At 44.4% G+C, this 50,597-nt stretch overlaps 1 protein-coding gene and 1 pseudogene across 2 annotated transcripts; one reads left to right on the top strand and one right to left on the bottom strand.

Annotated features, from left to right (window-relative positions):
• The first annotated feature begins 15,382 nt into the window (after positions 1–15,382).
• Positions 15,383–49,677, top strand: LOC143269943 (putative sperm motility kinase W). Of its 2 annotated transcripts, XM_076557641.1 has the most exons (23): positions 15,383–15,492; positions 25,289–26,866; positions 27,277–27,678; positions 28,417–28,483; positions 29,398–29,527; positions 30,599–30,713; positions 30,842–30,973; positions 32,224–32,365; positions 32,788–32,859; positions 33,902–33,971; positions 34,310–34,607; positions 34,694–35,172; positions 35,583–35,984; positions 36,726–36,793; positions 37,708–38,126; positions 38,403–38,476; positions 38,908–39,022; positions 39,165–39,282; positions 40,763–40,904; positions 41,329–41,400; positions 42,509–42,578; positions 42,916–43,213; positions 43,300–49,677. In XM_076557641.1, the coding sequence occupies exons 2-3, from the start codon at positions 25,347–25,349 to the stop codon at positions 27,299–27,301; spliced, it is 1,545 nt and encodes a 514-aa protein (XP_076413756.1). In that variant the 5' UTR covers positions 15,383–15,492; positions 25,289–25,346; the 3' UTR covers positions 27,302–27,678; positions 28,417–28,483; positions 29,398–29,527; positions 30,599–30,713; positions 30,842–30,973; positions 32,224–32,365; positions 32,788–32,859; positions 33,902–33,971; positions 34,310–34,607; positions 34,694–35,172; positions 35,583–35,984; positions 36,726–36,793; positions 37,708–38,126; positions 38,403–38,476; positions 38,908–39,022; positions 39,165–39,282; positions 40,763–40,904; positions 41,329–41,400; positions 42,509–42,578; positions 42,916–43,213; positions 43,300–49,677. The 2 variants fall into 2 exon arrangements, with proteins under 2 accessions (XP_076413756.1, XP_076413757.1); XM_076557642.1 differs by lacking the exon at positions 38,403–38,476 and having other exon boundaries at positions 37,708–37,837; positions 38,044–38,126; positions 42,509–43,213.
• Positions 20,700–21,742, bottom strand: LOC143270039 (peptidyl-prolyl cis-trans isomerase-like 1 pseudogene; annotated as a pseudogene).
• Positions 49,678–50,597: the final 920 nt, after the last annotated feature.

The raw sequence follows: 50,597 nt of genomic DNA, 5'->3' as shown, positions 1-50,597 counted from the left end.
TTCATGAGGACATGACATTGAGCAGTCTATGTAGGATACCTGGGGGTTTTCAGCCAGGCCTGTTCAATAGTAGTGTGCATGGAGCAGTGCTAAAGATGATGATGTTATTAGGAAAAGTGTGTGAGTGTGTTTGTTTGTGCATGCATATGCATTCATGCACTTGTACTTGTGGTGATTGCTCAGAACGTGTGCTGCATTGTCTGGAGATAGCAGTCAGTGACTAGGTAGATAAAACTCCAGGGTCAGTATAGTATTAATGAAGTTGATCAGAGAAAGTATTTTCAAGATATAGACCTGAAGGATTTTGTAGAATAAGGGTATAAAACAAGATATATGGAACTTGAAAAGTATAGGTCTGGGAGAGGAATTTGACTTTATTTTTAATGTATGGAGAACCCAAGTTTTTCTTTGACAGTAGGACGAGGTGTCATCATCTGTAAGGTGTCCATACACTTAAATTGAACCCACCTCCAAACTGCTAGGTGTCAGGTGCTACTAGGATTCCTGTCTTCTACAGCCAGAGCCAAATGTACAAGCCTAGGTTTCAGGTCCTCTAAGTCAACTCTCCATTCAAGAAAATGCTCCTCTACAGTTGGGTAGCATGTCCTCCAAGAGATCAACATTGCAATGGCTAAAGCCCCATGTACAGGACTGGGTTTCTGGTCTTTCTTAGTATCCCCTCACCTACAGCCACAGAGGCCATCCACAGCCCCCATATACCTATAACACAAGTGTCAGGATCTAGTATTTATCTCTTCCCTTACATACACCACATATACATACATGGTTAGGTCACATTCCTGATGGGAATCTCCTCAGCTACAGCAGTGCCACACACCCAGAGCTAGGTGTCAGATCCTGCCATGTACCTCTTCCCCTCCATCTGAAGATCCAATACAGTTACACAGCTAATTATTTAGTACTACCAAATCACTGCTATTGTCAAATGCCTGGTGCACAGCCACACACTCATAAACACACTCAGGCACACATACTTGTATGATCCCATGCAGTTCTCATGAACACTCACCCAGTGTCATGTGCTTCAAGGTCTCCCCCATTCATCCAAAGCCCTGATTACCCACAGACATCTATGTGCTGCCCTTTTAGGTGTCCATTCCCTTCAGCCACACACATACACAGAGACAGACAGAGAGAGAGAGACAGACATACAGAGTCCCAGGTCAGGTCCTGCTGTTCCCACTCCATAACAGACAAAGCTGTCTACTCAGGACTAGGTGTCAGGACCTGATACATACCTCTTTTCCTGTATTCCAATACTCTTACACAGCTAGGTTACCAGTATGCACCCCCTCCCCTATAATCAAATGCTAGGTACACAGTCACACACTCAGAAACACACTCAGGCATGCAGGCTCCTACAAATGCCTTCACAATCCCAATGCACTCTCACCTAGCTGTCAGATCCTTGAAGAGAGACACCATACAACGAAGACCCACATACACTTCTAGGTGTTAAGTCCTGTCAGGTAGAGGGATCCCCCATACAACAAACAAGCACACATACATCTCTAGGTGTTAGGTCCTGTGAGGTGTCCCACAGAGAGCCAAATTCCAAAGCCTACTAGGCGTTTCTCCTGCTAGGTGTCCATTACCTACAGCCATTCTCTCTCTCTCTCTCTCTCTCTCTCTCTCTCTCTCTCTCTCTCTCTCTCTCTCTCTCTCTCTCTTTCCCTCTCTCTCTCTCTCCCTCCCTCTCCCTCTCCTTTTCCTGTCTTCTCTTAATGACACACACCAACAATCACACACACACACACACACACACACACACACACACACACACAAATACGTTTATTCAGATACATCTAAGCCCATGTCCTTTTAGTTATACACTTGCCTAGATCCAAAGATCCAAAGTATTTCAAAGTATTGCCTCCATTACAGGCAAAGCCACCCCGTCTTCCATAAGTACACACACACACACACACACACACACACACACACACACACACACACACTAGTGCTGTTATGTAAAAGGATCTGTTATAATTCTAACTGCATTAGAGCCAACGCCTTCCAAATACGGCTGTGTCAGCTTCTGCTAGGTCCATTCTTCCTACAGCCAATATTTCTCTTACACATCTAGGTATCATAACCTCTTGAGATCCAAGCTGCACAGTAAAGTTGAATGCACAGGACTAGGTGTCACATCCTGCTAGGAACCCCCTCACCTACAGCAAACACCCCAGATACAGCTCTCATATTCATATAAGGTAAGTGTCAGGTCAGGTGTTTATCTCTACCCTAACATCCAAAGATCCACATACACAAACATGGTTAGGTTTTTGGAACTGCTAGGTACCTTCACCACAGGAACACACCAGGTTAACACACACAAACATACAAACAGAAGCATGCACATATGCAAACAATCATGCAAAAGGCCTGTTGGAACCCTCTCCAGGCTGTGAGTCCAAGGAGCTTTTCCCTAGCCCCATGAAAGGACCTATGGATTTATGGGAGGGCTAGGACTTGGCACCCACCTCTGATTGTGTGGCATGTTGTAGAATTGGGTGATTCCCTGCTGGACCTGACAAGTTGTCATGTGTGTGTTTGTAGCTTTGGCTGCAAGGGTGGGATGACAATGTTACTCTTGTACAATAGCCTTGTGTATGGGACAGCCAGGGCTACAATAGAGAGACCTTGTCTCAGAAAAGGATGAGGAGAGAAAGAGAGAGAAAGACAGAGAGAAAGAAAGAACAAAAGAAAGAAAGAACAAAAGAAAGGAAGAACAAAAGAAAGGAAGGAAAGAAAGCGAAAGGAAGAAAGAAAGAACAAAGAAAGAAAGAAAGAGAAAGGAAGGGGGTGAGAGAGAAGAAAGAAAGAAAGAAAAAGAGAGAGAAAGAAAGAAAAAGAGAGAGAAAGAAAGGGAGGGAGGAAGAAAGGGAGGGAGGAAGAAATGGAGGGAGGGAGGGAAGGAAGAAAGGAAGAAGAAAGAAGAAGGAAGAAAGGAAGAAAAGTAAAATTAACCTTAAAAAAAAAAAAAGAGAAATATGCCCCTATAGAGTTGTCCACAAGGAATCTCATGGAAGTGTTTTCTCAATGGAGAATCCCTCTTCTCAGATAATCCAGCTTGTTGTCAAGTTGACAAAACCTTAATCAACACAGATAACTTTAGCTACAGGCTGTCTGGCTTTGCTGCCTTTGACCTTGTAGGTGTCCAAAAATGGAAATTAAATAAGCTTGCCTTTTTCTCTAAGAGCTGTGGTCTTGGTTATTGCTCTCTTCATCTGTGGGCTGTCCTGGGCTGTTTTTCCTCAAACAGGTAGGGCTTCCTCAGAAGCCAACTCTATTTAGTTTCTTACTGTTATCATCCTTACTTCCAACTAAGAATATCATAATTAGCTGCACCAGCAGCAAGGAAGCTCGGTGATAATCCGGTGGTGGTGGTGGTGGTGGTGGTGGTGGTGCACACCTTTAATCCCAGCTCTCAGTGGGCAGTGGCAGGTAGAACCTCCAGGTTTGAGGTCAGCCTGGTATATATAGTGAGTCCAGAGATAGTCAAGGCTACACACACAAAAAAAAAACTCTGTCTCAAAAGAGTAATTTTTTTAAAAAAATAAAACATCTAATACTGTTCCAAATAGCCCAGATTTGATTCCTAGCACCCACATCTATAACTCCAGGTCTTGGGAATTTAACACCCTCTTCATGGTCTCTGAAGACACTGCAAGAGTGTATTGCACAGACAGACAGATGTGCAGGCGAAACTTCTATTCACAATAAGTAAATATATCTCATTCTGATTTCATAACAATGTAAAATAATTTTGAAGTATGAGCTGTTCCACTTAAATGTTCTCATTCCAAACTTAGAACACCCCTTGGTCCCATCATACCAGGACACCTGTCACCCATGCAAGCAGATACAATCAACAAGAGTTCTGCAGATGAACACAAGTCATCTTTCTCCAGCCACAATGGAGATGACGAGATCCTGTGACCTATAGTGTTTCCATCTGATGTTCACTTCCTTCTGCCAAACTGGGCTTCCTTTCAGCTGCGGCTGCCATCAAATGATACAGTCAGCACTTTCCCTGAGTACATACACACTATAAACACACACACACACACACACACACACACACACACACACACACACACACACACACACACACTTCTCTTTTCTTGGCCTTTAGCACACTTCTTTGTCTGTTGGAGATTTTGAAATGTTGGTTTTTGGTCTTTTAAGACAAGATCCCATGTGTCTCTTGTTAAACTTAAAGTCACTGTGTAGCCAAGGATGACCTGAAACTTATGATCCTCCTGCCTCTTCATCTTCAGGGAGTGGTATATAGGCATGAACCACCAAGTCTGACTCACGTGGTGCTGGGGATGGAACCCAGGGCTTTGTGAACTCTAGGCAGGTAGGTACTCTATCTCCTGAGCCACAGATCCTATTTGAAGCCATGGTTTGTGTCTCTTCTCAAGGTGTCTGTGCAGTACCCAGGCAGCCAGCCTGCCATGAAAGCAATCCTTCCAGCAACCTGGCTAATATTCCTCATCACAAGGTAGTCAGAAGCCAGGAAAAGATCTAATGGCTGCCAGTTAAGATGCCAAACCATAGCGCTGGAGTGGTGTGGGACAGTTGTACACTTTTGAAGTTGTATTTGCTGTGATTGGTGTAATAAAAAGCTGAATGGCCAATAGCTAGGCAGGCAGTATAGGTGTGATTTCCAGGGAAAGGAAGAGGAGATGTATCTAGGCTGGAGAGATGCCAGGAGACATGGAAGAAGCAGAATGGCCTGTACATGACAGAATGTAGATGAATAGGTATAAGAACAAATCTATGCTAAGGTTGAGCTTTCATAATTAATTATGAGTCTGTCATTATTTGGGAGCTGGCTGGCGAAACAGAGAAATACTCATTGCACTGGAGAGATGGCTCAACCCTTAAGAGCACTGGATATTATTCCACAGGTTCCAGGTTCAATTCCCAGCACCCACATGGCAGCTCGAAACTGCTGCTACTGCAGTTGCAAGAGATCTGACACCCTCACACAGACATATGTGCAGGCAAAACGCCAATGCACAAAATAAATATAAGTTCCTTTAAAAAGACAGCAAAACTCCTGAGATCCCAATGCCTTAGCTTATTTAAAAGAAAAACAAATGTTAGAAGAACTTGCCATTCATAATGGCAAATGCCTGGAATGCCTGCACCAAGATCAGGAATCCATCACTGCATAGCCAGTTTGAGGTCAGCCTGTGCTACATAAGACCCTCCCCATCACCTCATATAAAGAAGGGCCTTATAATAAAATCCTGTCACTGTGCATACTGGCACACAACTTTAATCCTAGCACTCATGAGGCAGATGCAGGAGGATCTCTGAGTTTGAGGCCAGCCTGGTCTACAGAGCAAGTCCCAGGATGGCCAGGACTGTTAACCCAGATCAACCCTGTCACAAAAATAAAAAATAATTATAACAATAATAAAATCCTGTCAATGCAACCATTTTATAGCTGTTTCTTCCTAATGGAACACATTTTCCTGGAGGGAGGGGGCAGTTCAGATGATTCAGGAAATAAACAAAACTGGAAAGTTTAGTGAGCTTCGGGAATCAGATGACACTAGACCCCTTCTCCCCAAGGTTATAGACCCAGCCACAGTTTCTGGGGAGAGGAGACTCCAGCCTGTCCACACACCTAAAGGTTGCACAGAGAGCTCATGGGACACAGTTTCTGTGATCTGACACTCAGGCTGGGATAGGCTCTCCCATGATGCAGTGATGCAGCCAGAAGTTCCTCCAGTCCTGCCCAGCCCTGTGATCTGGATGAATCTCCCACCCCTGTCTCACAGCTGCTTGGTCCCAAGTAAACACACAGAGGCTTTTACTGTTTACAAACTGAGTGGCCAGGCTTCTTGCTAGCTAGCTCTTATAACTCACCTCAACCCATTTCTATTCATCTACATATCGCATGTAGCCATGGCATTACCAGTCTGCAGACATCTTGTTGATCCTTGGGTGGCAGGCTGGCATCTCCCCCGACTCCAATCTTCTTTGGCTCTTCTTCAATACGAATGTACTGCCTCACCTTATCCTGCCCTGACATAGGCCAATGCAGCTTTATTTATCAACCAATCAGAGCAACACATGTTCACAGCATACAAAAGACATCCCACAGCACAGTGAATTTTAAGTCCCCTAGGCTCCTGCAACTACCCCCAATAACCTCACTAGGGTGCTAAGTTAGATGTAATTAATACATAATATCTTTTCTTTCATTCTTTAGTTTTGTTTTATTTTTTTTTCAATGAGACAGGGTTTCTCTGTGTAACAGCCATGGCTGTCCTGAAACTCTCTATGTAGATCAGGCTGGCCTTGAACTCGCAGAGATCCACCTGTCTCTGATTCCTGAGTGCTGGGATTAAAGGTGTGTACCACCACTGTACAGTTGGTAAAATAATTTCTTTGAGCTGTCACCAGTGTCTAATTTGGGATGAATAGTCCTCTGTTCACATCTCTCCAAGAGAAGCAATTCATAGGAGTTTTTTTTCAATATATTTTATTTGTATGTAGATGTAGATGCATGTGTGTGTGTGTGAGAGAAGCAGGCTTCAGATCCCTCAGGGCTGGACTTACTGGCATTCTGCATGAAGCCTGGCTTCTTATGGGGTGCTAAGATATGAACTCTGGTCTTCATGATTGTGCAACAAGAGCTATTTATATATTTATTTGTTTATTAATTTGTTTATTGTTATTTCAAGTATATTGATGTTTTGCTTGCATGTATGTCTGTGTGAGGATGTCAGATTCTCTGGACCTGGAGTTACAGACAGATGTAAGCTGCTATGTGGGTGCTGTGGATTGAACCTGGGTCCTCTGGAAGAGTAACAAGAGCTCTTAACCACTAAGCCATGTATGCAGCCCTGAGTTAGCAGTGTTCAACAGTACTCTACCCATAGTCAATTAGTCTTTGGGGGAACTGGGTCATTCCATCTGTCCCAGAGCCTGCCCTAAAGCTCTAACTAATGAGGGTGGCCACTGCTTCCTCTTACAAAAACACAGGTGAACTGATGGGGATAAAGACCAATTCCAGAGGAAGTTTAGACACAGCCTTTTCTTTCTTTCTTTCTTTCTTTCTTTCTTTCTTTCTTTCTTTCTTTCTTTCTTTCTTTCTTTCTTTCTTTCTTTCTTTCTTTCTTTCTTTCTTCTCTCTCTCTCTCTCTCTCTCTCTCTCTCTCTCTCTCTCTCTCTCTCTCCCTCCCTCCCTCCCTCCCTCCCTCCCTCCCTCCCTCCCTCCTTTCTCTCTCTCTCTCTCTCTCTCTCTCTCTCTTCTTTCTTTCTTTCTTTCTTTCTTTCTTTCTTTCTTTCTTTCTTTCTTTCTTTCTTTCTTTCTTGTCTTGGTTCCTCTGTGTTAGAGCCCTGACTGTTCTGGAACTCTTTTTAAACCAAGCTGGTCTCAGACTCACAGAGATCCACCTAGCTCTGCTCCCAAGTGCTGGGATTAAATTCCTGCACCACCACCACCACCAGGACCTGCCTTTGACACAGTCTCTATTCCTATCATGCTATCATGCTGGGTTAAGGCTGTGGCTCAGGGATAGAGACGTAACTCACAAGACCTATGAGATGGCTCAGCAGGTCAAGATGCTTACCTCTAGCCTGAGGACCTGAGTTCTAGTCCTGCTACCCACGTGGACAGAGAGCCAACTTTCTCAGGTTGTCCCAGTGTGTCCTAGTTGGTTTATCCGTGGCTGTGACGAAGTGCATCACCAAAAGCAGCCTGGGTAGGAAGGGGTGTATTTGGTCTACAGGTCCCAGGTAAATGACTGAGAAAAGTCAGGCAGGGGACTCGAGGCAGAAATCCGGTGCTGTTCTGCTTCCATGAGGACAGAGGGAGGCAACACTGATGGGTTCCAAAGTTTTTTTTTTTTTTTTTTTGGTTTTTTGAGACAGGGTTTCTCTGTGTAGTTTTGGTCCCTGTCCTGGATCTCGCTCTGTAGACCAGGCTGGCCTCGAACTCACTGTGGTCCTGCTGCATCTGCCTAATGAGTGTTGGGATTAAATAGTATCCCAGCCTGACAGGGCTGCTTCTTTGTCCTCCAGCAGCTGGAAAGGAGCAGGGCTGAAAGTGCGCCCATCCCTGAGAACAGTGGAATTCCCACCCTGTTACAACATGTCCTTAGTACACCTTGAGCCGTGGTTCTAAACTTTTCTACTGCTGTGATTATTTAATACACTTCCTCATGGTGTGCTGATCCCCAAATGTGAAATTATTTTTGTTGCTACTTCTGAACTGTAATTCTGCAAGTGCTGTGAACCGTAATGTAAATATTTCTGGAGAGAGAGGTGTTCAAAAGGGGTCAAAACCCACAGGTCGAAGATCTCTGCTTTAAGAACTGACTGGAGAAATGAAGTGTGGGACCTTGGATGTTACTGACCCTACACAGCATGTCAATCAAGAAGCAAGACACTACTGGGTGTTATCAGCCCCTTCGTCCTGCCCTTCCCTGCCTGATGCTCAGCAGCAGGTCCTCTTCAAAGGTGACTAATAGATTGACCTGTCTGTGAACACCTTGACCACAAGGATCCATATTGTCCTATCAGTTCTTGTCGTGTTTTCCTATCGCTGTATGTGAGCTCCTTCTAACTACCAAAGTCAGCCATTTCTCACCACATATAATATTGTTCTTTATAGTTTGATATGAACAATTTGCTACAGAATTATTTCTCTACTGAAATAAAAAATATGTGGATATTTACATGGTCTGAGTTGTGTTCGCTGTGCAGTTTCTGAAATGTGTATTCCTCTTTGCAAGGGTTTCTTTGTTCTTAGATAAATTAAATCACAAACTTTTCCTTAACCTGTGGATTTACTCACCTTTCAGTCCCTGACTTTATCAGGAATTCATCTTCCTAGACTGCTGAAAAGAACCCTTCACTGTCCTGTGTTCAAATGTTTGTGGTGAGGAGCCTGCATGTCAGTCTTGGTGCTCACACTGATTGAAGAAATTACTTTCGTGTACACATTATCACTGTATGTGTGTGTGGGCGTTGTGCACGCCTATTGGTGTTCATACAACTTTTTTCTCATGTATGTATATGTGGAGGTAAGAGATCCATCTTGGGTGTCTTTCTACTCTTGACTGCCTCCTTGACTTTTTATACTTAAATTATACTTAATTATACTTAACACACACACACACACACACACACACACACACACACACACACACTCCCCTTTGGGATTCTATGTGCTCCTGTGTGTGTGCCTATGGAAGCCAGGGCATAATTCATCGGTCAATTCTCACCTTCAATCATGTGAATCCTGAAGATTGAACTCAGACCTTTGGTTTGGTGCCAAACATCTTCACCTGATTAACCAAATACTAGTCCTGACTGGCCTGGGATTCTTTATGTAGAATGGGATGCTCCAAAACTCACAGAGGTCCACCAGCCACTTTTTCCTGAATGTTAGGATTATGTCAGGGACAACGTCAAAATCTCTGGTTAGTGGAAAAATATAGACCCCCAAGAAGACAGGGAACTAGATCAGTTTACACTCAGGTTGCCTAGCAACAGGACATTGAGTCAGAGCCCTTGACCCTCTCACCCTGTAAACATCCTATACGAACATCCTGTTAGCTTAGCTTGCCCCACCTTATGCAGATGACAGCTTCTTTCTCCCCCAACCCTGCTGAGCTATATAAACCTTTGTGGAAGAGAAATAAAATGTACCTTGATCAGAATCCAGACTTGGTGTCTTTTATTTGTTACTCCTGTCCCTACATTCCCTCCTTAGGGTGGTGGAGAACCCGTTGAAGCTGTGCAGGCAGGGCAGGATTATAGGTGTGTACTGCCATGCCTGGCTTCAGTTTTATAAATGAATAGTGTTCATTTATTCCTCCACATATTCAGGGAAGAAACTGTACCAATCCACCTTTTTATTTCAGCAGTTTTGAGGATTGACCCTAATTAACCCTGATGTGCAGAAGTCAAAAGCTCTGAGTTCTGGCCCTACAATTCCCTACAATCCCACTGCAGTACAAAAGGTGATGGAATGCCTCCTACCTCATCCTCTGATGCCAGCGTTTCACAAACACCCAAATAAGCAAACAACAGGAACAACAGCCCTGTGTCTGTCATGAAGACACATGTAAATGCAGCCACATATCAATGGACAGTACAGGTGTTCTGGGCAACCTGTCATGTCAAGATTTGGGAGACGGTGGGAGAAGGATCAAGAGTTCAAGATTTCCTGAGCTTCATAGTGAGCCTCAGGACAGCCAGGACACAACATAATAGATCTCTCTCTGTCTCTGTCATCTCTGTCTCTGTCTCTCTCTCTCTCTCTCAAACACACACACACACACACACACACACACACACACACACACACACGCGCGCGCGCGCGCGCGCGCGCGCGCGCGCACTAATCGCATTAACTCCTACTGTTAAAGGAATTACACAACTATGTCTCCAAGTTTGCACATGTAGGACCTCATAACCAGGTTCTCCACTCTTCTGCTATCTTTGCCAAGACTGCCAGAGCACTTCTGGGGCCTGGGAGGGCATGATATGAGGGGAGGGGGTGAGCACGAGGAAGGGAGAGCACACTGTCCATCTGGTGCACCCGCATGCTAGGTGGCTTAAGGGATTGGAGAAGATAGACTTTTTTAAAAAAAGATTTATTCATTTATTATGTATAAAGCATGAATGACTGCAGTCCAGAAGAGGGCACCAGATCTCATTACAGATGGCTGTGAGCCACCTTGTGGTTGCTGGGAACTGAAATCAGGACCTCTGGAAGAGCAGTCAGTGCTCTTAACCTCTGAGCCATCTTTCCAGCCCGAGGAGAAGATGGACTTTTCCATACACAAACTAAAAACTATGCGGAAAAACTCATGCACAGAAAAATCAATACATACAAATACATTCTAAATGAAAAGTGGTACTCTCTTCTTCAAAATAACCATCACAGGATTCAGAGTTCTGCAGTTATACTAAGTAACATAAGAAACACATTTACCATAAGCTGATTTTATTTTAATAATTTCCACATTTGCTATGTGTTGCTTACACCATGTATAAATATTTAGAGAGTAAATCCACAAGCCAAAATAATCCTAAATCATTTTTACTATAAACAAGATTTATTAACCCCATGGTTTTCCAAACTCAGTAAATCATGGCTCCACAAAGCCTCCCTCTAGGATCTCTGTGCCTCTGTCCCTGTTCGCTAGCCCTCAGGTTCAAGCTTTCTGGAATGCATACCAGGTCTGGGGATTGCTGGAGGAGTGGAAGCAGAATCTTTGCCTGCATGGACTCCCCTGCAGGTACAGGCAGATAGAAAGAAGGGACCCTGGCTCACCCACACTGGCCACCACAGGACTTCCATGGAGTCGGGAGAGGTCAGAGCCTAGAAACTGAGCTCCATTTCACCCACTGCTCCAGCTCAGCAGGTAGACCACATTCAGGCCTGAAGCCTCATCCCTTCACAGGACCACACCTGCTGCAGCATCCTGACCTGCCATCTATGCCAGCCATGCCCCTGCCACACAGCCACGACCCTGAAACCACTCCACCTGAAGTGAATTCACCACAGTCAAATTTGTCAATGAAGCTTGGTTCATCTGGGGTTCTACTGGAATTCAGGGAAGGGGTGGGGCATCACCCTCAATTAAACCTCACACCTGGAGGATCCATTTCTCCAGATTCCAATATCTCAGCCATCACCAGGAGTGAGGGTTTTTTCCTCACCAAGAGCTTGGGAATCAAATAAATAACTTCAAATTCATTTCTGCTGTACTGATTCATTAAGTAATTCATGGAGAAGTGAGAATTAAGATTTACAATAGTGTCTAGAGTTCCTGCTTGGAATTCCTCTTCATGATAGGCTTTAAACTGTGATGAAATAAACTCTTTGCTCCCTTCCTTGCTTTTGGTGAGTATATTCTCATAACAGCAGAGTAGCAAATTAATGTATGTATATGGACTTTGGTGTGTTCTTTTGTTTGTTGTTGTGAAGCAGGGACTGGATATGGACTCCTGCCTGGTTGAGAACTCCAGTCCTACAAGCATCTCCAGTTCCAAGGTTCCAGGCTACTGCAACTATAATGCATGTGTCTCTAAAAATATGATTTGTTCACAATATAAGCACTGTGAGATGTTTCAATTAATTAGTATTTGAAGTTGTACTACTGAGCTATAGTTACAAAAACAGCAGAAGTGGCAGAAAAAGAGAGACTGTGATGAATGGCATGGAATTGAAGACTCAGACATAAATCCACACACCTATGAACTCCTACAAGCAGCCCAAAACACATAGTGTAAAAATGACAGTATCTTCAACAAACTGTGCTGGTCAAACTTATTTCATGCCTGTAGAAGAATCCAAACTGATCCACGCTTATCACACAGCACAAGAGTCACTCCAAATGGATCAAAGGGGTCAATATAAAAACATACAAATACCCTGATAGATGAGAAAATATAACCTTGAGCTGTGTGATGCAGAAAAACTCTCTGAACAGAAAAACATTAGTACACACTCTATAAATAAATAAATAAATAAATAAATAAATAAATAAATAAATAAATAAATAAATAAAAAGATTGGACCTCATAAAACTGTAAGGCTTCTGCAAAGCAAAGGACAACATCATTAAGACAAAGTAACAGCCTATAGAATGAGACAAGTTTCTTTTTATCAATTACACACCTGTTACGGGGATAATATCCAAAACATGTAAGAAAAACTAAAAACTAGTGATCAGATAAACAAATAATCCACCCGAAAAATTGGTTAGAGGTCTAAATAGAAGTTTCCACAGAGAAACTCAAGTGGCTGAGAAACACTTAAAAAACTATTCAACATCCTTAGTTATCAAGGACATGCCAATTCAAACAATTTACAGATTTCATCTTACATCATCACAATGACTTAGGTCAATAAAACAAGTGACAGCTCCTGCTGGCAAGGATGTGGAGCAAGGGGAACATCCTCCATTGCTGGGAGGAGTGTAAATTTGTCCGGGCACTATGGACTCCAGTATGGAAGGTTCTCAGGAAGATGTTGAGCTAATATAATTAACTCAAGATCCAGCTATACCAATCTTGGGAATATACCCACAAATTGTCACATCGCACTAAAGAGATGCTTGGTGAACCATGTTTATCCAGGTAGACTGTGTCTTCTTCATCCTCTGTGGAAGTCTTACTTTCTTTGTCCTGAAAGAGACACAAATAGGTTAGAGAGAGTCTAACATCACAGGACCTTCCTGGACAAAGTAGGGAAGAGAATCCCTGATGCCTGCTGCGTGGCTGCACTGAGAGGTTAGAGGCACCATGTTGGAACACCAAGGGCTCTCATGATGGTGACTACAGAGCCAAAGTAAGCAGAGATGAGACACAAAGGCAGGAGAAGTTTTCCTAATTGCAGCGGGTAAGGAGAGCCTGGGAATTGAGTGGAGGACAGTGTCTTCCTGGAACATAGAAACTATGGGGATTTTATACAGGGGCATCTACATATTTTGAGATGTGAGTCAATTCTTGAAGATGCTCATTGAGGGACTATATGACACTTTTAAAAGTTCAAGGTCATGTATCTCATGCTTTTTAGTGTTAAATAAGAGAGGGCTATGGGAGAGAAATAACCACTTTGACTGTATCAGTCATGACACCTAAAATGTAACTTGACACTGCCTGACTAGAGACACATGCTTAAGATCACACTGATGCTACTTGGAGAGGTCAAAGACATGAAAGAAGAATATCAAGATTACATATGCCATATGAAGGACTGGACAACTCTGCTGATGTTCATGCCATTATTTCCTCCCCTTGTGTTGACTTGTGTTTCTATAAATCTGAAGTTAAATAATCCCTGCCTCCTGTAAGTAGATCTTTGCTAACTATTAGACCACACATGAGAAAAATTAGTAGTAGAGTGGCTGGATACAAGAATGTGAGAGAAAAAAAATTAAAAATCACTATGTATTTTGCCAAGCCTTGATTGGACCATTGCCTGTGACATCACATGGAGTCCAACTGATGTAAGCTAGATATCAGCCAATAAAAGGGCGCCACCTAGGGCTGGGTTTTGTGTTTGTACTTCAGAGAAGCAGTTGGTTCTCTGAGGAGCAGTTGGATTCAGTTGTATCTGCTAGATTTGGACTTTTCAAAACCTGTAGGATTCTCAACTTAGTGAGTACATTTCCCAAGTTTTCAGTTTTTGTTTATACCTATTTGTATTTGTTCATTGCTTTCTTGACACCATTGTTTTGAGTTTTGATTTTTGCCTGTAAGTTCTTTTTCCTCATTTCACCTCATTTTCCTTTTATCAACTTCTTTCGTCATTTTTGCCTTTATTCTTGTGTAATTTATACACAGAGTGGTATATAGTACCTCTATGGCACGAGGAATTTGATCAAGACTTCCCAATCTGACTATGTTGCATATGTTGATCGTATTTACATGATCTATTTCATTCACCCACACATTGACTCTAACAAGTACTTCCTAATGATCTAAGGTTCTTCCTTCTGTATGTTTAGGACCCCTAGGAAACAAAATGTGACACTTGTGTTTGTGGAACTGGAATATTTCAAGTAACACTTTGACTTGTTGCAAATGTGTTTCTGAAAAAGGCATTTCATTTTTTTTTGATGTCTTATTATAGGACTTACCTCAATGTTGTGTGTGTTCTCTGCTTTGTGTCAATTTGTATGTGTGTATGATTCCCCCTTGTTCTGCCTGGCAAGTGGTGGGATTAAAGGCATGTGCCACAACCACCTAGCTGTATTTTCTACATTTCATGAGAGGAGGGATGGAATTGCCAGAGCTTAGAGAAGGACAGTGATGCTAGGACAGATCTTCCTTTCAGACAAAAGTTCATTAGTAACGATGGACTAGACACTCATTGGGTGTCTGAAGGGGTTTTATTCCCACCAGACAAAGTATGTCTCCATGAACTTCATGGTTTCTGAGGGGAAAGGAATTGCTTCAATAGCAAGCAGCAGGCTTGGTTAACATGAGAACTATGCTACATGACAGAGCATGCGTCTTGAAATTAGGCTACTTGGGAAACTCATGGATTGTATTCATGGTGTGGGTGGGAGAGATATGGTCAATGTATGACTTTGTGACAGCAATGTATGTTTGCCTCTTCTGTCAAAATAACAAGAGTGGGGTGGGGAGGGATAGCAGCCCTCTCTGCTAAGGGCATTTGTGCTTGGGTTCAAGAACGTGAACAGAAAAAAAAACCGATTTAATAATTAATGTAATAATGTAAAGGAAGAATAATTTAAAAAATCACATTGGTTTTTGCTGAGCCTGATTGGTCCATTGCATGTGACATCACACGGATTCCTTGTGAGGTATGCTAGATACTAGCCAATCAAAAGGCACTGCCTGAGACTGTGTTTGTCTGTACTTCAGAGAAGCAGTTGGTTGGTGGGAGAGCAGTTGGACTCAGTTGTTTCTCATATACTTGACTTTTTCTCTGACCTGTTGGATCTGGACATAGTGAGTTTAATTCCCAAGTTCTCAGTTTGGGCTTTTGGCAATTGGCATTTATTTCTTTCTTTATGTACATTATTGGTTTGGGTACTAATTTTTCCCTGTAATTCCTCTTTCTTCATTTCAAGCTATTTTCCTTTTATCAATGTCTTTGTCGTTTTTGGCTGTGTTCTTGTGTATTTTACAAGTTTAGTGTTATATATTAAATGCATAGGATGAGGAACTTGATCATTATTTTGATATTTGTCTGTACAGTACTTTGGTCATATTTATCTGCTATATTTCACTTCCCAACCCATTGAATTGGGACCATATACACAGGCTGTCCCCCTGCCTGCTCATGACCTGTAGTGAACAAAATGTGACACTTGTGTTTGTGGAATTTGCTGTTTGTAGTAACGCTTTCACTAATTCCAGGTTTCTTCCTGAATTAGGCATTCCATTCCACTGATGTCTGATTTAGGACTTACCTCAGTGTGTTGTGTATGCTGTGTTCTTTTGTTGTTGATGAACCTTGAGTGTTTCTGCTTAAAGACATCTTGATCATGAAGTCTGGTCTTTTGAATGTGGTATTGAATTTGATGTGAGCCATTAATTACTCTCATTCAGGATTTTCCAATCTGTCACTCAAGGATATTGCCTGATACTAGGATCTTTTTTAAATGTCTTAAATGGTTTGGCAATTAGGGTCATAATTCTTTTATGAAATGCGCTTGAAAAAAGTGTGCCTTCCCTCAGTTATATGGTCTACTGAAATACTTGTGGATCAGTGCTGCTAGTTGTTGAGATTGGACAAGTTGATTTCCAGTTTGCTGGTTTTGGCTCCTGGGATTTAGACTTGCTGTTTCATATTTATATTTCTGTTTTTACAGTTTTTCTTTATATTTATTTTTCTTCGTACAGTATATCCTGACTGCATCCTCACCTCCCTCCACTGCTCCCAGTTGCCCCTCACCTCCTCTCTCCACCAGATCCACTGTGCTCTGTGTCCCTTTAGAAAAGGGCAGGCTCCAAGGGATAGCAACTGAACACGGAAAGACAAGATGTAATAAGATTATATTAAAATATTTGTTTTTGTTCTAGAAACAATTTGTGCTTAAATTATCAGTTCCCTCATTAAATGCTACTCAATTTTCATTTTTGAAAATTCAATCTTTTATTTCCATATGTTTTTTCTCTCAAGTATAGAAAACATTTTCAAAATTACTGGACTAAATTTGAATATTTTTCCCATTTTTCTTTATTAAGAAATTTTCTACTCACTCTACATACTATCCACAGATCCCATCTCCTTACCTCTTCCCACCCCCCTGCCCTCTATCACAAGCCACCACACATCACCACATCCCGCAAATCAAGGTCTCCCATGAGGAATTAGCAGAGCCCATCACACTGAGCCCAGGCAGGTCCAAGCCCCTTCCAACTGCACCAAGGCTGCCCAAGGCGTCACGCCACAGACACCAGATTCCCAATGGCCTGCCCATTCACCAGGGATGGATGCTGATCCCCCTGCCTGGGTGCCTCCCAAACAGTTTGAACCAACCTACCATTTTCCATATCCAGAGGGCCTAGTCCAGTCCCATGGGAGCTCCAAAGCCACTAGTATACAGATCATGTGCTTCCTCTAGTGTGACCGGTCATCTCTGAATGTCTTTCCATCATGATGTGGATGTCCCCCTCCTGCAGAATCCCTCCTCTCTCTCATCGATTGGATTCCCGGAGCTCAGCCTGGTGCCTTGCCGAGGATCTCAGCATCTACCTCCATCTGTCACTGGACAGAGGCTCTATGATGAAACTTAGGGTATTTACTAGACCAGTCGCCAGAGTAGACCAGTCCAGGCACCCTCTGGACCACTGCCAGCAGTCCAAGGTGGGGTATCCTTGTGGATTCCTGAGAGCCTCCCCAGGACCCTGCTTTTTTCTATTCCCATGATGTCCTCACCTATCATGGTATCTCCCTCCCTGTCCTCCCACTCTGTCCCTGTTGTGGCTTGACCCTCCCATTTCCTTATGTTCTCATCCACAACACTTTGCCCTCTACCACCACCAACCCCTCCCCCCCCCCAACACCCAGACCTCTCATATAGATCTCATCCACTGCTCCTTCGCTGTGTCATCCATGTCTCTCACTAAGGGTCTTTTCTTGTTAGATAGCCTCTCTGGAGCTGTGGGTTGCAGTCTGTCCATCCCTTCCCTCACATCTAGTATCTACTTAGGAGTGAGTACATACTATGTTTATCCTTCTAAGTCTGGGTACCTCACTCAGGATGATATTTTCTAGTTCTACCCATTTGTCTGCAGACTTATGATGTCATTGTTTTTCTCTGCTGGGTATCCTAGGCTTTTTGTTTTTCCATGTAAAGTTAAGTATTGTTATTTCCACGTCTGTGAAGAATTGTGTTGGGATTTTGATGGGGATTGCATGGAATCTGCAGATTGCTTTTGGTAAGATTGCCATTTTTACTTTGTTAATTCTACTTATCCATGAGCATGGGAGATCTTTGCATTTTCTGATATCTTCTTCAATTTCTTTCTTCAGAGACTTAAATTTTTTAACATTACAGATCTTTCCCTTGCTTAGTTAGAGTTAGCCCAAGGTATTTTATATCATTTGTGGCTATTGTAAAGGGTGATGTTTCTCTGATTTTTTCTCAGCCCATTTATCATTTGTATATAGGAGGGCTACCAATTTTTTTGAGTTAATCTTGTATCCTGCCACCTTACTGAAGCAGTTTATCAGCTGTAGGAGTTCCCTGGTAGAATTTTTGGGGTCCCTTATGTATACTATAATATAGTCTTCAAGTAGTAAAAGTCTGACTTATTCCTTTCCAATTTGTATCCCCTTGACCTCCTTTTGTTATCTCATTGCTCTAGCTAGAACTTCAAATACTATGTTGAATAAGTATGGGGAGAGTGGACAGCCTTGTCTTGTTCCCGATTTTAGTGGAATCGCTTTGAGTTTTCTCTCCATTTAACTTGATGTTGGATATTGGCTTGCTGTAAATTTCCTTTATCATGTTTAGGTATGTTCCTTGTATTCCTGATCTCTCTAGAACCTTTATCATGAAGGGGTGTTGCATTTTGTCAAAGGACTTTTCAGCATGATCATGTGGTTTTTTTCTTTCAATTTGTTTATATGGTGTATTACCTTGACAGATTTTCATATGTTGAACTATCCTTGCATCCCTGGGATGAAGCCTAGTTGGTCATGGTGGATAATTTTTTTGATGTGTTCCTGGATTCGGTTAGCCAGTATTTTATTGAGTATTTTTGCATCAATGTTCATGAGGGAGATTGGTCTGTAATTCTCTTTCTTTGTTGCATCTTTCTTTGGTTCGGATATCAGGGTAACAGTAGCCAAATAAAAAGAATTTGGTAATGTTCCTTCTGTTTCTATTGTGTGGAACAATTTGAAGAGTATTGGTATTATCTCTTCTTTGAAAGTCCGGTAGAATTCTGTGCTGAAGCCATCTGGTCTGGGCTTTTTTTTTGGTTGGGAGACTTTTAATGACCATTTCTATTTCCTTAGGGGTTATTGGTCTATTTAAATAGTTTATCTGGTCTTGATTTAACTTTGGTATGGGGTATCTATCCAGAAAATCATCCATTTATTTCAGATTTTCCATTTTTGTGGAGTACAGGTTTTTGAAGTATGATCTGCTGATTCTCTGAATTTCCTCCTTGTCTGTTGTTTTGTCTCCCTTTTTATTTCTCATTTTGTTAATTTGGAATGTCTGTCTTCCAGCTTTTTGGTTAATTTGGGTAAGGGCATGTCTATCTTGTTGATTTTCTCAAAGAACCAACTCTTTGTTTCATTGATTCTTTGTATTGTTCTGTTTGCTTCTATTTTCGTTGATTTCAGCCCTCAATTTGATTATTTCCTGATGTCTGTTTCTCCTGGGTGAATTTGCTTTTTCTTGTTCTAGAGCTTTCAGGTGTGCTGTAAAATCACTAGTATGAGATTTCTCCAACTTCTTTATATGGGCTGTATTCTTTATTGCTATGAATTTTCCTCTTAGCACTGCTTTCATAGTGTCTCATAAGTTTGGGAATGTTATACATTTGTTTTCATTGAATTCTCGGAACACTTTAATTTCTATCTTTATTTCTTCCTTGATCCATTGGTGATTCAATTGGGCATTATTCAGTTTCCATGAAATTGTGGGCTTTCTGTAATTTTTGTTGTTGTTGAAATCTAACTTTAAGCCATGGTGGTCTGATAAGATGCAGGAGGCTATTTCAAAATTTTTGTATCTGTTGAGATTTTCTTTGTGACCAAGCATGTGGTCGATTTTGGAGAAGGTTCCATGGGGTGCTGAAAAGAAGCTATATTCTTTTTTGTTAGGGTGGAATATTCTGTCTCTATCTCTTAAGTCCATTTGAGTCAAAATGTCTTTTAGTTCCCTTATTTCTCTGTTAAGTTTCTGTCTGATAGACCTGTCCATTGGTGAGTGTGGGGTGTTGAAGTCTCACACTACTAGTGTATGGGGTTTGATATGTGATTTAAGCTTTAGTAATGTTTCTTTTATGAATGTAGGTGCCCTTGTATTTGGGGCATAAATATTCAGAATTGAGACTTCATCTTGTTGGATTTTGCCTGTGATAAATATGTAATATTCTTCTTGATCTCTTTCAATTGATTTTAGTTTGAAGTCTATTTTATTAGATATTAGGGTAGCTACACCAGGTTGCTTCTTAAGTTCATTTGATTGGAAAGTCTTTTCCCAGCCTTTTATTCTGAGGTAGAGTCTGTCTTTGAAGTTGAGGTGTGTTTCATTTTGCAGCAAATGGATGTATTTTGTTTTCATATCCATTCTGTTTGCCTGTGTCTTTTTATAGGTGAATTGAGACCATTGATTATTAATAGATATTAATGACCAGTTATTGCTAATCCTGTTAGTTTTTGGTGGTATTGTTGTATGTTTCTTTTCTTTGGTATTTGTTGGTGTGGCACTATCTATTGCCTGAATTTTCATGGCTGTATCTAACTACCTTAGGTTGGATTTTTCCTTCATTTGCGTTGTATAGGGCTGGATTTGTGGATAGATATTGTTTAAATCTGATTTTTTTTCGACCACCAATGGTACTTTATTCTGGAAATTTCTATGTATTACATAGGTATTAACATCCTTCCTCTCAGCCCCATACCCCCTGCACATACAGAAAGATTAAAAAAAAGATGTCCTGTATGAAATCTTCTTACCTAAAGCCCTGAAGAGTGTCCCTGCGTGTGAGTGAGACTCTGGAAGGACTGGCCTTGTGCTCAGGACTGCCAGTCCTTCCCTGGGGCAAATGGTCAGCACTCCTTCTTCCTCTTCGAGATCCATTTCTCAATCATTACACATTAGCATTCCCCACTTGACACCTCCTTAGCAACTTGATTGCTAGATACATTTTTCATTTGGCAAAAATTCAATATGGCTTTGCGTGGGATGTTTAGTGTCAGAAGCGGCGGTGTTGATGCTCAGGCTCTGCGGGGAAAACAGAGAGCATGTGTATTCCTGGAAGAGCACAGGTTGGAGGCTGAAAGGGCTGTGCAGTTACCGCCTCATCAACACCGCCTGCTTCTCAATCTGTGACATTGGCCGGAATACAAAAGCCCCCAAGGACGACCCTCTGCCTGCTTCTATTCCGGAGTGTTGGAGTAGGTATGCATGACACCGACACAAGGCACACTATGGCATCGGAAGATGGCTCCCTGGGACCATCTTCGAAGACCTGGGTGTGCCCGAGACAGCATCCCTCTACCCAGAAGGGTATGCCTTAAGGAACTTCACGTCATCCACAGGACGGTCCTGGGAGTTTGTCTCCACCATGCCCACTCGATTCACCATCCCTATGCTCTGGCACACGCGGCCAAAGATGGTGTGTTTGCCGTCCAGGCACTGGGTGGGAGCGAGGGTCACGAAGAACTGGCTGCCATTGGTGTCTAGTCCTGCATTGGCCATCGCAAGGATCCCAGCCCCAGTGAACTTCAGGTCTGGGTGAAGTTCGTCCTCAAACTGTTTGCCGTAGATAGATGAGCCGCCTCGACCTGTCCCTGTCGGGTCACTGCCCTGGATCATGAAGTCCTTGATGATCCTGTGGAATTTGGTGCCATTGTAGTAGCCTCAGTGAGCCAGCTCTGCAAAGTTCTTGCAGGTCTTAGGCGCATGCTTCCAGTACAGCTCCAACACAATGACCCCCATGCTAGTCTCCAGGTAGACGTTGGGCGGCTGCCAGGTGTCAGGGGGGATCGCCGCCATGCTGAGCGAAAGTAGCCTAAATCTGGTTTTATCATGGAATATTTTTTTCCATTCTTTTTTTTTGTTTGTTTTACAACACCATTCAGTTCAACATAATAGCCACAGATTCCTCTATTCTCCCCTTCTCGCCCCCCTCCCTCTCCCCCCAGCCCACCCCCCATTCCCACCTCCTCCAGATCAAGGTCTCCCCCGAGGACCGGGATCGACCTGGTAGACTCAGTCCAGGCAGGTCCATTGCCCCCCTCTCCCAGACCGAGCCAAGTGTCCCTGCATAAGTCCCAGGATTCAAACAGCCAACTCATGCAATGAGCCCAGGACCCGGCACCAACGCACAGCTGCCTCCCAAACAGATCAAGCCAAATGACTGTCTCACCCATTCAGGGGGCCTGATCCAGTTGGGGGCCCCTCAGCCTTTGGTTCATAGATCCTGTGCTTCCATTCATTTGGTTATTTGTCCCTGTGCTTTATCCAACCTTGGCTTCAACAATCCTCGCTCATATAAACACTCTTCTTTCTCACTAATTAGACTCCCAGTGCTCCACCAGGGGCCCAGCCATGGATGTCTGCATCCAGATTCCTCAGACCTTGGATGGGGTTTATGGCACAACTATCAGGGTGTCTGGTCATCCCATCACCAGAGTAGGTCCGTTCCTGACGTCTCTCGACCACTGCCAGCAGTCTTTTGTGGGGGTATCTTTGTGGATCTCCGTGGGCCTCCCTAGCTCTCTGCTTCCTCCCCTTCTCATGTGGTCTTCATTTACCATGGTCTCCTATTCCTTGTTCTCCCTCTCTTTTCTTGATCCAGCTGGGATCTCCCACTCTCTTTCCCTCGACCGTCGCCCTTCATTGTTCCCACTCATGACCAGGCTGTTCATGTAGATCTTGTCCATTTCTCCGTGTCTCTTTTGGGGGTCCCGTTTTCCAGGTAGTCTCACTGGTGATGTGAGTAGCAGTCCAGTCATCCTTGTTCCACATCTAGCATCTTCCTATGAGTGAGTACATACCATATTTGTCTTTCTGAGTCTGGGTTACCTCACTCAGGATGATTTTTTCTAGATCCATCCATTTGCCTGCAAACTGTATGATGTCATTGTTTTTCTCTGCTGAGTAGTATTCCATTGTGTATATGTGCCACAATTTATTTATCCATTCTTCAGTTGAAGGGCATCTAGGTTGTTTCCAGGTTTTGGCTATTACAAACAATGCTGATATGAACATAGCTGAGCAAGTGCTCTTGTGGTATGATTGAGCATTTCTTGGGTATATGCCCAAGAGTGGTATAGCTGGATCTTGGGGGAGATTGATTCCCAATTTTCTAAGAAAGCGCCATATTGATTTCCAAAGTGGTTGTACAAGTTTGCATTCCCACCAGCAGTGGAGGACACTTTATGCTGGAGAGGATGTGGAACTAGGGGAATTATCATGGAATATTTTGTTTACTCCGTCTATGTTGATTGAGCATTTTGCTGGGTATAATAATCTGGGTTGGCATCCATGGTCTCTTAGTGTCTGCATAACGTCGGTCCAGGACCTTCTGGCTTTTCTCTATCGTATCTTCAACGCCAGAGATCCGCTCTTCTGTATCTTGTAATCTGTTGCTTATGCTTGCATCTGTAGTTCCTATTCATTTACTCAGATTTTCCACTTCCAGCAGTCCTTAGATTTGTGTCTTCTTTGTTGTCTTCAGTTTTCAAATCTTGAACTGTTTCCCTCACTTGCTTAATTGCTCTCTCTTGGCTTTCTTTAAGGGATTTACTGATGTCTCCCATTGTTTAGTTTGACTTTTCCTCGACTTCTTTAAGGGAAATTTTCATTTCCTCTTTTAAGATCTCGAATATCTTCTTAAAGTCACTTTTATGGTAGATATCTTGTGTTTCTTCTGTGTTGGGATGTTCAGGTCTTGCTGGTGTAGGTTCTGATGGAGCCATATTGGTTTTTATGTTGTTGACTGTATTTTTGCACTGGCGTCTACCCATCTCTTTCTCCACTTGGTGCAAGTGGTGTCTGTGTCTGAGGGAGCCTCTCTTGGTTTGATCGATACTCTTGGTCCAGTGGGAGCTCTTGGTCTAGTCGGTGCTGATGGACTCTTTGTCTCAGGGAGCAGATCTTAGTTCAATTGGCCCTCCTGCACTTTATTAGTCCAATGGGGTGCTGGCTGGCTCTGTCCTAAATACAGGTTTAAAACATATAATATATATTATGTGTAGTAATATGTATATATATACATATTATATATATTATGTGTAGTAATATGTATATATACATATTATATATACATATATAACACATTACAATATTTATAATTGTGTATATTATAATATATGCTTATTATAATGTATAATCCCACTAGTTAAGACTTAGAATATATTATACTATATAGCATAATCATAATTTAATAATCACAACTCTACAGTAAGTATAATACATTACACTATACTCACATTCCCATAAGGGTTTGCATGATACATTTCCATACATGCTTATACTGTACTTGATCATATTCCCCTGCACTACATCAGTTCCCGACCATGACTTTGTGACTGATACTGTGACTTTCACACAAGCCTAGTCCTCTCCTTCCTCATGACCAGGACAGACAGGGTAGATCCTTGTTCTGTTTGTGGAGCTGCTTTGTTTCCTGTAGAACTCTATCTAGTTAAGCTACTTTCCTTAGACCACAACAGTTCTCTGGTCTCTGTGCTGAGCATGGATTCTTACCACAGTCTCCTTATGTGCTATGCTGTTGTCCCATTTGTTACAAATGTTACTTCTGCCATTCTGACCATGAACTAAGGGCTCTTTAGTGTGCTGCTGAGATGGAGGTGAAGGATCAAGACTCTGGTTCATGATCTTCACATCTGTGTTCATCAAGGAGAGGAGCTCACACATGCTCCATTCCTTGAGCTTACTTGGTGGTGGGATCAGGCTAACACTGGCACAGGGATGAGTTTGAATGCCTGCCTTTGCCTTCTCTTTTGGGAAGTATTTTGTATAACCCTGCTCTTCATTCTTCTGGAAAGCTTTGAATGATTCAGGGGTCCATGAGATCTGGGCTCCGCCTTGTTTGGAGCTTTTCTGCTGCAAGTCCTAGTGACTTACGTGTTCAAGGGTTTTTGTTTTATCTTAATTCAATATTCACCCATATCTAAGAATTCCTTTCATAGTCTCTATTTTCATGTGGTATAAAAACAGTAACATCCATGGAAGACCCTCTGGACTGTAGTTGTATCAGTTACAACATCAGTTTTTCTATAGTGGAATTTGTATCTCATCTCTCTCTATCAGCTTGGTTGAGGGGTTTGCATTGTGGCACATCCTTGGAGAGAAGCAGCTTATTCTCTCAGGGATCTCTAGAATTTCCTCACATGCCAACTTTACTTATACCAACTCAAACCTTTCCTTGGATTCCTCATCCGCTGCTTTGACTTTGGGTTCTTCTAGAGTTTTTATATCCTTGAAGAACATCATTACATTGTTTGGGATGTCTCAGATTTCATGACAGAGAATTCCAATCTCCAGCCTTCCCTCCTTAAACTGCATTCATGTTTTTCTTTTAGCATTTTGTGGGTCTGAAATTTCCCACAGGATAAAGTGGTTGAAACTGAGCAGAACACCATGGACAGCCACATGGAAGAGGACATTCTTGAAAAGGATTTCAGGATGCTGATATCTCTAGGCTGTGGTTCCTTCGGGGAGGTGAAGCTGGCCTGCCACCTTCCCACACATACACGAGTGGCTGTCAAGGTCCTTGAGAAAAATACCAACAGTGTGGCTGACATCAGTACTGAAGTGAACATCCTTCAGTCTCTGGAACATAGGAACATCGTTCGATTTTTTCACATGATCGACACACTGTCAACCACTTATGTGATTATGGAATATGTGGCAGGAGAAGATCTGGAGTGCTGCCTCAGGGCACTGGGCTGTCTACAGGAGGAGGAGGCTAGAGGGATATTCCGGCAGGTGGTGTCAGCTGTTCACTTCCTCCACCAGAGACACATCGCACACCGTGATATCAAATTAGAAAACATCCTAGTCGATGCAGCAGGAAATGCAAAGCTTTGTGACTTTGGTTTGGCAATTGAAATCACAGAGGGGCAGAAGTTGGAGGAGCCTTGTGGCTCCTTGCTCTATTGGGCTCCAGAGATCTTGGCAAGAAAGCCCTATGATGGACTGGCAGGTGATATGTGGAGCTTGGGTATCCTCCTATATGTCCTGGTCACAGGGCACTTTCCATACATGGAAGAAACCCTTGAAAGTATGCACAGGGTCATCATCACCACAATGTGTCCCATTCCACACCATCTGTCCAAACCCTGTCACTTCATCATTGCCCGACTACTCATGGTCACCACCTGGTACCGATTCACAATCTCTCAGCTTGTGGAACGACCATGGCTGGGCCCCATTCAACAATATGTTCCACCTGCCACCAAAGAAATCCTGCCCAAGGTCGTGGAGGTTATGTGCACCATCGGCTATACCTGTGAGGAGATTGTGTCATCCCTAACTCACAGGCGAGAAGATAATCATGTAACGGCCACATGCAACATTCTCAAACACCACCTGAGTTGTGGGGACAGCCATCTTCAAGATCAGATGCCCTGGCTAACTCGCAGCCCTGCTGGTCCTGTTCGCCTCCCACTCCCCTTGAAGAGAGCCAGTGAACCAGCGTTTACAACCACAACAAAAGCTGGGAAGAGTCACTCTAAGGTAGAGGGTGTGGAAGAAAGAGACAAAACATGCAGAAGCTACACCATGCCTCAGAGACTCTCCTTCCTGGAGGCGCTGCCCTGTTCAGACAACACAGTCCCAGAGAGAGATGATCTTGTGGCTGGCGTCATCAACACTGCTGCAGAGGACACTGCAGTCAACAGAAATGCTGCTGACCCCCTGCCCGGGAATGTCTCCTCCCCTGAATCAGTCTTGGATACAACACCCACAGGAAGTCTGAACCTGGGCTTCTCTGAAGAAGATGCATCCCAGGAGCCAGACATTCCCAGTGACCAGCCCCAGGTGGCACAAACGAAATCTGGATCCAGGCCATTCAGGGTCTGGAAAGTGGTGAAGAAGCGAATTTCCCATACACTGAGAGCACTGTGCTGCTGCTGCTGCTGCTGCCTGCCCACCTCAAGGTGAGCCCTGAACCATTGCATCAGGAGATGCAAGGAAAAGAGGGACAGGGGAGACCTACATGGAGAACAGTAGGTTGGGCCTCACAGATCAATTCCTACATTTTTTAAATATGCTATTTCAATATCTTTTTTAAATGAAAAGCTGTACCCACTCAGAGGGCACAGCAATTCAGATATGTGGTACATTAGATGGCAATTTGCACAGCATCCTGTTCATGTAAAGTTCTGGAAGGTTGAGGCAAAAGCAGATAGCATAGCATGGGGACCACAGGGTGGGAAGGAAGGCAGGAGAGTTTGTCTAAGGGCTTAAAGGTTCAGAATGAAGGAATCAGGATGAGAAATATGGCACAGAACTTTTATCTAGCAAAGTCACTAACAGAGGTGCTTTCATATTTCTCTCTGCTTTGAAGTGTGGAAACTGAAATGGCCCAGTAGAATTCCAGCCCTGGTGAGGAGCCACAGAAGGGATCCAAGACAGATCGCCAGAGCGCCAGCTCCCTTCAACACACGGCAACAGGCTCCTGCATTGATCCCCCAGCTATTGGGTCTCAGCTGCCACTTTAGAACTCCTCCAGCTTACACCAGCTCCAGCACTATTGTTGGATGAAGAGGTGGTCGGAAGGCAATGTACGCAGTGACTCTACCTTCCTAGCTTTTGTTGTGCTCGTAGGACCACTCACACTGCATGGACAACAGCAGCCTCTACAACCAGGAAATGACTTCACATCAATCTCGGCTGCTCATCTTCTTGGTCACTTTAACCCCTCCAACTATTTCTCTGGCTACCTTTTGGAAAGAAGAGTAAGCCTTGTGTAAGTCCTGGAGAGTGGACATGGGTGAATGAGATAAAGGGGACTGTAGCTAGAGTTATTCTGCCTTTTCCACAGTCAGGACAAATCTTTGTCACCCACCAGTCCCACAGCCGCTCAGACCCAACCAAGTAAACACAGAGACTAATATTGCTTACAAACTGTATGGCCGTGGCAGGCTTCCTGCTAACTGTTCTTACATCTTAAATTAATCCATTTTTATAAATCTATACCTTGCCACATGGCTCGTGGCTTACCGTCATCCTCACATGCTGATTGTCATGTCGGTGGCTGGGAGAAACCCCCTTTCCTTCCTGTTCCCTTAATTCTCCCCTCTGTTAGTCCTGCCTATACTTCCTGCCTGGCCATTGGCCAATCAGTGTTTTATGTATTGACCAATCAGAGCAATTTCGCATACAGACAATCCCACAGCAGGGGACTAATTGGGAAACAGGATGGAGACCGGTACAGGGAAAATGAGAGGTGGTGTAGATTAAGGAATAGAGTCTGCCTTGAGGAACTTCCTGTCAAGAAAGGAACGTGAAGATGTGTGTGTTTCCCTGTGACAGGGGCCATGGACAAACTAGAGCAAGAAGAAACCTCCTCTGAAGTGCAGAGTGGGAGGGAGCTGGGAATAGCCCGCAATGAGGAGTAGAGGGCCTACTCCGATGGTTCCTGGCATGTAACAAGGCACACAAGTAGGATGCTGTCTTGAAAATAACATCCTGTTCTTTCCTACAGATCCGGGTGCAGCAGGAGAATGAAGCAGGACTATTGGTCAGTGGAGTCCCGTCCTCCTCAGTGCTGAGTAAGTCCTGTGGGTTAAATTCACTAAGACAGGCACTTTCCTTATTCTTTCGGGTTTTTTTTGAGAAAGTGAAATGGCCTATTTGAACAACAGTCTTGGTGTGGTTACATGCAACAGGAGGGATCCAGGCTGGAAATCTGTGTCATGTGTGATGATATGTTAGGGCTCCAGGCTCCAGTATCCATCCTCCAGGTTAGGATCTCCGCTGCCATCTCCGCATCCTTCACCTCACTGTTGCCCCTGCACTGTTGTTGATCATCCCTGAGAGTCAGGTGTAGCATCCACAAAGTGAATGTCTACATCCCTCATGGTTCCTGTGGGCCAGTGTTCCAAGGCATCTAAAAGGGCTGCCTCTGTCAATAGGACAGACTTGCACACAAGTCTCAGGCTTCCATCATCCTTGATCTCTTCATCACCTCCAAACTGCTTTCTGACTGTCTTTTAGAAGAACTACAGCAACTGTAAATCCACTAGGAGATGGGAGAATGGAGATAAGGGGAGGAGCAGGGGAAAGGAGGTGGTGAGCATGAAGAGCAAATGAGAGGACCTGTGGAGAGCGGCAGAATGTGTCTAGAGGAGATTACCTGAAATGAGTCATTAGAAAAGGGCGTTGTCCTGGGTAGGGGTCTTGAGGCAGTGAGACCAGGAACAAACGTCTCAAGCAGAGCAGAGTGAGACTCTGCTTTCATCCTTGGCACTCTATTCAGGCATGAGGAGGGAAGGCTCCGTTCTGATCCTTCTTAGCATAGGTCAAGGTAGAGAACTATGAGGCTGCTTTGGAAAAGGATTCCCATTCTGGTTTTCTGATGAAGGGTTCTGTTAGGGTGGCTCCATCATTCAGTGGGGTCCTCTTCTGGTCTTGTCTGACATGGCCTTTGGCAGATCTGATGGCATCATTGTCATTGTCTCCACAGCCTCCTTTACCCGGGCTTCCCATGTTACCTCCCACCTCCTAAGAATCTTGCATCATTTTCCCATGTTATGGAAGGATTTATACCTGATATTTGACCTTACACTAACAATGTTCTGCTCCAGCGTGGGAAGGTAAGTTGACATTGCCAGGCTTGATACTGAGTGCTGCCTTTACAAGGCCAGAGCCACGGGACTTCTCTATGACCAATGCCCACCTCTGGGGTCAGACTTACAAGGAAACCTTGATCATCATGGATCTCTTGATGACAGTCACTGATGCAGTGTGAAATAATGATCAGTGTAGTGTCTGAACTGATTTCCAGGACACCTTTCACTAGGGAGCAAATCACTGATTTGGCAAGAGAAAATGAACTAAACCGGGACTCCAGGGTACTAATCTGTGTGAATCATGAACTTGAAGGTAAGATTGAGTACAGTAAGTATCTGTTTGTGGTAGAAGATGAGTCTTTGACGCCTGGTCTTGATGTGCTGAAAACGATCCCATGAAGTGCCCTGTGCCAGGATCCATGACACACAGGAAAGTTATCATTGATTTGCTCAACTGAAGAGCAATGGGAGACTGAGAGACTGCAGAGGTGTGACAAGGGAGGAACCAGCTTCTCTGTTGTAGTTGGCCTCCAGCTCCATTCTGATCATCTGATCCTGGGCTGTTAACAAACACTGATGCATATTACAGACTTTGACCAGATCTTCCCAACAGGATTATAGCCAGCTTGTTCTGTCACTTATTTCTAGATCCCTCATCGTCTGGTGAGTCCCATGTGCACACAACAAGACCCAGTCAGTTTGATCAGGGAGAGAGAGAAATTTTCAGTTTGTGGGTATGACCTGGTGTCAGGCTGTGTCTCTGTGGCACATCAGTGAAGGCAGAGTTTTAGACATGGTTGAGGAGTCTGTTGTATTCTGGAAATGAGATAGGGAAATTTTCTGAATCCTCCTTTTATAGTTTTTTTTTTTTTTTTTGAGATTGGGTCTCACTATATCGCCCTGGCTATCCTGAGAAACTCTGTGTAGAACATTCAGTTCTCACTAAGAGTGGACCCCCTTCTCTGCTTCCTGAGATCAGTGTTTACAGGTGTGGACTCCTATGCCTGCCTTCAAGTGCTGGATAGCATCCATGGTAAATTCCTGCAAACATTTGAGGCAGAAGGAGACAATTCTGTGCTTCTTTCATCCTGACAGGGTCTGGGATTGGACTGAAGGTTCTGTAATCCAGGATGGACTACAAACAACAGCAAATTCCAATTCTAACCCTCAGAATAGAAGTCCATGTCCACCAGTGAACAGATACCTGGAGGTGAGAATTGCTGTCATGAATTCTTCTGGGGACCCTGGTCAGTGGGCTGGGGGAGGTATTCCTAGCTGATACATCCTTGGAAACAAGGCACAGAGCATGCAGAGGCTACTTTCTAATTCTTTTCTCAGGATTCCCACTGCAGTCCAGGCACACATCCCATGACTTCAACCTGACCAATCAGGAGAGTCCAGATTGGCTACCTGGTCTGATGGATTGAGTTCTTGCCATTTGAGCCATGAGATCACAGCTGAGGACTCAAGGTGGGTCACTGAGACAGCTGGTGCCTGTTTTGGGATGTTGAATGCAGGGCTTTCACTTTAAGGACACCAGTGGCAGAGGCAGTTCATGAAGCCACAGATTCTACATAGGAGCTTCCAGTTCTACTCATCTGCCCCCCAGATTCTGTCTGCTTGGCTGCTGACTTCCATGGTTAGTCTTACCCATGGGTCCCAGAGAGTTTTCATTACTTATCAAAACCACTTTGAACTGTGTTTTATGCCAATCAACCTTGTTTATACTCCCAGGTAATTGAGAACCCAGGGCTGCAGGTTTCTTAATTCAGATCTAACTAGGACTCTGTGCACCCACTCTTGACATTCTGTGATGGGAGAAGTAATCAGCCCTCCCAAGAACATTGTGGACCATGCCAGGAAGACCACTGTGCCAGTGTTCTGTTGTTTATCTTATGGCCCCTAATATCCTCCAGATGTTGTATATGAAAGAAGACAGTGATATTTGTCCTTTGGGACACACCTGTCATACACAACACAGTCATCCTCAGTTGTATCTGTTTTCTGAAAAATGCCTAAATTTCATTCTTGAGGGTGAGTATGTGCCCTTGCTCTGTATGCTCTTCTCTATTTACTTATTATTTCTCTATTTATTTACTCATTATTCACTTATGCATTCATTCTATGTCTTTTATATATGGTAACTGGATCACTTCACATACTTCCTCAATCACTACACCTGTACCAATAAAAAAATATTTAAGAGAATAAAAGGAAAAGTAAGAGAATATTAAAAGGAGGAGACATGAAGATCTCCTGATGGAAGCTGCAGTGACCGAGTGTGACAGAGAGAGTACACTATGACCTCTGTCCACATATCTTCACCTGTCAGTCCTCATTGCACAGTCACTGGTCTGCTACCAAGCTCTGGGTTTCTACTACATTAATTTTGTATTTGATATTGTTGTCTGTGCAATGGGCACATTAACTTGTTTCACTGTATGGGAATGCAAATTTAAAACTCTGACTTCAAAATCACCAGAGCCACAGTACAAACCTGCTTCTAAACAAAGAGGCAAAGTTGATCTGGAGATGGAGAGCAGAAGATGAAAGCCAGAGATGGCAGAGGCAGCGGGAAGAATTGACTAAGGGAGGAATTTGGATAGGATGAAAGAGAGGGGGCGGAGCCATGAGGAGAGGGATGCACAGTAGGTCTAGCTTAAGTGCTGCATATTTCAAGTTCCCATAGAGTCCCTTTCACATGTCCTTTCTCTTTAAAGTGATGAGCTCTATACATCAGGAGACACATGGTGGCGATCTGAGGTGTGGCCTGGGACAGCAGAAGCAGGAGCTCTGCAGGAAGTCCAGATGGCAGTGTGCCCACTTCCCCAGCATAGAGGTCTCTGTCCAGCACAGGAGGAGGTAAGCCAACCACCACAGGATTCTCTCCAGGAAACCTTCCTTTTTAAGGAAATATGTCCCAGGGCTGGTGTTTCACAGCATCCTTGTCTGAGGGTGTCATGAGCCAGTACCAGTTACAAGCTACACATGACTGTGCACACCCTGTGGACCAGTCTGCAGGGGAATAACTAGCAGTCCTCATTAATCTGTCTGCCTTAGGGTGTGTGGTCCTAGTGAAATGTTTCCCCACATGAAGGAAAGGGAGCTCCTTCCTCTCCTTCCTCTCCCTCCTTCCCTGCTGTTGTATTTGCAGCCTTCAATTATCCCTGTGTCCTGCCCATCAGAAAAGACACAGTTCCACTGCATGCTGGTCTAGTTTATGTGTTTGTGAAGGTGCCTCACTGCAAGGAGTTTTTATCAGAACTATATTTGTCTCCTCACAGGAAAGTGACAGCAAGCTGGAGGAAAATGGGTACCACATCGATGGAATGCAGAGAATTTGCTCCACTTTGGAAGTGAGTGGGACTTACATAGCCTAGGACACAGTGGTCAGAGGTTGGGTCAGCATTTTAAAACGTTGTACCCAGGTACCACTGGGTACAGTGGTCAGGCCTAGCCAGCCTTGTTGACCTTACAGCTATGTCTTTCAAACAGGCTGTCTGCTTGCTTTTCCTGCTGGGATAATTGTCTAAAGAGTTTTCAGGTGCACATGACAGGCAGACAACGTCTACATGCAGTGAAGGATGGCCACTCTGATGGGGATGAATGTCAAGGCTCATCTACGTGCAACACATGACTGAAAGCATCACTGAGATCACTCCATAACAGTCTGTAGTAGATGCTTAGTTTTTGGTTTCTGGTCAAAACTTGTTCTGGCTTAGAGGTTAGGAAGAATCAGGATGCCCAGGCAGGTCTGCCTCAATCCCAAGGGTAGGTAGTCATTGAGCTTGTGTTACAGCGGACCATAGAGAGAGAGAAAGTCATAGGTGAGGCATGGCTACAGAGGGATATTGACAAAAGTTGGTGTGGTTGCAATCTTCCCTCTCTGTTCCTAACAAAATGAGGAGAAACAGTTTGAATCAAAGATGGTGACCATCTTTGATTTGAGACAGGGTTTACCATTGTAGCTTTTCAAGATGAGTTTAATGTGAACTTTTTATATCAGTGGCCACTGCAGGGAGGAAATGGTGGCTTCTGGATGGTTATATGAGAGAAGTCATCTTATGATGAGATTCAAACACTTAATACTCTCCTTGCCCCACTTACTTCCTGCTGGAGGCCGCAGGAATAGGTGCAGAGAATACATGCTATTTGTTTTAATATCTTTCCACTCACTGCTCCAAAGTTCCTCCGTGATGCTCACCTCCCAGTGGAGAAAAGTGAGTCCTAGTGATGCTGGGTAGGTTGCTGTTTTGCACAGAGCCTGACTGGTTGGAACTGTTTAGATTCCTCTCAGAACACTGACACAGATAGGATGGCTAGGGTGGTGACTGCCTGGGTCTTTGTAGTCTCAGAGGTCAACTCCAGAACTCTCATTGACCAACCTTTTCTCCTCAGTTCTGCAGGTTCTGGTGGATATGTTCAGACAAACCTCATCTTCACCATATGTGCATCCTGTGTCATCTAGGCAAGTGTTCAGTGATCTGGGTGCAGGAAGCACAGCACCTAGAAACAGACATGTTGGTGGAAACTGCTTTTCCATCGGGATCCAAGAGCCTGTTTATGGGACAGTAGCAGAGCAGCTAGAACAAACCAGTCCCTGAAATCAGGGCTTTCCAAGGAGACCCCACTGAGTTCTCCCTCAGGAAGGTCACATAGGAAGAAAAGGGACATTACTGCTGCCTCATTATGTCCTGAACTCCACCAGAACTAAACCAGCTATTTTCTGATAAGCCACAGGTCTAGGGTGGGGAAGGAGTTTTCTGCCAGCCTCATCTTTGATCTAACATAAGCATTTTCTCATAGGTGCCTGGCCATATCCCTAGTCTTGGAACCCAAGAATTCCTGACCTGAGTATGTGCACACTTACCATGAGTGACATGGAGGGAAAAGAGCACCTCTCACCTCCCCTGCTTTGCAGACTAGCATGGCATTGTCGGAGCTCCAGAGGAACTCAGAGATTCCACACAGCAACAGGAGGCCATGCTGTGGAGGACAATGACATGGTTTCTCTTCCACCATCCAACTACAGACAAGGACTCCAAGTTAACAACAAGAACTGGGGAATCTACAGGAGTGGCCCCTTGTGAAAGCCTCCCCATGGGTACTTTCTGTTGAAGCCTTGCCCAACTTAGACCCCTGTGTATTTTGACAGTTTGGAAATTCACATATGCCTCTGTGTCTTCCCAGATAATCCAGAAAACCTGCCTGACCATGTAAAGAAATATCTCAGAGGAGCCTTGGGAATTAAATGTGCTTCCCTTCCTGAACTGTTGAGTGGATACGTGAGAAGGGCAGTATCCATGGACCACCTGTCCCAGGCCTCCACTAACATGAAGAAAGAGAACTTGAGGTCATACCCTCGGCCCATCTTTCACTGGTATTAGACAGAGACAATTTTCAAACAAATACTGATGCACTTAATTAGAATAACAACATCATTTCTCTAAATTGGCATTCTGAATGTTTGACCACTGGAGGAGAGAAATCTGAAGCTATATGAGCTCTCAGGATCTACCTGAGCCAGATATTCCCAGTGGACAGCCCCAGGTGGCACCCACGACATCTGAATCCAGGCCATTCAGGGTCTGGAAAGTGGTGATGAAGTGAATTTCCCATGCACTGAGAGCACTGTGCTGCTGCTGCTGCTGCTGCCTGCCCACCCCAAGGTGAGCCCTGAACCCTTGCATCAGCAGCTGCAAGGAAAAGAGGGACAGGGGAGACCTACATGGAGAACAGTAGGTTGGGCCTCACAGATCAATTCCTACATTTTTTAAATATGGTATTTCAATATCTTTTTTAAATGAAAAGCTGTACCCACTCAGAGGGCACAGCAATTCAGATATGTGGTACATTAGATGGCAATTTTCACAGCATCCTGTTCATGTAAAGTTCTGGAAGTTGGATGTAAAAGCAGATAGCATAGCATTGGGACCACACGGTGGGAAGGAAGGCAGGACAGTTTGTCTAAGGGGTTAAAGGTTCAGAATGAAGGAATCAGGATGAGAATTATGGCACAGAACTTTTATCTAGCAAAGTCACTAATAGAGGTGCTTTCATATTTCTTTCTGCTTTGAAGTGTGGAAACTGAAATGGCCCAGTAGAATTCCTGCCCTGGTGAGGAGCCACAGAGGGGATCCAAGACAGATCGCCAGAGCACCAGCTCCCTTCAACACACAGCAACAGGCTCCTGCATCGATCCCCCAGCTATTGGGTCTAAGCTGCCACTTTATAACTCCTCCAGCTTACTTTAGCTCCAGCACTATTGTTGGATGCAGAGGTGGTCGGAAGGCAATGTACCCAGTGACTCTACCTTCCTAGCTTTTGTTGTGCTTGTAGGACCACTCACACTGCATGGACAACAGCAGCCTCTACAACCAGGAAATGACTTCACATCAATCTCTACTGCTCATCCTCTTGGTCACTTTAACCACTCCAACTACTTCTCTGGCTGCCTTTTGGAAAGAACAGTAAGACCTGTGTAAGTCCTGGAGAGTGGACATGGGTGAAGGAGATAAAGGGGACTGTAGCTAGAGTTTTTCTGCCTTGCCCACAGTCAGGACAAGTCTTTGTCACCCACCAGTCCCACAGCCACTCAGTCCCAACCAAGTAAATCAGAGACTTTTATTGGTTACAAACTGTATGGCCATGGAGAGCTTCTTGCTACCTGCTCTTATAGCTTAAATTAATCCATTTTTATAAATCTATACCTTGCCACTTAACTCTTGGCTTACCGGCGTCTTCACATGCTGTTTGTGATGGCGGCGGCGGGCAGTGACTCCTTTTCCCTTCCTGTTCCCTTAATTCTCCTCTCCGTTAGTCCCGCCTATACTTCCTGTCTAGTCACTGGCCAATCAGTGTTTTATTTATTGACCAATCAGAGTAATTTGACATACAGATCATCCCACAGCAGGGGACTTATTGGGAAACAGGATGGAGACCGGTACAGGGAAAATGAGAGGTAGTGTAGATTAAGGAATAGAGTCTGTCCTGAGGATCTTCCTGTCAACAAAGTAACATGAAGGAGATGTGTGTGTTTCCCTGTGACAGGGGCCGTGGACAAGCTAGAGCAGTAAGATACCTCCCCTGAAGTGCAGAGTGGGAGGGAGCTGGGAATAGCCCGCAATGAGGAGGAGAGGGCCTGCTCCGATGGTTCCTGTCATGTAACAAGGCACACAAGAAGGATGCAGTCTCGGAAATAACATTCTCTTCTTTCCTACAGATCCGAGGTGCAGCAGGAGAAAGTTGCAGCACTATTGGTCTGTGGAGTCCCCTCCTCCTCAGTGCTGAGTAAGTCCTGTCAGTTAAAGTCACTAAGAGAGGCACTTTCCTGATTCTTTCGGGTTTTATTTGAGAAAGTGAAATGGCCTATTTGAACAACAGTCTTGGTGTGGTTACATGCAACAGGAGGGATCCACACTGGAAATCTGTGTCCTGTGTGATGATAAGTTAGGGCTACAGGTTCCAGTATCCATCCTCCAGGTTAGGGTGTCAGCTGCCATCTCCCCATCCTTCACCTCACCGCTGCCCCTGCACTGTTGTTGAACATCGCTGAGAGTCACGTGTAGCATTGACCCAATGAATGTCTACATCCCTCATAGTTCCTGTGGGGCCAGGGTTCCACGACATCTAGAAGGGCTGCCTCTGTCAACAGGACAGACTTGCACACCGATCTCAGGCTTCCCTCAGCCTTGATCTCTTCATCACCTCCAAACTGCTTTCTGACTGTCTTTTAGAAGAACTACAGCAACTGTAAATCCACTGGGAGTTGGGAGAATGGAGATAAGGAGAGGAACAGGGTAAAGGAGGTGGAGAGCATGAAGAGCAAATGAGAGGACCTGTGGAGAGCAGCAGAATGTGTCTAGAGGAGATTACCTGAAATGAGTCAGGTGAAAAGGATGTTGTCCTGGGTAGGGGTCCTGAGGAAGTAAGACCAGGAACAAACATCTCAATCAGAGCAGAGTGAGACTTTGGTTTCATCCTTGGCTTCTATTCAGGCATGAGGAGGAAAGGCCCTGTTTTGATCCTTCTTAGCATATGTCAAGGTAGAGAACTATGAGGCTGCTTTGGAAAGGGATTCCCATTCTGGTTTTCTGATGAAGGGTGTGGTTAGGGTGGCTCCATCATTCAGTGGGGTTCTCTTCTGGTCTTGTCTGACATGGCCTTTGGCAGATCTGATGACATCATTGTCTTTGTCTCCACAGCCTCCTTTACCCGGGCTTCCCATGTTACCTCCCACCTCTTAAGAATCTTGCATCATTTTGCCATGTTATGGAAGGATTTATACCTGATATTTGACCTTACATTAACAATGTTCTGCTCCAGCGTGGGAAGGTAAGTTGACATTGCCAGGCTTGATACTGAGTACTGCCTTTACAAGGCCAGAGCCACGGGACTTCTCTATGACCAAGGCCCACCTCTGGGGTCAGGCTTACAAGGAAACCTTGATCATCATGGGTCTCTTGACGACAGTCACTGATGCAGTGTGAAGTAATGGTCAGTTTAGTGTCTGAACTGATATCCAGGACATCTTTCACTAGGGAGCAACTCACTGATTTGGCAAGAGAAAATGAACTAAACCGGGACTCCAGGGTACTAACCTGTGTGAATCATGCACCTGAAGGTAAGATTGAGTACAGTAAGTATCTGTTGGTGGTAGAAGATTAGTCTTTTTAGCCTGGTCTTGATGTGCTGAAAACGATCCCATGAAGTGCCCTGTGCCAGGATCCATGACACACAGGAAAGTTATCATTGATTTGCTCAACTGAAGAGCAATGGGAGACTGAGAGACTGCAGAGGTGTGACAAGGGAGGAACCAGCTTCTCTGCTGTAGTTGGCCTCCAGCTCCATTCTGACCGTCTGATCCTGGCCTGTTAACAAACACTGATGCATATTACAGGCTTTGACCAGATCTTCCCAGCAGGATGAGAGCCATCATGTACTGTCACTTACTTCTAGATCCCTGACCATCTGGTGAGTCCCATGTGCACACAACAAGACCCAGTCAGTTTGATCGGGGAGAGAGAGAAATTTTCAGTTTGTGGGTATCACCTGGTGTCAGGCTGTGTCTCTGTGGCACATCAGTGAAGGCAGAGTTTTAGACATGGTTGAAGACTCTGTTGAATTCTGGAAATGAGATAAGGAAATTTCTTGAATCCTCATTTTATAGTTTTTTTTTTTGAGATTGTGTCTCACGCTATAGCCCTGGCTATCCTGAGAGACTCTGTGTAGAACATGCAGTTCTCAAACTCACAGTGATGGACCCCCTTCTCTGCTTCCTGAGATCAGCGTTTACAGATGTGGACTCACATGCCTGTCTTCAAGTGCTGGATAGCATCCATGGTAAATTCCTGCAAACATTTGAGGCAGAAGGAGACAATTCTGTGCTTCTTTCATCCTGACAGGGTTAGGGATTGAACTGAAGGTTCTGTTATCCAGGATGGACTACAAACAGCAGCAAATTCCAATTCTAACCCTCAGAATAGAAGTCCATGTCCACCAGTGAACAGGTACCTGCAGGTGAGAATTGCTATCATGAATTCTTCTGGGTTCCTGGTCAGTGCTCTGGGGGAGGTATGCCCTAGTGATACATCCTTGGAAACAAGGCACAGAGCATGCAAAGGCTACTTTCTAATTCTTTTTCTCCGGATTCCCACTGCAGTCCAGGCACCCATCCCATGACTTCAACATGACCAATCAGGAGAGTCCATATTGGCTACCTGGTCTGATGGATTGAGTTCTTTCCATTTGAGCCATGAGATCACAGCTGAGGACTCAAGGTGGGTCACTGAGACAGCTGGTGCCTGTTTTGGGATGTTGAATGCAGGGCTTTCACTTTAAGGACACCAATGGCAGAGGCAGTGCATGAAGACACATAGACTACATAGGAGCTTCCAGTTCTACTCATCTGACCCCCAGATTCTGTCTGCTTGGCTGCTGACTTCCATGGTTAGTCTTACCCATGGGTCCCAGAGAGTTTTTGTTACTTGTCAAAACCACTTTGAACTGTGTTTTATGCCAATCAACCTTGTTCATACTCCCATGTATTTTAGAGCCCAGGGCTGCAGGTTTCTTCATTCAGATCTAACTAGGACTCTGTGTACCCACTCTTGACATTCTGTGATGAGAGAAGTGATCAGCGTCCCAAGAACATTGTGGACCATGCCAGGAAGTCCACTGTGACAATGTCCTGTTAATCATCTTATGGCCCCTACAAACCTCCAGATTTTGTATATGAAAGGAGATAGTGATATTTGTCCTTTGGGACACACCTGTCATACACAACACAGTCATCCTCAGTTGTATCTGTTTTCTGAAAAATACCTAAATTTCATTTTTGAGGGTGAGTATGTGCCCTTGCTCTGTATGCTCTTTCTCTATTTACTTATTATTTCTCTATTTATTTACTCATTATTCACTTATGTATTCATTCCATGTCTTTTATATCCTGTAACTTGATCACTTCACATCCTTCCTAGATCACTACACCTGCACCAATAAAACAATATTTAGGAGAAAAAAGGAAAAGTAAGAGAATATTAAAATGAGGAGACATAAAGATCTCCTGATGGAAGCTGCAGTGACCGAGTGTGACAGAGAGAGTCACACTGTGACCACTGTCCACATATCTTCACTTGTCAGTGCTCATTGCACAGTCACTGGTCTGCTTCCAGGCCCTGGGTTTCTACTCCACTAATTTTGTATTTGATAGACCTCGTGTTTCTACTCCACTAATTTTGTTTTTGATAGACCTGTGTTTCTACTACACTAATTTTGTATTTGATAGACCTCGTGTTCCTACTCCACTAGTTTTGTATTTGATAGACCTCGTGTTTCTACTCCACTAGTTTTGTATTTGATAGACCTGTGTTTCTACTCCACTAATTTTGTATTTGATAGACCTCGTGTTTCTACTACACTAATTTTGTATTTGATACTGCCGTATGTCCTTTGCAATGGACACATTTACTTGTTTCACTGTATGGGAATGCAAATTTAAAACTCTGACTTCAAAATCACCTGAGCCACAGTACAAATCTGCTTCTAAACAAAGAGACAAAGTTGATCTGGAGATGTAGAGAAGAAGATGAAAGCCAGAGATGGCAGAGGCAGCAGGAAGAATTGACTAAGGGAGGATTTTGGATAGGATAAGAGAGAGCGGGGGAGCCATGAGGAGAGGGATGCACAGTAGGTCTAGCTTAAGTGCTGCATATTTCCAGTTCCCATAGAGTCCCTTTCACATGTCCTTTCTCTTTAAAGTGATGAGCTCTATACATCAGGAGACACAGGGTGGCGATCTGAGGTGTGGCCTGGGACAGCAGAAGTAGGAGCTCTTCAGGAAGTCCAGATGGCAGTGTGCCCTCTTCCCCAGCATAGAGGTCTCTGTCCAGCACAGGAGGAGGTAAGCCAACTACCACAGGATTCTCTCCAGGAAACCTTCGTTATTAAGGAAATATGGTCCAGGGATAGTGTTTCACAGAATCCTTGTTTGAGGGGGTCATGAGCCAGTACCAGGTACAAGCTACCCATGACTGTGCACACCCTGTGGACCAGTCTGCAGGGGAATAACTAGCAGTCCTCATTAATCTGTCTTCTTTAGGGTGTGTGGTCCTAGTGAAATGTTTCCCCACATGAAGGAAAGGGAGCTCCTTCCTCTCTTTCCTCTCCCTCCTTCCCTGCTGTTGTATTTGCAACCTTCAATTATCCCTGTGTCCTGCCCATCAGAAAAGACACAGTTCCACTGCATGCTGGTCTAGTTTATGTGTTTGTGAAGGGGCCTCACTGTAGAGAGTTTTTTTATCAGAACCATATTTGTCTCCTAACAGGAAAGTGACAGCAAGCTGGAGGAAAATGGGTACCACATCGATGGAATGCAGAGAATTTGCTCCACTTTGGAAGTAAGTGGGCCTTACCTAGACTAGGACACAGTGGTCAGAGATTGGGTCAGCACTTTTAAAACGTTGTATCCAGGTACCACTGGGTACAGTGGTCAAGCCTAGCCAGTCTTGTTGACCTTACAGCTATGTCTTTCTGATAGGCTTTCTGCTTGCTTTTCCTGCTGGGATAATTTTCTAAAGGGTTTTCAGGTGCACATGACAGGCAGACAACCTCTTCATGCAGTGAAGGATGGCCACTCTGATGGGGATGAATGTCAAGGCTCATCTATGTGCAACACATCGCCGAAAGCATCACTGAGATCACTCCATAACAGTCTGTAGTAGATGCTTAGTTTTTGGTTTCTGGTCTAAACTTGTTCTGGCTTAGTGGTTAGTAAGAATCACGATGCCCAGGCAGTCCTGCCTCAATCCCAAGGGTAGGTTGTCATTGATCTTGTGTTACAGAGGACCAAGAGAGAGAGAGAGAGAGAGAGAGAGAGAGAGAGAGAGAGAGAGAGAGAGAGAGAGAGAGAGAGAGAGAGAGAGAATGTAACAGTTGAGACATGGCTACAAGGGATATTGAGAAAACTTGGTGTGGTGGCAATCTTCCCTCTCTGTTCCTAACAAAATGAAGAGAAACAGTTTGAATCAAAGATGGTGAACATCTTTGAATTGAGACAGGGTGTATTACCATTGTAGCTTTTCAAGATGAGTTTAATGTGAACTTTCTATATCAGTGGCCACTGCAGGGAGGAAATGGTGGCTTCTAGATGGTTATGTGAGAGAAGTCATCTTATGATGAGGTTCAAACACTTAATACTCTCCTTGCCCCACTTCCTTCCTCCTGGAGGCAGCAGGAATAGGTGCAGAGAATACATGCTATTTGTACCAATATCTTTCCACACACTGCCCCAAAGTTCCTCAGTGATGCTGAACTCCCAGTGGAGAAAAGTGAGTCCTAGTGATGCTGGGTAGGTTGCTGTTTTGCACAGAGCCTGACTGGTTGGAACTGTTTAGATTCCTCTCAGAACACTGACACAGATAGGATGGCTAGGGTGGTGACTGCCTGGGTCTCTGTAGTCTCAGAGGTTAATTCCAGAACTCTCATTGACCAACCTCTTCTCCTCAGTTCTGCAGGTTCTGGTGGATATGTTCAGACAAACCTCATCTTCACCATATGTGCATCCTGTGTCATCTAGGCAAGTGTTCAGTGATCTGGGTGTAGGAAGCACAGCACCTAGAAACAGACATGTTGGTGGAACCGCTTTTCCTTCTTGGTCCTAGGGCCTGTTTATGGGACAGTAGCAGAGCAGCTAGAACAAACCAGTCCCTGAAATCAGGGCTTTCCAAGGAGACCCCACTGAGTTCTCCCTCAGGAAGGTCACATAGGAAGAAAAGGGACATTACTGCTGCCTCATTTTGTCTTAAACTCCACCAGAAATAAACCAACTATTTTCTGAAAGGTCACAGGTCTAGGGTGTGGAAGGAGTTTTCTGCCAGCTTCATCTTTGGTCTAACATAAGCATTTTCTCATAGGTGCCTGGCCATATCCCTAGTCTTGGAACCCAAGAATTCCTGACCTGAGTATGTGCACACTTACCATGAGTGACATGGAGGGAAAAGAGCACCTCTCATCTCCCCTACTTTTCAGACTAGCATGGCATTGTCGGAGCTCCAGAGGAAATCAGAGATTCCACACAGCAACAGGAGGCCATGCTGTGGAGGACAATGACATGGTTTCTCTTCCACCATCCAACTACAGACAAGGACTCCAAGTTAACAACAAGACCTACGGAATCTACAGGAGTGGCCCCCTGTGAAAGCCTCCACATGGGTACTTACTGTTGAAGCCTTGCCCAACTTAGACCCCTTTGCATTTTGACAGTTTGGAAATTCACATATGCCTCTGTGTCTTCCCAGATAATCCAGAAAACCTGCCTGACCATGTAAAGGAATATCTCAGAGGAGCCTTGGGAATTAAATGTGCTTCCCTTCCTGAACTGTTGAGTGGATACGTGAGAAGGGCAGTATCCATGGACCACCTGTCCCAGGCCTCCACTAACATGAAGAAGGAGAACTTGAGGTCATACCCTTGGCCCATCTTTCACTGGTATTAGGCAGAGACAATTTTCAAACAAATACTGACACACTAAATTAGAATAACAACATAATTTCTCTAAACTGGCATTCAGAATGTTTGACCCCTGGAGGAGAGAAATCTGAAGCTATATGAGCTCTCAGGTTCTACCAGCTGTTATTCTAAAGGTAACAGATGTTTGCACTTCATCTATACACTCAGCAAAATCCAGTCTGATGCTCAAACTCAAGATGTATAAACCAACTGGACCTAAACCTAGAAGAGAGGGCAGAGGACAGGAGAGATTCCTGCAGACCATCATCTTCTTCTTCCAGGACTTCCCACCAAGTCTCAAAGATCCACAAAGGGATACAGGGAAGTAATGGAGACTAGACACATGGAAGAGAACAGAAAGTTCAGAAGCAGGCCCAGTGAAATCCTGCCAGCTGATGTTCTCATAGTCAACCAGGGAAATCAAGGCAGAGAGAGTGGCTTGTCCACAAATGACTGCAGAAGAAGACTTAAAAACAAGAATAAGGAACCCCTTTTAAAAACAAGAAACATGGGCTGGAGAGATGGCTCAGCCGTTAAAGACTAGACTCACAACCCAAAATAAAAACAAGAAACATGAACACAGTCACCATTTCAACTGACCCCAAATACAAACACTATAATGTTCACATAAACTTATAGAAGAGGACTACTTAAGTTCCTGCCTTATAGGAAGGAGAAAGGAGAATAACACAGATGAACTGCAGACTCAGGAGCCCTGCTGCCAACAGCCATGAATATACAGAGGCAGGAGCATGGCTGGAGAAGGACACTCCCCAGGACCTCTAGAGAGAGCTTGGCCCCTGACACACCCCAGAGGACAACAAATCCCTGCCAGTGAACGATCTGTGTCTGTGAGGAGGTGGAGGCGTTGTGTGTGCTGTGTGGTGGACTAGTGCTGAAACCTATGCCATTGTGTGGGATGGAGATGAGCTGTCCAGCGGATCTGATAACAGCACTGTATGAATGGTCCATTCAGCTGGGAAAGCAGCAGGGCTGACACCTAGATACTCACATGTGCTACCCATGCCCCTCCCCTTGTTAACATTGTACATACAGGGTCAGTGTAAGGACATGAATGACACCCCTTACCCACTCTCACCACATTGTTCTCTATGTATTAGGACTAGATATTCAACTCCCTTCTGCTGTCCCCCACACAATGCTAGATTCTAGACCATGCTAGACATGCCTCCAACCACAGGGTACTAATACATGGGGAAATGTTGGACACTTGACCTCCTGACAAGGACACACAGTTACTGCTTCGTTCAAACACTCATGTAATCTTCCTGCACAGACAAACAACACTACGTATAAAGCAATGTGGGACACTACAGACATGCCACCTCATTTGTACTACCAGCTGTCAGACCAGATAAACAACCCCTACATCACAAACACACACACACACACACACACACACACACACACACACACACATACACACAAGCACACACACACAGCCTCTAAGACACTTACTTCTAAGTGTGGACCATGCATGACTTCCAACCAAATCACACATTGACTGCTAGGTATCAGGCCTTCCTGAACAAACACCCACACACACCTCACATATATTCCTAGGTCTGCATTCCAAATGTCATCCACATAATCCTTTATTGACAGCTATTTATCAGGCCATACAGAACACTCTCTTGCCACTGTACCCAAATACTCTCTTAGCATTGGACCCTACTTGACACCCTAATATCACTGAAATTCTACATATCCTGCTGGAGTTCAGTCCCTCGGGAATATCACACCCACCCCAACAATCTACAATGTTAGTATCAGGTCCCCTGGACACTACAGTCCATCAACTCATATATTTCTGTTGGATATCAGACCTGCTGGGCCTTGCAACACTCCATGTCAACTCTTAAGAGGCTAGCCGAAAGACCTGGAATGCACACATCACCCTGCAACTACCCCACATTATCTGCTAGGTGTCAGGCTCTTCTGAGACCCTAACACCCTCTCACACACTCTTAAGTGTCAAGCACACTTGGACATCACATAGCACACTGCCAATCTACTTCAAAATGAATGATCAGACCCTGTTAGACACCAGCTCAGTTACAAGCTAACACATACAACGTAGGGATTGTGCAGAGCTTACACCCTGTAATTCCGCTGCTCTCTCTGACATACAGTGTTATCAAACTTCCACCCCTGTGACTACACATCCAAACATCAGTTGCAGTTTGACCTCATATGCCACATTAATCGACAGCCACCAGACCAGGCTGGGATCTTCTCCCCCTGTAGGTCTTGCATGATACCTAGAAATTCCATTGCTGGATATCCTTCTGTGGAAGACACACCCACACTGCTAGGCATCAGCTTCTACTGGACTCCTTCTTATGCTGTACAATGTGCTGGGTCTCAGGCTGTACTGCTAGTTACTGGGCCATGCTACACCATTAACCCCTTTCCAAACCACAGTGCAAATAAAGTGCTGTGTGTCATGTTCACTTAAACACCAGGTTCCATCACACATGACATACTAGGTATCAGAGAAGGTTGAAACCCACCCTAAATCTTGATATATACTACTGATCCAATGAACCCTGCAATTTTTAAGGCTCTGCTAGACACCCCCATAACTGACATATGAAAGACACACCACTCTGTGCAGATTTCAGTCATGTGTATTGAAGTATATTGTATGCATATACAATAACTGGCTTCAAGCCTTACCCAAAATATCACCATTCTGTTGACACCACACACTACTAGACAGTGACTGGGTATAAACAGGGCTGAAAATTAGCAGGGCTTTTGTGGCAGCAGGTTGGGTGCAGGAAGAGAAACTTACTAGATGAGGCGTGTTATCATGCACAATATCTGGTTGGTTCTGGGAGGTCCTGAGGATGAGATACAGAGTAGGGCACCCAGGCCTCATGCAGGTGTCCAGCAAAGCCTGAAACCAAGCAGTGTGTTTCAGGCTATGTGGCAGGGGTAGGAGTGTCCAGCAGGGCCTGGTAACTAGTGGTACATGGGTGTGTTTGGAAGCAGGCCTGGGGGGCAGTAGATAGTAAGTCCTGTCATGGGGCAGTTCATGATTGTGGGATGAGTCTCTGTGGGAGAAGCAGGGGGATGCCCTGCAGTGTGTCTTATGAGCACAACAGTGTGTGCTGGCTGACATCTGTTGGGAGGTGTCTAGATTCCTTAGGATATGACATCTAGCAGGCTATGTAGGATACCTGTGGGTGTCCAGCCAGGAGTGTTCAATTGTGGTGTGCATGAAGCTGTGCTAAAGTTGATGATGTTATGAGGAAAATTGTGTGTGTGTGTGTGTGTGTGTGTGTGTGTGTTCGTGTGCACTTGTACTTGTGGTGATTGGTCAGAAAGTGTGCTGCATTGTCTGGAGTCAGCAGTCAGTGACTAGGTAGATAGAACTCCAGGGTCAGTATAGTATTAATGAAGTTGATCAAAGAAAGAATTTTCAAGATATGGACCTGAAGGGTTTTGTAGAATAAGGGTATAAAACAAGATAAGGTATATGGAACTTGACAAATATAGGTCTGGAAGAGGAATTTGACTTTATTTTTAATGTATGGAGAGGCCAATCTTTTTCTTTGACAGTAGGACTAGGTGTCATCATCTGTGAGGTGTCCATACACTTAAATTAAACCCACCCCCAAATTGCTAAGTGTCAGGTGCTACTAGGAATCCTGTCTTCTACAGCCAGAGTCAAATGCACAAGCCTAGGTGTCAGGTCCTGCTAAGTCAACTCTCCATTCAAGAAAATGCTCCTCTACAGTTGGGTAGCATGTCCTCCAAGAGATCAACAATGCAATGGCTAAAGACCCATGTACAGACCTGGGTTTCTGGTCTTTCTTAGTATCCCCTCACCTACAGCCACAGAGGCCATACACAGCCCCCATACACCTATAACACAAGTGTCAGGGTCTAGTATTTATCTCTTCCCTTACATACACCACATATACATACATGGTTAGGTCACATTCCTGATAGGAATCTCCTCAGCTACAGCAGTGCCACACACCCAGAGCTAGGTGTCGGATCCTGCCATGTACCTCTTCCCCTCCATCTGAAGATCCAATACAGTTAAACAGCTAATTGTTTAGTACTACCAAACCTCCACTATTGTCAAATGCCTGGTGCACAGCCACACACTCACAAACACACTCAGGCACACATGCTTGTATGATCCCATGCCGTTCTCATGAACACTCACCCAGTGTCATGTCCTTCAAGGTCTCCCCAATTCAGCACAAGCCCTAATTACCCACAGACATCTATGTGCTGCCCTTCTAGGTGTCCATTCCCTGCAGCCACACACATACACAGAGACAGACAGAGAAACAGAGAGAGACAGAGAGACAGAGAGACAGACAGACATACAGAGTCCCAGGTCAGTTCCTGCTGTTCCCACTCCATAACAGACAAAGCTGTCTACTCAGCTCTAGGTGTCATGTCCTGATACATACCTCTTTTCCTGTATTCAAATACTCTTACAGAGCTAGTTTCCCAGTATGCACCCCCTCCCCTATAATCACATGCTAGGTACACAATCACACACTCAGAAACACACTCAGGCATGCAGGCTCCTACAAATGCCTTCACAACCCCAGTGCACTCTCACCTAGCTGTCAGGTCCTCGAAGACAGACACCATACAACGAAGACCCACATACACTTCTAGGTGTTAAGTCCTGTGAGGTAGAGGGATCCCCCATACAACAAACAAGCACACATACATCTCTAGGTGTTAGGTCCTGCGAGGTGTCCCACAGAGAGCCAAATTCCAAAGCCTACTAGGCGTTTCTCCTGCTAGGTGTCCATTAACTATAGTCAGTCTCTCTCTGTCTCTCTCTGTCTCTCTCTGTCTCTGTCTCTGTCTCTCTCTCCCTTTCTCCCTCTCTCCTTTCCCTGTCTTCTCTTAATCACACTCACAAAAATCACACACACACACACACACACACACACACACACACACACACACACACACACACACTAGTGCTGTTATGTGGAAGGATCTGTTATATTTCTAACTGCATTAGAGCCAAAGCCTTCCAAACAGGGCTGTGTCAGCTTCTGCTAGGTCCATTCTTCCTACAGCCAATATTCCTCTTACACAGCTAGGTATCATAACCTCTTGAGATCCAAGCTACACAGTAAAGTTGAATGCACAGGACTAGGTGTCACATCCTACTAGGAACTCCCTCACCTACAGCAAACACCCCAGATACAGCTCTCATATTCATATAAGGCAAGTGTCAGGTCAGGTGTTTATCTCTACCCCAACGTCCAAAGATCCACATACACAAACATGGTTAGATTTTAGGATCTGCTAGGTACCTTCACTACAGCAACACACCAGGTTCACACACACAAACATACAAACAGAAGCATGCACATATGCAAACAATCATGCAAAAGGCCTGTTGGAACCCTCTCCAGACTGTGAGTCCAAGGAGCTTTTCCCTAACCCCATGAAGGGACCTATGGATTTAGGGGAGGGCTAGGACTTGGCACCCACCTCTGAGTGTGTGGCATGTTGTAGGAGTGGGGGATTCCCTGCAGGACCTGACAAGTTGTCATGTGTGTGTTTGTAGCTTTGGCTGCAAGGGTGGGATGACAATGTTACCCTTGTACAATAGCCTTGTCTATGGGACATCCAGGGCTACATAGAGAGACCTGTCTCAGAAAAGGAAGAGGAGAGAGAGAGAAAGACAGACAGACAGAAAGAAAGAACACAAGAAAGAAAGAACAAAAGAAAGGAAGAACAAAAGAAAGGAAGGAAAGAAAGCCAAAGGAAGAAAGAAAGATCAAAAGATAGAAAGAATGAGGAAGGAAGGGGGAGAGAGAGAAGAAAGAGAAAGAAACAGAGAGAGTGAAAGAAAGGGAGGGAGGGATGGAGGGACGGAGGGAAGGAAGGAAGAAGAAAGAAGAAGGAAGAAAGGAAGAAAAGTAAATGTAACCTTAAAAAAATGCCCCTATAGACTTATCCACAAGCAATCTCATGGAAGTGTTTTCTCAATGGAGAATCTCTCGATTCCCAGATAATCCAGCTTGTTGTCAAGTTGACAAAACCCTAATCAACACAGAATACTTTAGCTACAGGCTGCCTGGCTTTGCTGCCTTTGACCTTGTAGGTGTCCAAACATGGAAATTAAATAAGCTTGCCCTCTTCTCTAAGAGCTGTGGTCTTGGTTATTGCTCTCTTCGTCTGTGGGCTGTGCTGGGCTGTTTTTCCTCAAACAGGTAGGGCTTCCTCAGAAGCCAACTTTATTTAGTTTCTTACTGTTATCATCCTTACTTCCAACTCAGAATATCATAATTAGCTGCACCAGCAGCAAGGAAGCTCGGTGATAATCTGGTGGTGGTGGTAATGGTGGTGGTGGTGGTGGTGGTGGCGGTGGTGGTGGTGGTGGTGGTGGTGGTGGTGGTGGTGCACACCTTTAATCCCAGCTCTCAGTGGGCAGTGGCAGGTAGAACCTCCAGGTTTGACCCCGCCTGGTATATATAGTGAGTCACCAGATAGCCAAGGCTACACCAAAAAACTCCATCTCAAAAGAGTAATTTTTTTTTTAAACTAAAGCATCTAATACTCTTCCAAATAGCCCACATTTGATGCCTAGCACCCACATCTATAACTCCAGGTCATGGGAATCTAACACCCTCTTCATGGCCTCTGAAGACACTGCAAGAGTGTACCTTGCAGACAGACAGATGTGCAGGTGAAATATCTATTCACAATAAGTAAATATATCTCATTCTGATTTCATAACAATGTAAAATAATTTTGAAGTATGAGCTGTTCCACTTAAATGTTCTCATTCCAAACTTAGAACACCCCTTGGTCCCATCATACCAGGACACCTGTCACCCATGCAAGCAGATACAATCAACAAGATTTCTGCAGATGGACACAAGGCAGCTTGCTCCAGCCACAAATGGAGATGACGAGATCCTGTGACCCATAGTGTTTCCATCTGATGTTCACTTCCTTGGGCCAAACTGGGCTTCCTTTCAGCTGTGGCTGCCATCAAATGATACAACCAGCACTTTCCCTGAGTACATACACACTATAAACACACACACACACACAGACACAC

The sequence above is a fragment of the Peromyscus maniculatus genome, chromosome 21 (genome assembly GCF_049852395.1).
Source record: "Peromyscus maniculatus bairdii isolate BWxNUB_F1_BW_parent chromosome 21, HU_Pman_BW_mat_3.1, whole genome shotgun sequence".
NCBI classification, from domain to species: domain Eukaryota; kingdom Metazoa; phylum Chordata; class Mammalia; order Rodentia; family Cricetidae; genus Peromyscus; species Peromyscus maniculatus.
This window is presented reverse-complemented; position numbering and strand designations above follow the sequence as displayed.

Coding starts and splice junctions, on each gene's coding strand:
- LOC143269943 (XM_076557642.1), top strand. CDS start 25,347: ATGGACAGCCACATGGAAGAGGACATTCTTGAAAAGGATTTCAGGATG. Junction 26,867..27,276: donor TGCTGCCTGCCCACCTCAAG/GTGAGCCCTGAA, acceptor TCTGCTTTGAAG/TGTGGAAACTGAAATGGCCC.